Genomic DNA, 68,588 nt, shown 5'->3' with positions numbered 1-68,588 from the left:
GTGTTTACATAAATGAAACTCGTAAAATAATCAATAAAACTATTAAATTTTGTTTTTTCATTTTTTAAATAATATTTTAAATAAAAGAGTCCAACATTTTTATCATTTTTTAATAATATTTTAATGAATATTGAAATTAAGTTATTTTTAAAATAATAATACTATTTATTTTTAATAATATTTGTTGTAAAATTTTAACAAAATTAGAAAGATATTGAATTAATTAAAATTAAAAAAAATGAGTAAGTGGACAGTGGGACCCATAAATAATGAAAGTTGATATTTAATTAATGTGAGTGTGTGTTAATAATGAGAAAGTGTTAATGTAATGAATATGTGGCTCGTGGACCCCATAATTTTTGAGGAGATGGAAAGTTAATAACATAGATTAATGTGTACGGATGCGGATGCCCTAAGATATTAATTTCTTGTAATTTTATAAACAAAAAATATTTATATGAATATTTTGGGTTTTTTTAAAAAAAAGTTGTCAAGAGTAATTTAATTATTTATTTATTTATCATGGTATCAAGATTAAAATTTCATTAAATTAATGATTTTTAGATGTATAATGTCTGATTACAAAAGTATGTGTGTGTCTTAAATAATAAATTTCGAGCGTACATTTCGTTGCTTCAAACGAAGACGAATTAATTAATAGTTTTTCTTTGAAAGGGTATTTTTACAAATTTTGAGGAATAGTAATATAAAACAATACAAATAAAACAACAACTAATGAGGCATAATGAGCAAAATTAATCGTAATTAATTATTTATATGATATGTTAAATATTTGATATTAAACAAATTATTTTTGAACAAGGATAAAAAATTTATTTAGTGAGAAGTGGGAAAAACCGAGAGCCCCACCGCAGCGCATGTGGGGCATAGAAAATTGGGATTGATTGGCCCAAAGATCCACGCAAAATAATGGAGCCAGCAGGGCGCAGACCGTGTCTGGCGGGCGATTTCGCTCCGCCCTTGAAATATAACAGATCATACAAATATATCAGACATTCGAGAATTTTTTGTGGTATATATACAGAGACTGTAAAAAATTTACCTTCAACGTGTTTCAACTAAATAGAATTTATGATTGAAGTTTATTATCTATCAACGATAACACGAACTTGTCACACATGTTTTGTCCAGTACAAGTTCTCAAGCTACTGTGTGTGAGAGAATTTACCTGATACAAGCTAAAAAGTAGCGGCTACAAGTTTTAATCGTCATAAAAAAAAATTATTAAACATATTTCAATCATTGTTTACCATTTTTACATTATATATTAAACAAATAGACGTCGACGTTGAAATTAGATTGAAACCCATTATTTTGCAGCGTTTTATGAACTGAAACGCTGTCATGTCCGTACTCGAGTAAAAAAAGACTAAAATTGGAGAGAAAAATTAGAAATTAATGGACTAAAACCGTGAATCGGTCGATAATATAATTTACCTCTTGTTTTAAATCACGTGTATAGTTGCTTACAGGGAATTAAAAAAAAGGGAAATAACCTTTAAATAAAATTTAATGGCATTAAAAATAATGGCTAATATTGAATAAGGCTAACTATTTCCATGACCGCAAAGTTTTTTGATTTGAAACATGAAATTTTTCTAAACAGAATTAATTGATGTACATCTTTGTTTAGCACATTAATTCATGTATTATATTTCAGACACGTACGAAAGATATATATACTATATTAAATATTGCTTTCCATGTACTTTACCTAAAAGATCGTAACATAATATATACTTAGAGATGTTATAAATTATGTTGGATTCAATTTCCTATATGAATTAATTTAATTAATTAACTAACTATAATTATTATACATTTGATAATGTTCATCCCAATCATTATGTTTTCTTTAAACTAATTAAATTAATGACTTTCAATCATTTAATTGTTTTATGAGTCCTTTCATTTGTCGTGAACTCCAGACATTAGAATAAAGATAATTTTATTAATTGGGAAACTTTTAGAATGTTGAGAAAGTATAACATATTTTAAAAAAGTCATATATGTTTTGAATTTAAATAACAAAATTAAATATAAAAATTCATTATTTGTACAATCATTATTCAGAGTACTTTTGATATTCTTTAATAAAATTTTATTAATCAAGTTCAATCATTAAAAAATTATTATGAATATAAAAATAATCATGTATAATAATTAAATGATACCTACAAGCCATTTATGTGCCTGATCATAGTGTATAAAAATACATTGGAGTAGGTTGGATCAAACAAAAATTATCCTTTTAAATTAGTGATTAATAAAAGGGTCACATCATAATTGAAGTATTTTATTAAATATATAAAAATAAATTAAGTTGTCTATATAGTCTTTGGGAATTTAAAACTAACTAAAAAATTTGTCAAATGCAATAATTATAAGGTTGAGCAATCGAAATATAGTATTTGAGCTGTATTACAGTTTAAAATATTTGAAATGCATAGTTATCACAAGCGCTTAATCCTACAAATTATCTATCATTATATTCTACATAATTTCGGTTTTTATTTTTTCAGAACTTGAACCGAACTCAAGTCCTTTGTTCTTGTTTTGACTTTTGGAAGATACATGAATCTGATTATTGGGTCTACATATAAATATTTTTGCATAGTTTGACGTGGACTTATAATTAGTATATATTAAATTTCAAAATCTTTACCCATAATTAGGTCATGAGGCGTGCCTAATTACTCTGGTTGAGATTAATAGTAATAATAATTACACATTTTCTAATATTTTGAACTTTATTATTATATTTTACTCATCATATTCCCTCGAGGAAAAAAAGCTATATTCTTTGATAATTATATTTAGGTAATATTTGCAATAGGTTATTTTAAGTGTTTTCAGCTTCGAGCTGGTGAAATTTTTGGAAATATACGTAGAAGTTGATAAACACTTGAAATAAGTCATTGCATACAAGAATTACTTTAAAGGCGGGACGACAAATTAAAGATTATGAGAATTGTATATAAACCCTAATAAGTATCTCTCCCAACCCATGAATTAGAAAAGAAAATGGTGACATTCATTACTCATGACCTTTAACACTTAGCAACGGATATATAATATAAATTTCAAGTTATTGTGGTCTGATTGCTGACGTGACATTATGCACGTCAACATTTTTTGATGTCCTTTCAGAACTCCGTCGAAATAAGACTTAAAGCAATAAAAAAAATCAAAGTTATCACACCGAAACCAATATTTGAATACTTAACTCATAAAAAAAAAATATTTTTATATATATTATAAATAAAAATTCAAAGTCGTTTAAAATAAGAGATAGTAACGTCATATAGAACTGGGGTGCGCAGAAAGTTCATGACAAAGGGATTCGAAATCAATCCTCTCCATCACGTGTTGACCTCTACTTTGGTCGGCTATTGTTCGATTTATCCCCTTAAATTATTCCCCATTACAGATGCAATTTGTATTAATTAATTGATTAATCCCTTCAAAAGAAAGAGATAAAGAAAATGGAGCGCAACAAATTTCAACCCACTTCCATTCACATGCATCTTCCAAGAAAGCTAGGCTGAACGTGGGATGGTGTATTTATCTTTATAAACAAAACTATTAATTAATTATATATCAACCCTTTCACTGTTGCATCATAGATCTTAAAGATCGGTTCATCGTGTAACATAAGCCTCCCGATCGAGCTCGATATATATATATATATATATATAATGAAATGACAGAAATATTGGACGCAGTTGAAATCCATTATATTAATTATATATATTGATCGATATAGTATATTTGGATTTGGAATCTCTCGATTAAATTTATCTAAACAACTAAAATATATTTGGAGTCGTAGCTTCAATCCAAGCAAGCACACCGTCGAGCTATAATTCCACACTGTGAGACCCTAATTAGTGCACATCACATTATAGTATTTAATAGTGTGTGTGGTCCAATATCTCCCACTATATATTGATTAGCTTAGCTAATGAACATGATTATTTTAATGGGGGAATCTGGTAAAATAATCCTTTAAATTAAGATAAAAACTTGTGTGAGACGGTTTTACGGGTCATATTTTGTAAGCCGGATCTTTTATTTGGGTCGTCTATAAAAAAATATTATTTTTTATGCTAAGAGTATTACTTTTTATTATGAATATCGGTAGGGTTGACTCGTCTCACAGATAAAGATTCGTGAGACCGTTTCACAAGAGACCTGCTCTTAAATTAATTGGTAAATATGGTATAATTTGTAAAGATAAGATTTTTTTTTTCCAATTATGCTTTCCGTGCGAGGTCCTTAGATGAATTTAATTTCCAAGCATCGTTACTTTTGCGAGGGAGGAGGATTTATTTGATGACTCTACACAAATTTTATTTTTAAAAAAAAATGATTTCGCGAGTCTTCTTAAAAATTATACTGTGTATTTGATCACGAGTTTATAGTTTTTAACCTGTCGTCCCGTGTATAAACCAAGTAGCAAAACTATTCTATTTGTTGGCTCTGGTGAAAGTGGACCTGATAGCTCATAGCCACAAGTAGTCTGTCTAAACTCTAAAGCAACTGGACAACGACGAAAATATTAGGCCCGTTTCTTCAAAAAAAGGGAACAGAGAAAACTCATATTGGAGGTTATTAATTTTCCCGAACATTTTTGTCTAGACCAGACTAGAAAGCTGGCTGGAGTCTGGCGGATCATCTTTCCTACACTCCCTAATCCATCGCAGTCCATTTCTCTTACCATCCTTTCTGCTAATTCTGTTGCAGCCATGGAGTTCTAGTCCCCCAAGCTCAATACAACCTGTTTGAGCTCTGAAGGCATCATATCTCTCACTACAAAAAAAAAAAAAAACGGTTGGATTAGCGACGGGTATTATATACACCGTCGCTCTTTAGCGACGCATACTCACTAGCGACGGTTTATCAGTACCGTCGCTGAAATAGCGACAGTTTATAGAATAAATGTCGCTAATATTGCGACTGTTCTACCAAACCCGTCGCCATTTTTTGCGTCAGGTTTTTATACCGTCGCCTTTGGCGACGTTTATATTTATGTCCGTCGCTATGTGCGACGGTATATTATAAGTCCGTCGCCATACTAGACGACGGTTTTAGTAGACCGGCGCTATTGCATCAAAACGGAAGGTTAGTCAAAAACCGTTGCTATTGACGACGGTTTAACTCAACACAAAAAATTAAACAAGTTATTGGACCGAGAATATTATTTTATTCTTAAACAATTTCATTTATTATAGGATAAAAAAATGGAGACTATATTTTTTTGTTTCTTGTTGTACATTTTATAATCCAATTATGAATATAAAAATATATTATTAGTAAACTACCAAAAGACACCAAGCTAGTGTAACAGAGAATATTTATTTCACATTTTTTTTCATTAAAAAGCAATTAAAGAGTGTAAATCATATGACATTAATATAAGCGAATATTTAATGTTTTGAGATTTTTCATATTCATTACAATTATCCTTTTAATTTATTTGTGTGGGGGTGTTAGGGAAAAAAATTTGTTACTGTTGGGTTATTAAACCTGAGATTTCGTTCTAAATCAGTTAAAGATTAAGCAGCAGCTATGATCATTTTCATAGTTGTTTTTCTAATTGAATATGTCAAAAACGCATTAAATATGATTTTGGAAAAAGGGTAAAACCCGGTCCTAAAAAAAAAATTATTGTTCACATCACTTCATAAAAACTGTTGGATTAGCGACGGTTATATAAACCGTCGCTCGTATGCCGACGGTTTTTATTAAACCGTCGCTATAGTAGCGACAGTTTTTATCTGTCGCCTAACAAATTAAGCAAAGGTTTCTCACTAGCGACGGCTTATCCTAAACCCGTCTCTAAGACCAACGATTCTGCGAAAACCGTCGCCGACTAAAGAAAAATGGTCGTTATAGGCGACGGTTTATCTCAAAACCGTCGCTACGAGCGACGTTTTTAGCAAAAACCTTCGTTATGATTCTATATATTCCGAGGTTCGCGAACGTTCTCTTTACGCGATTTTCGGCTATGTTTTTTAAAGCGTTTTTTTTACAGAAAATTTAATATTTGATTTTGTTGTGAAAAAGTAAAAATTTATGGTAAAAAGTAAAAATCTCAAACTCTCAAAATTTACCAAACTACACACTTTATAATATTTTTCTCTCTACTCAATTGTGATTTTCTTCACAAATGAGAGATCTATTTATAGGAAATCTTTACAAATAATCCAAAAATAAAATATATCATTACCTACATCATCACACACTAATTTTCAATATTTACAACTCTTATTTTCAACATTCAAATATTCAACATTCAAATATTCAATACTCACATTTTAAATATATTTTTCAACACTCCCCCTTGTGATGATGATCATGATACGATGATGTCTTCATTACGTGTTTTTGTACTGCCTCGTTAAAAACCTTACTAGGAAAAACCCATTTGGGATAAAAACCATAGTAAGGGAAAAAGAGTGCAGTCACGTAAACTCCCCCTCATGTTGACACGAACAATTCTTCACAAATTTCGTAGATTGCGCATCCCAATATTATATATGTGCTTTCTGAATATTGACGTAGGAAGTGCCTTTGTGAAGAGATCTGATGAGTTTTCACTTGATTGAATGTGACGAACATCAATACATCTATTCTTCTCAAGCTCCTTGGTGAATGCGAAGAACTTAGGAGGAATATGTTTAGTTCTGTCGCTTTTTATGTATCCTTCTTTCATTTGAGCAACACATGCAGCATTATCTTCATATAGTATCACAGGCTTCTCATCAGATGATAATCCGCATGAAATTTGGATATGTTGGGTCATTGATTTTAACCACACACATTCACGACTTGCTTCATGTAGTGCAATAATCTCGGCATGATTTGATGAAGTTGTTACGAGCGTTTGTTTCTGAGAACGCCAAGATATTGCAGTGCCTCCACGAGTAAATACATATCCAGTTTGGGAACGTGCCTTGTGTGGATCAGATAAGTATCCAGCATCAGCATAACCAATTATACTTGGATTAGCATCTTTTGAATACAAAAGTCCCAAGTCTGTCGTTCCTCGTAGATAACGGAATATATGTTTAATTCCGTTCCAGTGTCTCTTTGTTGGATATGTGCTAAATCTTGCCAACAGATTCACGGCAAAAGATATATCAGGCCTTGTACAATTTGTAAGGTACATAAGGGCACCGATGACACTTAGATATGGTACTTCTGGACCAAGAATATCTTCATCATCTTCACATGGACGGAATGGATCATTTTCTATGTTTAATGATCTAACAACCATTGGAGTACTTAAAGGATTTGCTTTATCCATATTAAAACGTTTAAGGATCTTCTCTGTATAATTTGTCTGGTGAACAAACATTCCACATTCTTTTTGTTCAATTTGTAAACCCAGACAATACTTGGTTTTTCCAAGATCCTTCATTTCAAATTCTTCCTTCAAGTATGACACAACTTTTTGAATTTCTTTATTCGTTCCAATGATGTTTAAATCATCAACATATACAGCAATAATTACGCATCCGGATGTTGTTTTCTTAATGAAAACACAAGGGCATATTGAATTATTTACATATCCCTTTTTCATCAAATGATCACTTAGTCGATTATACCACATTCGACCTGATTGCTTTAACCCATATAATGATCTTTGTAATTTCACAGAATAACATTCTCTGGGTTTTGAACTTTGTGCTTCAGGCATCTTAAATCCTTCAGGGATTTTCATATATATATTACTATCAAGTGATCCATATAAGTAAGCTGTAACAACATCCATAAGACGCATTTCTAAATTTTCAGATACCGCCAAGCTAATCAAATACCGAAACGTAATTGCATCCATCACAGGAGAATACGTTTCTTCATAATCAATTCCAGGCCTTTGAGAAAAACCTTGTGCAACAAGTCGAGCTTTATATCTTACTATTTCATTTTTCTCATTTCGCTTTCGAATAAAAACCCATTTGTATCCAACAGGTTTTACACCTTCAGGTGTAAGGACTATAGGTCCAAAAACATTACGTTTATTTAGCGAATTTAATTCAACCTGGATGACATCTTTCCATTTTATCCAATCCTGCCGATTTTTACATTCACCAAAAGATTTTGGTTCATGATCTTCGTTATCATTTATGATGTCGATTGCCACATTATAAGAAAATATATCATCAATTTCATCTATATCTTTTCGGTTCCATATTTTTCCAGTATTAATATAATTGATAGAGATTTCATGATTCTCGTCAGTTTGTGGTTCTGACAGAACATTTTCATCATCATGTGTTTCTTCAGGAACACCATTCTCTATTTTGTGATCATCATGTGTTTCTTCAGAAACGTCATTCTTTATTTTGTGATCATCGTGTTTCTCTATGAATTTTCTTTTTCGAGGATTTTTATCCTTGGAACCGACTGGCCTTCCACGCTTCAGGCGTTTAATGACATCATGAGTATCTTCCATTTGTTTCTTTGGAATTTCAATTCGAGCAGGGGCATTTGCAGCATGTATATATGATTTAGTTACCCCTTTTGTGTCTGCAAATGCATCTGGTATTTGATTTGCTATTCTTTGCAAGTGTACAATTTGTTGTACATCTTTTTCACATTGTTTTGTTCTTGTATCCAGATGTAACAATGATGATACATACCATGTAATTTTTTTTTCGGTATGTTTCTGTTCTCCCCCTAACATTGGGAAGATTTCCTCATTAAAATGACAATCAGCAAAACGTGCTGTGAACACGTCGCCTGTCTGAGGTTCAAGATATCGAATGATTGATGGACTATCATAACCGATATAAATTCCAACCTTTCTTTGAGGTCCCATTTTCTTTCGTTGCGGTGGTGCAATAGGCACATACACCATACATCCAAAAATTCTCAGATGAGAAATGTCTGGTTCTTTACCAAATGCAAGCTGCAATGGGGAGTATTTATGATATGCACTTGGTCTGATGCGAATTAATGAAGCAGCGTGTAAAATTGCATGTCCCCATATAGAAATAGGGAGCTTTGTTTTCATTATCATTGGTCTAGCAATCATTTGCAGACGTTTAATCAATGATTCAGCCAATCCATTCTGTGTATGTACATGAGCAACAGGATGCTCAACAATGATTCCCATAGACATACAATAATCATTGAAAGTTTGGGAAGTAAATTCACCAGCATTATCAAGTCTAATTTTCTTGATTGTATAATCGGGAAATTGATTCCTCAATTTTATTATTTGAGCAAGTAATCTTGCAAATGCAACATTTCGAGTTGATAATAAGCATACATGTGACCATCTGCTGGAGGCATCAATCAATACCATAAAGTATCTGAATGGTCCACATGGTGGATGGATTGGTCCACAAATATCACCCTGAATACGTTCAAGAAACATTGGTGATTCAGTTTGGATTTTGACTGGTGATGGTCTTATAATAAGTTTTCCAAGAGAACATGCTTTACATTGAAACTTATTATTCTGAAAGATCTTCTGGTCTTTCAGTGGATGACCATGTGTATTTTCTATAATTCTTCGCATCATTGTTGAATCAGGATGTCCCAATCGATCATGCCAATTGGTTAATATCGAAGAATTATCAACTACCATGTTTGATTCAATGGGACTTATATGTGTATAATGCAATCCAGTAGGGAGCATTGGTAGTTTTTCAATCACATATTTCTTTCCTGATTTATATGTGATAAGACACATATATTTCTCATTCCCTTCATTCATTGTTTGAGTATCATACCCATGGGAATATATATCATTAAAACTCAACAAATTTCTTTTCGATTGTGGTGAATATAAAGCATCATTGATCAAAAATTTTGTACCATTAGGTAACAAAAATTGTGCTTTACCACATCCTTTAATCAAGTCTACAGGACCTGATATTGTATTCACCGTTGTTTTTGTTGGTTTTAGTTCCAAGAAATATCTTTTATCTCGGAGGATAGTGTGCGTTGTACCACTATCGGGTATGCAAACTTCAGCTTTGCTCATAGCATTTTCCATATTTGAACTTCAAAAAAATATGCAATGAAAGAAATTACTTGCAATATATATTTAAATATAACACAAATCATAATTATACAATAAAATATTATTCTATGAATACATGAAAAATAGATTATTGTACATTTATATTCTACCATTATATTGTTCATTTTCAGAGAAATCGTTGAGAAAATCTGCAGCATCAATATTGTTCATTTCTATCCCACCAACATATTGATCATTTCCAGAGAAATCATTCATAAAATCACCAGCATCAAAATGAGTTGAATCACTCAAACGGTCACTGCGTTCAGTGAAGTTGGTCTCCTTTTCTTTCCCCTTTAATGATTCTTTATAAAGTTTACAAAGGTGCTCAGGGGCTCGACCAATGTCCTGGAGTACCACATCTGTAACAAGAACTTTCATATCTTTTTGAGTGCTTCTCATTAACACTTGTATTCTCATGATGTCTTTTCTGTGGATGGTTTGGGACGTTCTTTTGAGATGAGTTATAAAAATAACTATCTCGATTATTTTCAAAACCACGGCCTTGACCACGACCACGGCCAATTCCACGTCCACGTCCACGACCTCGACCTCGACCTCGACCAAAACCTTGTCTTTGAATTTGATTTTGGTTTCCAGGTTTAAATTCATTTTTACTTACAGCATTTACTTCTGGAAATGCTGTTGATCCAGTGGGTCGGGACTGATGATTTCTCATTAATAGCTCGTTGTTTTTTTCCGCCACAAGAAGATAGGCGATGAGTTCAGAATATCTCGCGAATCCACGTACTCTATATTGTTGCTGTAGAGTAATATTTGATGCATGAAACGTGGAAAATATTTTTTCAAGCATCTCAGATTCTGTGACCTCATGTCCACAAAATTTTAATTGCGAGATTATTCTATACATCGTCGAATTGTAATCACTGACTTTTTTAAAGTCTTGGAATCTCAATGTATTCCATTCATCCCGGGCGGTCGGAAGTATAACTTCTCTTATATGTTCGAATCTTTCTTTTAATCCCTTCCACAAAGCCATGGGATTTTTTTCAGTCAGATATTCACATTTCAATCCATCGTCGAGATGTCGACGCAAAAATATCATGGCTCTTGCCTTTTCTTGTGACGTGCATATGCCATTTTCTTTAATGGTCTCGCTTAGACCCAATGACTCAAGATGCATTTCTACATCTAGAGTCCATGGCATATAATTCTTTCCCGTGATGTCGAGCGCAACAAATTCGAGCTTTGTTAAATTTGACATGGTGGTACTAAAAAATTACGATGCATTTTATTAGTTAATAATTATTGCAATACAAAGTAACGGATAAACAACAAGTACAAGTATTTATAAAAATAAAAAAAACACACGAGGAGGATATTCTCCGATAAATAAAAGACTCGTGAGTATGATAACCAAAATAATTAAAAATAACCTTGAGAAAGCCATCTTCTTTTTTCTTCGAAAAATTTGATGATGAATAATTTTTAGAGAAGAAGAGAAAGTTGGAGTGATGGAATGTGTTTGTGAGATCATATTTATAGGGCAAAAAATAGCCGTTGTTTACCATTTATGACCGTTGGGGTACAAAAAAAATAAAGGTATGTATTTGTATAATTTTATGGTAATAATATGATATATATAATATTAGACATGTTTAAATAATTATGTATATCATATCATAATATTATAATGAGTGTCATAATTTATTTTGTTTAAAAACCTTATAGGCTTTTATACTTGTCGTATCCCTTACCGGGAGTGTGGGATGTCGTCTTAACATCCTCCCAGGATTTATAACAAGTTTATGAAAAATTTATTTTATTATTTCTAATAATAACATTATATTGTATATTAAATAAATACACAATAAATAAATAACAGTAAAATAAATATAATTATTTTTGTTACCTTTTTCTTCTGTTTGGAGCTTGGAAAAGTATGTAGGACTTTTAGAGCTTCGTGCTGATAACGTGTTGTGAAAAAGTAAAAATTTATGGTAAAAAGTAAAAATCTCAAACTCTCAAAATTTACCAAACTACACACTTTATAATATTTTTCTCTCTACTCAATTGTGATTTTCTTCACAAATGAGAGATCTATTTATAGGAAATCTTTACAAATAATCCAAAAATAAAATACATCATTACCTACATCATCACACACTAATTTTCAATATTTACAACTCTTATTTTCAACATTCAAATATTCAACATTCAAATATTCAATACTCACATTTTAAATATATTTTTCAACAGATTTTTGTATAGTAGTTTATTTATGAATTTGCATAGTAGATTATTAATTTTGTAAATCATTGTTTTTCAATAGGTTTATCTAAACCGTCGCTTCATTAAGTAACGGTCTTTTACCGTCGATGAATAAAGCGACGGTTTTGTAAATAAACGTCGCTAAATATAGCGACGGTGTTTGTATAACCGTCGCTAAAGTGTGCGACGGTTATTTTATAACCGTCGCTCAACTGAACGACGGTCTTTGTTTAACCGTCGCTAATTGTAGCGACGGCGTATCCAAGCTGTCTTAACCGTCGCTAAAAAACCATCACTTTTTGTAACGGTTATTGAAAAAACGTCGCTATATGAAGGCGACGCACCACCAAACCGACGGCCTCACGGTTTTAGCGACGGTCCTAACCGTCGCTAATCCCCCTTTTTTTTTTTGTAGAGTCTTTCCGTCTCCATTCGTGTTCATGAATTTGAAAACTTGTTGCAGTTGGGACGACATCTCCGTGGCTGCAAAAGATGAGGTTAAAGAAGTTAAATCAGAAGACACAAGTTTCTTGGTTTTTCTTCTCTTCCAGGTTCCGAAATCACCGCAGAAATTGAGGTTCAGGAAAAGTTTCCTTGATCGGTTGGAGTAACTGATGGGAGAAGGAATAGTTGCAAGAATTTGTTAAAAGTCGGGAAACTTGAGATAATTTTAGGATAGAATTACGAACAACAGTTTGGATGTTACTCTAATTTTTGTTGAATACACTTCATCTCTAATTTAATTTTTGTTGTAAATATTGACAATAATATGCAAAAATTACAAATATAACTCACTATATTAATCCTTACTTTTTGTTTTTGTTTTTGTTTTTTTTACCAATTCGTTACTTTATTTTAATTTTTTTTCTTATTTTAAATTTTTCGAACCAACCGATATTTCAATCTTATATTTTAATATTTTATTCCATATATTCTTCTATTTTTATAATAACTTGAAAAAATGTGTTTATATTTTAAACAAAATTTTATTTATCAAAATAGTTAAATACTTCTGTGCAAATAATTTTCACAACAAAAAAAGTGTTAAAAACTTAATTTTCAAATTTAGTTTATGATCAAATGAATATTGTTCGTAATATATCTTTGAGTTATCAAAATTATACAGTTTATCATTAGAAATTTTGTAAAAAATTATAATATAATATAATATAAAATAAAAAAATATTTTTAATTTCAAAATTTAATTAAAGTTGTACTTTATTCCAAACTTTATTAAAAATTGATAAATCAAAATTTTGTACACCCCCCAATCTTATTAAGTATTTTGTGAAAATAATTAACTGATAATTTGCAAACCCATACTAAAGCTTGGGATTAAAATATGAAAATATTACTCTTTAACATGAGAACTAAAAATATTATATTCATAATTTATGTATACATGATAGAAATTATGATAAATAATTGAAAATTTTAAATTCTTATCGTGCAACATATATGAATCATGTTAGATGTATACATGCTCAAGGTTACATTCATGATGATATTTTTCATTTTCAAGGGTAATAGAGAATTGAAAATAAAATAGAGGTAATTGGATTCAATGATACTTTTGAATTTATCATGTAAAATATAAATCTGAATGTAACATAGAGTATACACCCAGAATTTTCCAACATATATTATTGCATTTGAGATTTTGGAGTGTAGGACCGAACGCTTGTCGCTTTACCAAAATTTATAGCTGGTGGTAATGAGGCAACTCAAATCTTTTAAACCGCACAGCAGCTCAAGCACCACGGTTCGATCGCTCTACCAAGCAAGGACAATTATTGCACCCAACAATCTCCCACCCAATAATTGCACTCCTTGCAATCAATTGAAATCGAACCCATGACCTTGGCTCTGATACCAATTGTTGGACCGAGCGCTTGCCGCTTTACCAAAAACTATAGCTGATGGTAATAGTACAAGTCAAATCTTTTAAATCGCACAACAGCTCAAGCACTACGGTTCGATCGATCTACTAAACAAAGACAATTATTGCACCCAACATGGAGATAAATCAATTTCATCATCAGTAAATACTTGAAATAGAATAATCAAGAAAAGTGTATCATTTGAAATTTATGTTATAAAAATTAAAGATAAAATGCAATTAACAAAAAGTATTATGTCTATAAAAATTAACAAATAAAATTCAATTAATTATATATCTATTATCAATGATGCATCAGTTTCGTGAATAATCAACGTATGAAATGGCTCAATTAACGTAATCCTCAATCAAAATAAGAACCTAAAGCTTAACTATTAAAAGGTCATCTACAGTAAAAAGCACTGGGATATAGAAAATCAATACCCAACTTTTCATACAATGTAAATCCTATATTTTCCAAAACAATCATAATAAAGTAAAAGAAAAAATTACAAGAAAAAAATATCTGATAAAAGTATCGTACATCTCCAAGAAAACTTGTACCTGTCTTCTGAGGCTCAAAACGACCGAAGTAGAACTGGCCCAACCGATGAATTAAGCATTTCGCTTAGGGCTGACTGCACCTCATTTGAACCATGCTCGCAACTAATCAAGCTCGAAAGCAAGGGGAAGAAGCGAGACAAGTTCTTCTCGAAAGAAGAATCTCCTAAGCTACATATAGCCTGTAGAGTAGCGACAATTAGAGGTGCTCGCGCAGCCAATTCTCTCCGTCTTCCAGAACCTAGAGGTATCATCCAGTGGGTGTGTTGGTTGAGAGCCGAATCGGGAATCTGTACCGAGCATGCAACATCAATGTAGAACTTCAAGACCTCCTGACAGAGGTTGACAAGATATGATTCCACCTCCAACTCTTCATAACTAGGAGGATGGTCGAGTACAAGATTCTGCAAAAATGTGAGACATATTTGATAAGATTCATTCTCCAGGCGAAGCAGGGGCGGATCCTGCATTTGTGTCAGGGATCCAAGTTCTAGTAGCTTTGAACGCAGAACTTCATCACTATTTATCTTGTGAGCATGAACTGCCACAGCGTGGACTGCATCGAAGAGTACAACGGTGTTTTTAACTGATAGTTGAGATCTATACAGGTTGTAAATCTCCAAGAACGCCTGCCATGATAAACGGAAAAGCTATAATCAGAAATTATAAAATATATTAATCATTATGTACGACTTCAAATGAAAAATGCTAAACTTTAGCAGGACCTTCGGTTATCAAGAGGCTAGTTTAACAGATGGCCATATTTTTGGTGGGAAAAAAGTATAATTAATTGTAATGTTACCCACCTGTATTAATAAAAGTTGAATGGCAGCCCTACATCTGACATTTGATATAGCAGCTTGCAAGCGATATCTCAAGTTATCTGAATCATTGTTGGAGGTAATTGTCCCAGAATATTCATCATGGCTGTTTCTATGCAACTCTTCTTTATTGCCCCATATTTTACCTTCTTCTAGTGCAAAAGAAAAATCGGGAAGTGTTTCCTCAGCAGCTTCTTTGAGAGATGAAACTACCTCGAACCACTTGTCTTCAGAAAACAGTTCACCAGCATTGCTCATCAAGCGAACAAAAGCAGCAATACCAATACCAGCAAGGCTTTGATGAGGCCGTTTGATAAAGCTAACCAATAACATTAGCACTTTTTTCAGAAGGGGGTTGACTGTGTCATAGAAATTAACAAAAAGATCCACAACCAGTTGTAGAGCCAATGTGCACGTCTCATAAAGCCATGCATCTTGATCAAGTTCCTCCATGTCACCATTGGGCAGGTGCCCTAAAGCGTTTTCACCAGATGGATCAATTGCACGTCGAGCATCATCGAAGATTCTAAATAGGACAGATTCAAAAACCTTTTCCCACAATTGTAGAGAAAAATGTTGACCATAATTGCGTAAAGTGTCAAAAAGTACTTGCAAGGCACTCTTCCTGATTTCAGGCCTTGGATCAAAGCTCAGTTCAGATAAACCTGGTGAGACAGTGAGAAGAAGAATGAGCCAGATTATTTTAACTAAACTTTCATTTCATTTTGAATAACCAGAAGAAGAGAAACTGTTGGAACAGATGATGGTTGAGTTCTTGATCATTTATTACATAATCAACAACAAAACCAATAGTTTGTTTACCTGCCAACAAAGGAAACCAAAAATAGAGATGATCCACTTTCTCTATGGATTCTCCATGTTCAAATTTTTTATCTTTTACTTTCTGAGGTGAAGATGGAGAGAACTTTCCAGAAGTTCCCTTGCCGATGTCTCCTTCAGCAAGTTTTGCAGCGCAGAAACGGAGGAAACCAATAGCATTAAGACTAATGTCTTTGTTGAATCTATTATTGGTGAATGCAATGAGGCAATTTACACAATCCGTAAAAGTGGTGGTCTCAGTTTCAGTTATATAAGGAAAATAGTCTCGCACTATTTTCTCAATTATTTCAAAGGCTAGAAGGACAATGTTCTTATGGTCATCATAAGCGGCAGTTGTGAAGACCTGCAAAAGTGAAGATTATTAGAAGAAGCTAAATTGAGCCAGGAAAAAACATTCAAATCCGAGTGCATTAACAAAAAAAATTAGCAATTAAAAATTTAATTACCATGAACATACTCTTCCATCCTGACTTGACATTATTCACACGAGACAACACCATTTGAGAAACACATCTGATAATCAATTCTCTGATTTCAACAGCACTACTTTTGCGCATCACAATTACAAAAGGCTTCATAAACTCATTTTGGTAGTTATAATTAGCCAACTCTTCTCTCTCCAAGAATTTCATTGATAATTGGCGTAACGAGTCCATTGCAAATATTGCAATTGAAAGGTTTTCCGAACAGCCAATGGTCACAAAAAACTCAGAGAGTACTAGCCAAATTTTTGACCAAACAAGCCTAATTCGGTTCATGTTATAATGCCTGTTCAAAGACAAACAAATTTCCAATGACTTGCATTGCCAACAAGACAAAAACGGGAGAAAAAATTGAAATTTATCATATAATTATGTCAGAAACAAATTCAGAACAATAAAAGGAAAAAAAGGTAACAGCAACATACGCAATTTCAACGATCTTTGTAAGGCTGAAAACCCGCGGATCAGATGTAGATCGCAGTTCATCCATAGACACTTTGCACAGAGCCTTGACAAAGTCAACTATTGCCTCACTGTTTAGTTTCTGGCTCCGTGTAAATATGCGGTTTACTTCACCCACTTGTTTCAACATGTTTAAGTTAGAGACCAAGTTATTCATCTGTTCCGAAGTAATTCCAGCAGCAGCATTACCACCAACACCAGCACTATCATATGAACCCCTTCTCACAGATGAAGCTGCATTCTGAATCTTCCCAGGACCCTTCTTTCTCAGAGCAGGAAGAATATTAGATTTGGTTTGTTTAGATTTGTCAAAGTCGTTCTGAGGAAGGGCGAAGAAAGTGGCATCTGGTGGAGCACCTTCACCCATGAGATGCAAATGTTCAAACCGTGAAACACATGTTAAAATATGTTCCCAGGCATCCTGTAAGTAATTACCATCTTCCTCTGCTATTGTAACTATAGCCTGTCAAACAAAGTTAATTGAAAGATAAGAGTTGTTTCAAATGTCTCCACGGCATTGGTGATGTGTTTTTAAAACTCAGATTAACTGCATATACAAAAGTGATACCGTGAAGACTCAAAACAGAAAAATAACCTTTGTACTTAGAGCTGGCAAAATAGAGAAGTGGGAGGTGAAAATGGTCGCAGAAACAATCACAAAATACTCCCAAATGAAAATCAGAGTAGAGCACCATGAAGATAGGTAGTCAATGCAATAGAGGCAGTCATAGGAGGCAGGGCCCATTTGGAAATCGTGTAATTTTTCTTTGTGTACGAACGTATGTGCCTGATTAGGAAGGAGGGGATGGGAACATAGGTCTATCAAATGGGACAGACACCAATAGGGAATAATCAGCCAAAAGCAGACAAGGTAGTAATTTCATTGTTTATCAGACCCATTAAAGCTGGAAAAAACCTACAGGGATCCATAAATGAACATAGAAGAGAAGAAACCAAACAGGAAACAAGAATGGTTGGTGAAAAGATATTGTTGGGTGCCTTGGGAAGATGAGGGAGACTTATAAAACCAGGACAATAGAGTTAGTTGTTATCTTGAGCAGGCAGTAAGCTGAACAGCATATATTACTTTAACTACTCTTTGAAAAGAACAGAGATTGGAAAAGGATTCGATAACTATAGCCTCTTGACTTCGGACATAATTAATTCCAGAAACCAATATATGATAAGCACATAAGAATAACATATTCTTACCTTGATAGCATCAATGTTTTTTTGTTTTATGTCTGCAGGTGAATGGAGGGACGTAAACTTGGCTAATGATGTCACAAAAGCATCTCTGTGAGTTTTCATGGACATCGCTGCAGTAACATAGATTGCACTGCGAAAACCTTCCAAGCATAGTTCTATCACAACCTCATCATCTGTTTGGTCTAGAGGAACACTGAAGGCAGCCAAAGCGGGAGCCCAACATGCCTCAATCATGAATCTGAGGATCAACACATCTGTTGCAGGATAATATACTGACCTACAAGTTGCCAATGCAAGTTCAACATTAAAATAAATCTAGACAATATACTAAAGCATGATAACAATCATTGTCCCTACAAACAAGAAAGAAAAAAACTGTACGTTAGCCCAATCATGAACGAGAAAGCAAGTGCAGCCATTCATCAAATTGTAAGGTCCCTTAACAATATCTTCTTCATATTGTTTTCAAGTATGCTTTTGTGGTAAATATATACATGAGACCATTTCACATACTACACTTCCCAACATAATGAAAGAACATAACAGATTAGGAGAAAAAAAGGAAAAAAAGTCTCAAACTAAAGCACAAATATGCTTTGCCAAGAAGCAGGTCAAGTCTTTAGACTGTTAAAAATATTTCATAGTTGATCTTACTCGGATTTGCGAGCTTTTTCTTTAAATTGTTCCTGCATGTGTCGCATGAGGTTGTCGCCAGTTTCCATATTGTCCTCACCCCGCTTACGGATCACTATATTCAGTATACTGTCTAAGCCTAGCACTCTGTTCAGGTTCAAAGATTGCTTCTGTTGGATGGACAAATTATCATCTTTCATTTTAATCTCACTCTTTGATATTCGTTCAAATAATGATCTCAAGTACTCATCTGGTAGATCTTTTCCATCATCAATCCCACGATTATTTCGAATAAAATCCTCAGCAGACATCTGGATAAATGATAAAAAATGAAGAAGATGAAGAATATATTAAATCTCCGTAACCGTAAAAAATTTACCCGTGTTTAGGCATACAAAAATACCTTGTTCTTGACCATAGGATTATGAGCATCAGTATTCAGCAGTATAACAGAGTATGCAAGCACATAAGCCGTGTCAGCACTGGTAAAGGCCTTAGGATTGCATTTACAGTACCTTTCAGCAAACTTTTCCATAATACGATCTATCTTCTGTGCCTCACCAGGCAATCTGAAGCCTTGTAAGAAGACCCTGATGGCTTCATCAAACTCCATGCCTTGGAAATCAAAGGAATCCACATATGCATGCATCACTTTGAGAGATAAATCTTCTCTTTCACCCAAATAATCACCAATCAGAGTTTTATCTAAACCAGATGCATTCTTGAGAAAAGCTGCTATCTCCTCTGGCGAATTTCCCACCTTATTGGCATTTATAAGAAATTCAATACCTTTTTTGGGTTTACGGTTAAAAAGAGAGATGCCTTCCTGTCATACATGTCAGATTAGAATCCATCAGCGATCTCCGTAGTGTCAAAAGATAGAACTATCCACCAAATTAATCAAACAAGAATAATGTAAAGTGCACCTGAAGTTCAAGTTTATACGCACGACGCTGCTCTATTGTTGAAACATCAGAAACTTCATTGGAGGCTTCAGAATGACTATCTGGCGCTTCATTTGGCTCATCTATACTACCATTCGCCAACGAGATGCCAGGATCAGAACTGTTGTCGGCAGTTTCGAATTTCCTCGCAGAACGAGAATCTGGAATGCGCAGTTGTTTGTTCATCCAGTCACCCATGCATTTCAAAATAGCGATCAAGCATTTCATAGCTTCTAGTTTCATAGTAACATCTTGAGGAGGCTGAAGGGTAGTTGCAACACCAGGTGGAACGCCCTGAGCAGTTTTAAGAAGTCCATTGACCATTCTGGCATATGACAGCAAAACGGAGAAAGATATAGAGAGTTTAGGTTCTATAGATAACTGCCCAGACACTTCAACCTAACAGTAAATAAGTACAATAACAAACTCAAAAGCATTAATGCAAAGACATTCATAAGAAATAACGTACAGTTAACAAAAAACAAACCTCTCGAATATATTTGAAGCATTAACATCACAATCATAGTTAAGGAATATGTCTATCAAGATCTGTGAATCAGCACACAACTTCTCTAGAAACCGAAGCACAGTCATTTTTTGCTGAAAATTCGGTTGCGCGACATTTTCCAATACTCTAAGGACGATCATGGGGAAAAAGACTCCAATTTCTGCCTTCAGACCAGCTCTAAATCGAGAGACAAGACTTACAAATATTGAGCAAGAGAGCTGGAAAACGATCATAAGGGTTGAAGCACTGTTCTTCAACAGCGACAGACACAAGTACTGCTTTATAGCATCTAAAAATCTGTTCGATAAGAAAAAACAGAGTGGCATGATTAATAATGCAAGTATGTTACTAAAGAAAAGCAGCTAATTAAATCAGGAAACAGATCTAAGCGATGCAAAAGAAGAGTGATCTAATATCATTATATTAACAATCAAAGAGTACTACCAAATTGATGATAGTATCGATTGAATTGCACAAAATATAGAAAAAAACAAACCATTGGAAACGAAATGATTTGCACAGAAATCCAACAGAAGAGAACAATATTAATCAAATTAAATTACTCTAAATGTTGTAGCTCTCGAACAAGCCTTTTAGATTAATTTCAATGGTTCAGCAAAGCTCAGTTAGAAATATTGCAGCAACTGGAAATTTTTTGGTAGAAACTAATTTAATGTACACTAATTTAATGTACAAACATGCGTATTTATAATGAGAACAATGATACTATATTGTATCCTCTCCTCATGCATGAATGATTCAAGCAATCAAGCCAGTGACTAGCTAATTGCAAAGAACAATGGATGAAGTGCAATTCTACTGTATCCAGTTCACATGGGTAATTTAGATGATAAAAGGACAGATTGAGATTAAAAAATAACAAACTTCACTAAATTTTCCACATAGACAAGAAAAAATTGCAAGCGAAATCAACTGGCATTCTACTGTTCTTCTGTTTACAACATTTATGCAGTTGTTAACAAAAAAACAAAAATATAATTGATGCTGAGAACTTCAGTTGAATTAAAGGTATCTATGTCTCCACGTCAAGAGAACTGTTAATCATAAGTTCTGAGCAGGTATAAAACATTCATCCCATAGTTGTCAAGAGCTCAAGACGCACCGAGGCCATGGAGCCTGAGACGCAAGGCTAGGCGCACGTCTTACCGAAGCAAAGCGCACATTTTTAAATTTTTGAAAAAAATATGTTTATCTCAGAATAAATATATTAAAATATGAAATAATTAAGTCACAATGTCATACAAAACAAAAAATAATTAATAATTTAATAGCAATTAATAACATGATTAAAATTCTTCAATCATCCAAATCAAGTTCATGTTCTTCCATCAAATCATCAGAGACCTCACTTGTGTTCTTCTTGGACTTCATCATTTTCTTGACCAACATTAATTTCTTCTTCCTCTCCATCCAAAAGATGTGAAATCGGTCTTTTTCTGGTTGTTTTGGATGTAGATGCGCTTACCTCGTTCTTCTGTTCAGAGCTCCCTTCTTCTGATTCCGGTGTTGAGGCGTTGGGTTGCTAAGGTTTGGGTTTTGGCTATTTGATTAAACAATTAATTAAAAAAAATTCATGCAAGGGCGCTGAGTAAACTTCCAAGACTAGTCCAGGCACTCGCCTGGACTCGCTTTAGTGAATCACTGAGCCTAAAGCAGGGTCCTCGCCTGGCGCTCACCTTTGAAAACTATGATCCATCCGCATCAAGATATCTCAACAAGTCCAATTAATTAACCATGTTTTGGCCGCATAATTATTAAATGGTTATATGGATATTATGTTCATGTAGTACATAAACATTTACGAATAAATTCAAAATATACATTCCAGCATTAATTTGATATGCATTTTACAGGAGTTTGGAGTGTAAGCACGTGTTTCTAATCCAATAGACTAGTGCACAATTATATTTGTTGCATAGAATATAATTCTGAACAATAAGCTATATGATGAACAGTTTTATCATAGGTGCTAAACAACCATAGCAATATTAACAACTGGGTAGTGCAATCACAAATTTATATGGTATACCTATTTCATGCAAGCAAGAAAAATTTGCAAAATACATTATTGCATTTTTAAAGGTTTTCCATACTATTTTTATATCTAGTTCCATGATGTAGAGAGTCCTACCTCAAATTGCTTCCTAAAGTCAAAGCACCATATAATCAATATCACGTCAAATTACACAAGGGATCCACTCTTAAGACATTGTATCAAGTGAAAATCAAGGGGTAAGATTCACTTAGGATTTACCCACATTCTGAGACAATAAATGCATGTGGCGTGTTTATTCTAATGAGCTATAAATCATTGTAATATAATTATCAATCTTGCAAACATGACACTCTTTCTCAGTTAAGGCATCTCCAGGAACTATCAGCACCCCAAATAACAATGGGGCCAAAATTACCACCAGTCTACACATCTATTGCATTATTTCCATGCCACAAATCTATAAATTCATCATTCAGGCATATATATAACCAATTGAACGTAGCATACAAGATACAGGTTTCAGAATTCATCGATTGACTAGCAAAAGTTACTCAATTGCTCCCATAAAAACAAATTAAATAATGCCACAAGCCCACACTTCCAATACCTTTCACTGGTCCTAAAAATTGCACCAGCATTTTCCAATAAAATCTTGAGCAACTCCAAAGCCACAATCTTCCCCTTCATTGCTTGAGGATCAGCCACGGCATCTTTAGGAGGAGTCTTCATCGAGAGCTTACATAAAGCCCGGAAAACCAAAAATGCATCCCGCCTCAACTTGTTACCAATCTGAACCTCCAAATCATCATCCCTTTCCCCTTCACCATCCGTCAACTCTCCTTTCCTTCCCTCTAAGGCTGTCTTATACATGCTGATCTCCCAATACTTTGCGTCCAGCATATCCTTATCTGTTGAGTCCAACAAATCAGCCGGATTTGTGCCCTCAACAGTCGATGTCTTGGTTTCAAATGCCCCATCATGTGCCCCAACCGCTGATCCCATGCCTGCACTAGGTGTACTAGGACTAAATACCCCGTCAATATCCTGCATTATCTTAGTAATAAAACCCTGAACAAACACTGTCATAGAACCATCCACGTCTGCCTTCTCAATTGGTTCCATGAGCTCTGCTACTACAATTGGCTGCAATGGCACGGTAGATGAATCTGCCTCCATTCTCCGAAATACAATAACCAGCATTTGAACCAGTGATGCCTTGGCAGTAGTTTGATTCACCACATTCTTGCTACTCAAGTAAATATCATAACACGTCCTCACCACCTGCAGCAAGCAATCTCCGTGAATCCTTAGGGAGACCGAAGTCACAGCAGACAGAAGCGCCTTGATCACCAGTAATTCCGCATTTTCATCCCCCAAATCGTGGCATTTGCACACAGAGTCGATCAATTTGGACAGTAATTTGGAGTCGGGGCCACCACTTGGGTCCGCCTCGCCACGTAAATACCCATGTGCGATCAACTTCTGAACTGCATCGAGAGCTGGTTCGGAAACTTTAAGGTAACTAGATGAGAGCGCATTGATTATGGGGCTGAGAATGAGATCGGAATCAGGTAGGGATAGTTCTAGGAGGACGCCAGGATGAGATGGCGAGTCGGCATCCGATGAGGCGGAGGGAGAGGTAGGTGGTGTGGGAGGGTTGGGATTTGGTGAGGTGAGGCGTTCGATAACCGATTTACACTCGGCTGCGAGCTTGGAATGCTTCCGCCAAGAAGCATTCTTGATGATATTTTCGAGTGCGGGGAAGAGGACTTGGTTTAAGCGGGAATCGGCTTCCGAAGAAGCCATTCCCGAAGTCTGGAGATGGTGGTGGCGGGGTTGGATCTGGGACTGGGAATGTAAGGTGGAAGTAAGGTCGCTCGAGTCCTTCGATTAAGGTGGCGGCTTTTGGTGGCTATGGAGGAGCGATGGTTACTGCGCGGCGGCGGCGGCGAATCTAGGCAACATAAACGGGAGGAGCTGCGGGAGGAATGGTAATTCGGATCAAGGTAAGAAAGGAGGAGGATTGATTTGATGCACCGGTCTAAATTTGACGAGGTTGAAATGACGGGGATGCCCTTTGGTTTGACCGTGAGAAAAACTATTATTAAATCCTCTGGTCTGGCACTCAACGCAGGTGGAGTCTCGCAATCACTTATTAATGACCTATTTAATTTATATTTAAAACAAAATGGTTTTATTTCAGATGAAGACGGAAGACCCGATATTTTTATCGAAGGGTTTTTAAGGTAATTTACCGATTCCTCCTCCGTTGCCGCCGTTAATATCCGGCCAGTCGACTTACTGGTTTTTGTGCCTAGTTCACCGCCATCATATTACTTACGAAAGCTTCCAAGTTTAATTACCCATGCCTACTTATGAGGATGCGATATTTATATACGTTGCGCGTGTGATTTAGCGTTGCTATATAATATGATAAAATTCATAATTGATATACAATAGTTTGGATGAAATGAATCAGATGTTGCATTTATACGAAGAGATTTCACATATATTTTTACAGAGTTAGATAAATAAGGTCATATAATCTCTTGTATGTTTATATAGCGTTTTATATTGATGAAAATGAAATTCAAATACACTCAACAATAAAGACGTTTAAAATTCATTATATTTTGTGTGACAATACGTCAATAAGTAAAATATTTATTTAATATTTCATATATTGTTTAATCGTTAATAATAAAACTATAATAGAAATCAATTGCTTTCGGATGAACCTAAACATTTTTCTTAGAGGTTTGATTTATACTACTTTTGATATTCGTGATGTTAATTTCTCGATAAATTGTGAGAGTATGTTATCTTAATCATGATTTATTAACATGTAATCATGATTAATCAGTAGACGGACGAAAAAGATAATTAAAAATTTAAAATTTTCGGAACATCCTTCCCGTAAATATGATACCAGAAAATCAAATATTCAAAATAAACAATATATGTTCTAAATAAACACAACAACATAAACAAGTATCGGAAAAGCACAATCATGGCATATACAAAACAAAAATATCATAGAGCCGACAAGACTCGATAATAACATGATATAATCCTCCAAATATATACATGCAGTATCTGGGATATGAAAACATTACACGATACCTAAATACAATCGATCTCACTCTCAAGTAGCTATGGCGTTTCTTGATGTTTCATGTCGAGCATGAGGTCGAACTACATCAACGACATGTCATGTCTACACACAAAAGACATGACAACAACCTCTCGTGGGTCAGAAACTATACTACGAGACATCAAGAAACCACGCATATGACATAGAAATGCAATAATGTCATGTACAAATGCTTCAAAACCAGCAATTACCTAATTCGAACCGAATCAAGGTAATCAAACACATCTACGACACAATATCATACATATATATATATATATATATATATATATATATATATCAACCGAAATATAACTGGATCTCATTAACAAACATGCTCAATGTGCTCTGTTCAGTGATATTGATGTGTCTAGTCAAGATGAGAATAATTGATCTCTGTATACCTCAATCAAATTTTTTTTATATGAATGATACTTATTAATCATAATAATATGATTTTAGTTTATCATCAATAAAACAATATTGAAAAATAAAATTTGAATATAGTAATATTATTAAACTTACCAACAATTTAGAGGAGATGTAAAAGTGCCTTCGTAGTTAAATAACATAATAAATAAACTATTTACAATAGTTTATATATCAAATTATCATTTTATCAATAATTCACGCGTCAAAATACTTTTTACTCTTTGTTTAACCTGCATTTATAATTTAATTATGAAGCGCTTAATAATGATTAAGGATGTTGGTAATTATCAAACAACTAGCCAAAGTTAGGTCAAACCAATTTGTTGTTTTCTACGTTTACAGTGTATATTTGAGGATCAAGGATGTTGATAATTACGATCTCCAAAATTTTTATATGCCTCGAATTGCTACAATTATCATGTTCGGAGTTGGCCTTCTCATACAGTCATACTTTACAATCACGTGTTTCATTGTGAATTATTATTGAATTAATTATCTCATAATTAAAATATTTTTTTCGAGAAAAATATGTTTGTAGTATTGGGGTGTTGTAAGAGTTATTGAATAGTGATTATAATATCTCTCAGTTCAACGATATTATAAAATTTGATTAAAAAACAATAGTATAAAAAAATATGGTCGGAAATAAAAAGTTTTGTTAGATCGAAAATAAAAAAAATTATGTCAGAAATTTTTTAAAAATTGCCAGTTCTATCATTCTACCAATCTTAAAGAAAATGTATGATTCATGCGTATTGATAGATATCTTCTATAAAAAAATTGTAAATCCGTGTATTTTAAAAAATAATACATCTATAATCATGTTATTTTACGAGTAGGTCTCTTGTGAGACGGTCTCACGAATCTTTATCTGTGAGACAGGTTAATCCTACCGATTTTCAAAATAAAAAGTAATACTCTTAGCATAAAAAGTAATATTTTTTCATGGATGACCTAAATAAGATATCCTGTCTCACAAAATTCGACCCGCGAGACAGTTTCACACAAATTTTTGTCCCATTTTACATCAACTAAAGAATTACGTCACGTGTTTATGGACAATCCATTAGTGACAATTGTCTTGTTCCCTATGATCTACTATTCAAGAATTTATAGGGAAAAAATTATTTTATTTTCATTAAGAAAAATATATTATGGATTAATTAATTATATAAATCACAAAGTTATAATAGATACGGTGTTTGACATGCAGGTCAGGAGAGAGCATTGTGAGTTTCGCTGGTGTTCTGTTCTTGTCAGCGCACCCAAAACGACTTCGTTTTCGGCATATATATTCGAAGAGAGAGAAAGCGCACTTAGAGAGAGAAAATTCAAAACCTTCTCTGATGCTAAATTCTACAGCTAATTTCGCCGTCGGCCCGCCGTGAATTTCGTCGATGCAAATGAATCCAAGCAAAATTGAGAAGGATCTATTCCATCACCTGGGACCGCCGTTGCCCAACCATGAACAGTTCATGCATCCTCACCGAACTCAATCTCAGCCCTCCATCGATGAAGACCCCTTCTCTCTCGCCGAGATGGAACTCTTCCGAGACGAAGACGACGATGACGTCAGCCACACCTCGTCCGACGTCGAAATTCCACTCCCCCTCTCTGATGGAGCCGTTCCGTCTCAGAGCCCTAGTATACCGAATTCATCCCTAATCGACAATCACGAGAGGCGAATACATCGTCCACTGCTGCTTATCAGCCCGGAGCCGCATATTTCGACTCAATTTTATACCTTTAATAAGGAATCGCATGCCCTAATGGTTCAATGCTTGATGGAAGGCCGATTAGCAACGCCGGAGGAGATCCGGGCCGCCACGCCGTCGCCGGTGCTCTCGAGCTGGCGTTCTGTGTGGAAGGACCGCAACGAGGATACTGCGTATTTGACTGCGTGGAAGCGTATCCAGGATAAGCTCACCGTCCATGTATCGGAATCCGCTGCTGCAAGTACTAGTAATGACATTTATTTCCTTTGTTTCAAGAACAATTCCAGTCAATTTGTTTCACATGTGGACCAGTGGCAGGACATAGTCATGTCATTTCATGGTGACGGGGATCTTAAACACCTAGGGTTGAGAGAAACAATTGAGAAAATTAAGCAGGTATGGACCGTTGGTGCCAAATTTTATGGTATTCCTGAGAGTTATATTAGGACCTGTATTGCTGCGTGTCCTGTGTGCTCGGACGAGTCTTCAGGGTGCGCTCCGAGGTCTAAAAGGCGTAGGTTTGAATATACCGAGTCTTTTGATGTGCCTGCTAAAGAAGTGCCTGTTAAGTTGCAGCAATTGGCTGCAAAGCATAAGGTGGTGCTGTGTATACGGCAGAAGTATATCAGGTATAAGCCATTTATGGCTGAGGTTAAGGATTATGCATGCCACAGGGCAGGTGAGCCAGCGTCCTCGAAAAAATCTAGGATGTTGAAGAGGGAGCCATATACTTCGAAGAGGTGCGGTTGCGGGTTTCGTATAAGGGCGATAGTTCCCATTTCGAATTATAATGAGAAGGACAAAACTTTTGTCTATGAGGAAGAAGGGACAGCTGTGTTTAAGCTGTTTGCGGTGCACTCAGGACATGAGCCAGGGCCATTGGATGGGAATGCAAGGATTATGCACCGAATGGTTGTTTATAAAGGAGGTTTTCTGATGGACCACGAGACTGTATATGGGATGGTGGATGAAGGGGAAAATGATGTTTTTGGGTTCTTAGGAAAGGATTCTGGAGATATGCAGCATACTGTTTTTCAGCAAGTTCAAGAATTAAGGAATGAGTTGGGATTGCTTGAGAGTAAGATTGGGAAAATCCCACCACAAATGTTGGGTTCTGTGTCGTGTGAGCTCTTTGACATCGCTAATAAGTTAAGAAATATTCCCGATGAAGGATCAAAATCCGTTGGATTATTGTCTGAGAAGCAGCATATGGATGATGTGTTGGTGGTGGAGCATGATTTACCCGATTGGGGTGATGACCATCATACGAGGATCTATGGGGATCGTAAGGACGCAGATGTTATTGAAGATGATGAGGACAGCTTCGGGAGAACTCTCGGGGAGGTTGCTTCTTGGGATCAGATGAGGGCCGACTGCCGGAGTGAGAAGGATCTGCTCGGTGAGACTTGTAAAGAAGAAAAATGGTTGAAATTTGACGAAAAGGGAATTCTTGGCTGCGGCAATCCGAAGCTTGTAAAGCCACCGGGTCATCACGATGAGATGGATCCAGATGTTGGTCTTACCAGCTTACAGGTGGATGGCTTCTACCATGAAACTCCAAAGTGGTTCGACTCTCCTTGTGGATTGGATCCGAGAGCTGATTGTAGCGATTCTGGATTCCGACACGAGGAGATTGTGTAGAGATAATTCTTCTTGGTGAATCCATTCTAACTTAACTCTCAGTTTTTTTTTTCTGGCCATTTGTATTAGTTCGCTGTTGATGGTGTGTTGTACATTTGTGTACACAGAGCTTTAAATGGCTCTCACAATCGCAGTAACAGTCTTTTATACCGTGTGTTATTTGTAAAGTCTGAGCCATTTTGTATCTCTGCGTATATTACACGACTATGTGGAGCTTCTTGTAACTTCTGAATTTAGAACTTGGAGATTCTGATTTGATATTATTTATATTGTTTCATGGTTTGTCATCTGCTGATGCCGCTACGTTTGCATCTGTTTGTTGGTTGCCATTGTATCGTGAAATATACGTCAACGCCCCCAGTGTAAGCTTCGTGTTACGACTGGAATTAACATTCAAGACGATGTTTATTCAATGCAGCTTACCATGTCGCGATTTGGCATTCTGCCTTTTAGATTTCACTACACAATGTTATTCCTGTGGTTCTGTGGATATGCCTAAAGATTTGGGAGTAGTTTTTTGTGAGACGGTCTAGTATATCTTACATTTACATTGTATCTTACATTTACATTCGAATCTCATAGCTGTTTATGAGCTTTTTTTAAATAAAAAATTGTTTAGGGAAAAATGTCATGGTCACCAACCACATCCCATCAAATTCTAACGGAAACAATCAAATAGAGCATCTGTTAGAACTTCGTTGAAGGTCTATACTATTGTGACATTTACCATGGCAAGTGGCATTGGGGAGAACTTCTTAGATTTTTAGGTAATGATTTCAAATTAGATTTGTTCTAATCAAATAGGTTATTCCCTTTCAAATTTTGAATATGTGAATTTCTCTCAGCGATAAAATCAATTAATTAATTTACACATGTCACGTGCATACCAACTGCTGATATTTTAGCGTAGAGAGGGTAATCCCATCTTGCAAATTAAGGCTATATTTTATTAAAATTTTATATGTAAAAACAATAATATTTCTAGATGGCAAGCTCATTTCATAACTTGTATGCAACTTTACCCAAAAGCTTACCAAATGCCAATTCGGGTTAAATGTTCAAGTAAACCTACTCGTATAACCCAGTTATGTGTAAAATTTGGAGGATTTAATAAGTTGCGTAATGTATTACGTGCATTTCGAAAGTGATTTAGCTGTTACAAAAAATCGACGTTATAAGAAATGGTGGCGTCTTTCTTGCACGTTATTGGTCATGACATAAAACATAGTATTATTATAGACATATTAGGATGTTCCGGATAAATTGTTAGCAGACAATTTCATATAATTTCGTTGGCAATCTTGAAAATAGAAAAGTTTTACATCAGTTAACAATCAAATAAAATATCTTGAGAAATGGAATTGGTTCAATGTAAAAATTCAAAATTGTTGTATATGTTATGTCTTATATTGTATTATTTATACTAATCAATGGTAAATTATAGAATGTAGTGGATGCTTTAGACTAAAATTTTCCCGAACTCAGAGTTCCATCTCGAGATCAAAATCGTTACGAGAATAGAAAAAATAATAATGTACTAATGTTTTGGGAGCATGTGATGCTAATTTGAAGTCTCACTATGTGCTACAAGGATGGGAGATATATATTTCACATGCTCAAATACTACGTGATGCATTTAGTAAACATAATAGATTTAAATTAACAATGATATGTTAATACTTTTTTATGAAAGATCCAAATAAGAGATCCGTCTCACAAAATACGAATCGTGAAGACCGTTTCACATAGGTTTTTGCCCTCATGTAAATATAAAATATAATGATAATTATGGAGAATTTGAAATACACTAATATCAATCATGTATGCTTGTTTATTTTTTCAGATAGATGAAGAAATTCATTGAAAAAATAAATTTATATAAATCTTAATTTATTTATATTTAATTCATTAAAAAATAATTTTACATTTTCTGATAGATTTATATTAATAAATACAAATAAACGTAAAAAATTGAATTAAATAATATATTTTGGTAATACACGTGGATTATTCTGAAATCGGAGAGGATAGAATAGAAATCTTTTTTGAAATTCAAAAAACCTCCGCGGGTCCTTTGTCTTTCACAAAGTATAAAGGAGCGTTCTTGCTACTTCGAAATCATTTCCCTCCTGCTGTATGTACCATTGGAAAATCATTGCATGCGCGTTACGCAACTTACACTTTTTTATGGTTCTTTAAATTCCTGATTTCTAAGGGGCAAACACCCTGCGATTTCATTCTCCGGTGAGTTTCATGAACCGAAGGTCCGGTTTGTAGACGCTCTGGTCTGTTTTTTCTTTTTGTGTATATCGGGTTGAAAATTGAGTATTATTAGTGATACTTTTTAATTTTTTGGGGGATGGTTGAATGTTTTGCCGACAAGTAAGCAAATCGACAATTTTTTTTTCTCTGTTCATTAAAAATATCAGACCCCCAATTGTCCATGTAGATCTTCCAACTTGAATGTTATGTTTGACGAGGCGATGTCTGATTCAATGTAATTCCTTGTTGCCATGCTTTACATTTCCAATAATATAAGTTTCATTTAAAATATTCATCATCTCCTACCTTTTGATATGCAAGTTGTATGCGAGAGCATGTAAAACATCCATGTTGGTTCAAAAGTTGGTAGACCTTCAAGCCACGGTTAATCCTTATTTTGAAGAAGTAAGGAAGCTATTTTTCTGTCTACATTTAGAAGTATCGAGTAACCTTTGTAACTGAGATGGCATATTATGTGGATTAAGGTTTTCATGTCCATGTAACTTGGTTTTCTTTGTGCTGTGGTATGTCTTGCGCAGTTGGCTTCGCACGAATAGGCACCATCAATCAGCCTTCACAGATGGAAACAAGTTGTGGTTCTCTTCTATCCGAGCTTCAGGTCATTTCCATTCATCAGCCTTCTTCTGTCAGTTTGAACTAATTTGCATTCACAAAACTTTGTTGCCCCCTTCATAAGATCCTCACACTGATAAATAGTTGTTCTGGAATCAGACAATATGGGATGAGATTGGAGAACCTGACGATGAAAGAGATAAAATGCTTTTTGAACTTGAGCAAGAGTGTCTGGATGCATATCGAAGAAAAGTGGATCAGGCAAGGCGCTGCCAAGTTCAGCTGAGGCAATCACTTGCTGACTGTGAAGCACAACTCGCAGACATCTGTGGTGCACTGGGCGACCTGCCAATCCACATAAAGAAGGTGAAAACAGTAAAAATGAAGAGGAAAAAACCTAGAGAAATGCCTGCTCCTCAGTGTCTCTAGCTCTTAATATAGCGTGCTTAATTATGTTATGCTATACTATTGGTGTTAAACAGATTTCTGGGACTTTGAAGAAAGAACTTCTGGCCATAATGCCTCAACTAGAAGATATGAAGAAGAAAAAAACCGAGAGGAAGGGTCAATTTGCCGAGGTGAAGAAGCAAATAAATTGCATCCTCAAGGAGTTTTCGGGATCTACGGAGGAGATATTGGATACATTGGTCATTGATGACAGTGATTTGTCACTTAAAAGATTAGAAGATTTACAAAATAAGTTGCTTCTGCTGCAGAAAGAGAAGGTCTTCTTTCTCCTACTTGACTTGTCCATTTTGTTGATCTCACTCATATTGACATCAATAGCTGTAATCTATCTAAATAAAAGGTGGGGACTATGAATATATCAGAACTAAGTTCTTTCCAACACAGTATTGAATACTTTGGAATTAGTCTGGAGAAACATGAAGATCTACCAAGTGATAACCTTTGCGTTAATAAAGCAACAAAAGGAAACCTGAGGGTTTAGCAAATTTTTTGCCATTGAAAGTTTTCTCTCAACAATATACGCACATATATTCATACATATATAATCTAATTGATTGAATTTACGTACAGAGTGAGCGCCACAAGCAGGTAGCAGAAAAGTTAAACGTCCTAAACCACCTCTGTTTGGTTCTTGGAATGGACTTCAAATTAACAATTTGTAATATTCATCCAACTTTGGATGGCTCATGGGTCACGAGAAGTATTAGTGGAGACACAATTGAGAGCTTGCATACCACAATATGCAGGCTTAAGGATGTCAAACTGCAGCGCATGCAAAAGGTATGTAGTATTTTCCAATTACCTTTCTTCGTATCATCTTATCCTCATTTTCTTATTCGTTCATTTTCAGTTGCAAGATCTTGCAGTGACCATGATAGAGCTTTGGAATCTGATGGATACACCAGTTGAGGAGCAACATAAATTCCATAATGTCACACGTACTATTGCAGCTTCAGAGAACGAAATAACAGAACCGGACATTTTGTCATTGGAATTCCTCAATAATGTATTTCATCACATTTTAATATTCACGACCTAACTTGTTTCTCTATATGCCTTTCACATGATAAGGGTGCTCGATCCATGGCAATTCACCCTTTACACACAGTCACACATAATGCTTTTCTATGCTCAGGCCGAGGCAGAAGTTGCAAGATTGGAAGAACTGAAATTCAGTAAAATGAAGGAGGTCCTTTTGAAAAAGAAGTTAGTTTTAGAGGAAATATGCCGTGGATCGCACATGATTGTTGAAGAAAGATACACGGCAGACCTTTCAGTGGAAGCTATTGAGTCCGGTATGGCTCCTGCCCCTTCATACATTGAAAATGAAAATGGTTGAATATTGTTCCAAGAAACAGGCCAACTTTGACTACCATCTTGCAGGGGAAATCAATCCATCTTATCTACTTGAACAGATGGAGGTTCAGATTTCCAAGGTTAAAGAGGAAGCATTTAGCAGAAAAGAGATTCTCGAAAAGGTTAATAAATGGCTGGCTGCTTGTGAAGAGGAATGCTGGTTGGAGGAGTATAACAGGGTGGGTTGGCTATAATATTTATTTCTATGAATGAACCTTAGCTCATTATCTACATCCTTCTAGTTTTCTAATTGCAAGCCTATTTCTAATGTAGGACGGCAGTCGTTATAATGCTGGAAGAGGCACACATCTTATGCTAAAGAGGGCTGAAAAGGCGCGTTCACTAGTCGGTAAAATCCCAGGTACACGCAGAACTTTCCATTAGTTAATATCAACGCATTTTACATTTCATATTTCTATTATAAGATTAGATCTAGTTTTTCATTATGAGGCTTAAACCATTAGATCCATGTTGCTTGTTTTGAAACATAGAGGTGTACCTGGAGAATTCAGAACAGAAGGGCAACTCAACGTAGACAAGTTAGATAAATTATTTGTAGTATCAAGTGCTTTTAGTATTTAAAGTGTTGAACATTATGTTCAAAGGATTCCTTATGTATTCTTTATTTTCTTGTATTTAGTGATGGTGGAGACATTGAAAACAAAAGTGAATGCCTGGGAGAAGGATAAAGAAACTGAGTTCCTATATGATGGAGTAAGCACAGTTCTTAGATTCTTCCAAAAGAATTTACCACCTGTCAAACTTGATCTATATTCGCTTTTAACATGGTTGCATCGATATTTTAATCAGTTGCACACAATATATTGTGTCCTCTTATTTCTAGGTCGGTCTTTTGTCCATGATTGAGCAGTATCGTGAATTAAACCAGTTGAAAGAACTAGATCGTCAAAGGCAGAGGGTATGCTTCCTATTGAGTTAAACATTTAGGCTAAGATTTTTGTGATGGGGGACACTTCATGTGAATGCAAAAGTAATAACTTCCATGCTTATTTTTAAATTAGGATCAGAAGAAACTTCAGGGACAGTTGATGGTTGAGCAAGAAGCACTATTTGGGTCAAAACAAAGTCCATCAAGAAGTGGTAACAAGAATTTTAGACCTTCAACTGGAGGTGTGGCTAATAAGAAGTTTTCTGTAGGAGGGGCAATGCTACAGAGTATTTTCACAGAGAAATCCGCTCTCTCTTCTCTTTCCCTTTTGAAGAACAACCCTGTGAAGCAGCAGCAGGGTTCTCGCAGCCATCACCATAGTGGTTTCGTGGTTCACTCTTCTGGTAGATGTTTAAAAGCTCAATTATATTTACTTGAACTTACAATTTCTACGCTTGGAATTGGAGGCAAAAGGACTTCTCCAAATCTATCAGGTTTCAATTTGTTTATAATCTGCTGTGACTTGTTGATACAGGCAATAAACACATGACCAGTGGCCATGGCAAACACCATTCTAGCAATGCTGCAACAAACTCACGGCACTGTCAAATGTCGCCTATGAGGAAGCCCCTCTCTCCAATAGCTTCCTTATCTTCCAATATCATTCCTTTCAACTTTCAGGATCAGAACGCAGAAAGTGGGGTCACAAGCAGCTTCTCTACAACTCCCTTGGCTACCCCAACGAAGAATGTATTTTCTTTTAATGAGAATAGAACTCCAACAAAAATGCAAATTCCAATGCCAGCTACTCCTCCAACCGTGTCTATCACAATGCAAACTGCCACGACCCCTTTCACACCGTGCATTCGTGATACAGAAGAAGTTGAGTATTCTTACGAAGAGAGACGATCTGGCTTTATCGTTCCTAAATCTATCATGCTGACCCATGTTTGAAGCATTTTATTATCAGCGATGTTTATTCATAGTTTGATAGGGTTTGAATTTTCACCTTCTCCATTGAATTCCACAAGGCTTTTTTATTTTTGGCTTTTCCCCTATTCATGTGTATAGGACAACCTTCTGGACACGTTTTCTATCCTATTCTTGTACTGTCTTGTGATGAGAAATTAAGAATCACATTACCTGATTTGTCAGTTTGGCTTCTTTTTTTTTGGTTCTCTCTCTCTCTCCCATTTCTAATAGCATGAGTCTGAGAGGGCTCATTCTTTGAAAACTCAAGGTAAAAACAATTTTGAATTCCACAGATTTCAACCCAAACATCAGAAGTCGGCCAAAAAGCAGAGAGTTGTTGCATACTTATCTCTAGCAGATTCTGAGGACAAGGTAGCAGCATAGAATCACCCTCTAGTTATATAAAAAATGAAATCTGTTGGTGATAACTTAGCCATGAATAGAAGCTTCATGTTAAATAACTGCAGCTTCTTCAGAAAGCCAAAATGCAACAAACTGCTTAAATTGAGAAATGGTTGCAGCGTATGGACCATAATTTTCAAGTTAATGAGCCAAGGGTATGCATGGTTGACGAACAAAAGTTTTGTAAATTTGTAAAGAAAAATTTACCTTTACTTTTTTTAAGCATCTGCAAATACAATCTTAGAAACAACAATGATGAGACATGAGCGCTTTCATCAAATGATGCATATGGGGTAAGCCATTCTCATCCTCTTCAGGAAAATTCAAATATTCAAATAAGTACCACAAACATGATTATGTAATTAATTTTCTACAATATCTGTTCTATTCGTTCCATTTGGATGTTTTTCCCCTCAAAACAAAAGGAACATAAAACAATATTCAAATAAATCTTTTGGTTTTTGTTATCTATATATATAAAACGGAGTTTTTGTCTAAAATAAGTTTTCGTCAAAATGACAATTCTAAAAAAAAATTTATCAGGAATTTCGAAACATGTGAAATGTAATAAATGATTGAAAACATTTAATTTTACGATTTTTATTGATATATTTTTATAAGTACTTCTTGATTTTCTTTAAAAAAACATACAAATGTGAATTTAAAGATATTTGAAAATATAAACTTCATTTATTATCTGCATTGATTATATTAAATTTTTTTTCCACTTCAAATTTGAACTGAAGTCTATTGAAAAATAAATTATTTGTAAATTTTGCATATTATTATATCAATTAATTTAATATGAGTTATCGTTTTGTGTTACTTTGATACATTTAGTTGTTAATATAAACTGTACAAATAACTCAGTCCAATTTATGCATCACATTCAGGCAATTAGTTTTCAATCAGAAGAAAAAAATGGCTCCAATGTTTAGTGCCACCCGTGAGGTAGATCATTCAAAAATGCATTGAGAACTAAAATTCTGATTGATTTGTTGTTACTTTTAAATTGTAATCTTTCATGATCAAGTGGTTATTATTATTTTTATTCATTTGATTTTTCTGATTATTGATATATTATTCAGTTTTTCTTTATTTCATAAGATTCAACATGAAACAATCAAACGTAAGGTCATGGAAGAATTCTCAAATAATGTTATATATTTGCAATAAAATGTCAACATGGGATAAAATCGCAAGCGCATACAAAAATTATTTTTTATCATTAAGTCTGATATATTCGAGATTTTCGATGAAACTAGATACTTAAATATTTAAATTGAAAGACATAAAAATTCCTGCAAAAAATGTAATTAATGAAAAAATAATATATGAAAATTCGATCAATTTAATTTATTTATATTTGAAGTAACTATTCAAACAATAATACTAACAAATTTAAACCATTAATTACATAAAATAATATCACTTGCTTCACTCATATGAAATACTATATATATAAATGTAAAATAACCTGAGTTGTTGCTAATTTTGAAAAGTTTTTGCCAAAATGCGATTGCTAAAAATAATAATTATATCACGTAAGTATTTGCGTAATGTATTAAGTGTTTAATAATAAATATAAAATGAATAGATTATTAAATTTGAAATCTTTTCAATTTTTTTTTAAAATTCAAATTTGAATATAATATCATTTGAAAATATAAACTACATTTAAATATTTGCATTATCATTTTTTCCAATTTCGATTACGGTTTCGAGTTTTTGTTATTTTATAATTTAAGTACTCATTACTCTCTAAAATATTAAATAAAAAATATGTTTTTTTCCATATAATATTACATTTTTCAATTTTTTTATAAACAATATTATCATAAATTTTTGGTATATTGATTGTTTGTAAATTTACAGTGTTATTATTATTTATCTTAATTAAAATTTTATGTAAATATTTTTAACATGTTCTTAAAAATAATTAAAAAAATTTAATCATAATTTATTCATCTAATAAGTGAAAATAATTTTTATTTTTTGAAAATATATTTATTTTTCAAAAATTTGATAGACAAAATAACATGTAATTTTTTAAATATAATTTTTAATTTTTTTTATTAATAAAAATTTCACTCAACCAATATATAAAATACAATGATAAAAGCCAATCTGAAAACATAAAATTATTATTTTAATATGAGTGTTATGTCAAATGGTTTAAACATTTTTTTATAATAATTATTTATAATAATATTATTTTAAAATGTAAATATATTTATTACATAATATCAATAATTTTAAGTGAGTATTCAAACTCTCATCCTTTAATAATTTTGATAATTAATTACATAAAACAACATTCTGTGAGTGAGATACCAGTTTCTTACATTTCAGTTCAAAAAGCATAACATCGAAGGTTAGTTTATTATCCAACCTTCATCTGATATGCTCATGAATAACTGGTTACTCACAGGTAGGCTTACATTTGGTACGACTGCATGATACAAAGTGTACAAATGTTTTCTATATGAACCGAAACGATCTTAAAGATATCATTCGCCCATGCCAAAAATGTACATCTTCATACCCATACTGATGAGGAGCTCGAAATCAAAAGCTATTTTCTGAGGCCCATCCCTTCTTCTCTAATGCTAGCCTCAAGGCCTGTGAAAGTAAAATAAAAACTCTTATTTTCTGCTGTCACTAGTATTTTTGAACTAATAATATATGTATGCCAAATAAATAAAAGTCCCACCTTGATTCTCTTTCTGTTTACATCAAAGTCAAAATTCCCCAACCGGGAGGCAGACCGATACTGCACGATTGATTTCTTCCCAGGAGGAAACCAGAACTCAACATCATCAACAAACTGAGATAAAGAAACAACGAACTTGTCAATAAATGTTTTAGACGAGTTGACTTAATTGCAGTATGCACATGTAAGTCTTAGTTTCAATATAGTTGAATTCAAATGCATGAATCGCTCTCGTATTTACTAACATATATCAGTATGAAAATATAAAAAGGAGAGGAACTGTTTCACACTTACCCCCATGATTGGGCTTTCATATTCCACACGTACATAATCATCTGTTTTCTCTGTTATTTTTGGAGAAAAATTTTCCGGTTTTGTAGATTTTATCTGTGGAATGAAAGTAAGAACAGGCTTCACTCTCATCTATTTTGGTGACTTAAAAATCTATCATGGTTCATATACATAGATTCATAAATGCGCATATGACAGGTAAATGTTAAGTTTTTACCACGTCAAGTAACTCTTTCATCGCTTGTTCTTTGCTTGCTGGATTTTTGCTGCCTCGTCCCTCCTCCGGGTTATAATCCCTAATAAATGTTGCACCAAAACACATAATTCCACTATCATAAGTTCCTCTATACACATACATATATACACAAAAATGTTCAAATTTATTACAATTTTCAAGTTGTCACTAAAGAAGCATGCAAGAACTTGAAATATCCAAAATCCTAATTTAGCAAGTTTCTAAAATATTGCAACTTACCAAGGGGGAGCATAGTGCGATCGATCACTAACATTCTCAGAAGTTGAAACACAATTATTCGTGGCAGGGCATAAAGCCAGTGATGGAGGATTTTTCTGTACACCCAAGTAATTTGGCTTAGTCCCACTGCATCGTTTTTCACAATTTAATAATTTTCTCTTCAATAATATAACCAAATTTAATCAATTAGTTTCATCCAAAAAATAATAATAATAAATATCAATTTGAAACCAAAGTTCAAAGCTTACTGAGGTTTGAAGTTCAAACCCAATAAACATAGTTGTCTCCAGTGAAAGACTGAAATCAAAATTACCAGCATAAACACTCGTGATGACTAATGGCTCATAACTTCGATCGAAATTCTTCCTTCGTTTTGAAAACTTAAATATAAAAAATACAAAGAAGTGGACACGGAAACTGCTAAAATAGGAACATTAGCATATCTATATCACCTTGATGCGACTAAAGTGTTTTTTTTTCCTTCTAAATAATATCTAGGCATAACACAATAAAAATTTCAAAATTTCACGAAATGTGGATTACGCTTAATATTTTTTTTCCCTAAGGAACAACCTGAAATGGAAGATGGCTCCGAGAACAGCAATTTCACTGCTCCGCAATATTAATTCCCTGAAAACACAAAAAATAACCAAATCAATAATCAGAATGGTAAAAATTTACGGCGTCTATTAATTAATAATAAAATAGTTCAACTATCTGTATACCTACGACTACCCCTTTTGCTACTACTTCGATTGTGCGGCGTCGCCTCCGGAGGGTTCTGCTGAGATAGAATGCGAAGGTTGATTCGACGCGAAACTGAAGGTTCACGCGAGTTTCTGTCTGGGTAAAAATGGGCGTTAAGGGAAGCCACGGAAGCCATTTGAAAGAACTCGTTGGAGTGACTCTTGCCTCGTGTTTTCCATGTTTTATTATCCTTTTTACCACGTGTAAAATATTCATTTTTTTCAAAACACAAATTATGCACAAAATTACAATTTAACCCCAATTCAATTTATTGAATGTGATACAATGTCAAGAATCTTTGAAACTTGAGGAACCAAAACAGTTCAGAGACTTCTTGCAGCATCTCCACAAATTCTGCCAAGAGAGGGACCTCAAAAGCTTCACAAATTCTAATAAGCAACATTGAAGCAATTCTAATTATAACTCTTGCTCTCATCTTTTTTGAGTGAAAGGTGGTGAAAGTCCAACCAAAATGTCTGCTGCTAATCTGGTTATTTTTTATTCGTTGTTCATTGATATTTCAGAGAGCGAAGCTAGAAGCTTGATGGTGAAAAAGAGGAGCCAAAATCAGAGCAAAGAATCTGAGGCAATAATTTTAATGGATGAACTAGGAAATGTTTCTTTGATGTAGCCATATTTTGAACGATAAAATTAAGCTGTGATTAAAAAATAATTGAGTTAGTAAGAGGCGATTTTGCAATTTGTGCTCTTTGATATAGAATAAATATCTACTAATTACTTCACACTCTAAAATTTAAGAAATTTTCATTCGAAATTCGTTAAAACTTTTCAAGAACAATGTCATGAAAAAGTATTCTACAAGAAGCTCTGTCACCATAAATTTTTTTTGTACACAATAACTGTTTCAGTAAAAGAAACTGTTAGGTGACAATGCCTGCTGAGATTTTTCGGTTGGACCTTTTGCTTCAGACCCCATTTCTTGCTTTTCCTCGTTTCTTCCACCACTTTCCAAGGTCAAAAGTAAGGAATCAAGGAGTAAAGCAGTTAACGAATCAACGAACATTGACCAATTCGATATCATACACAAGCCATGAGTTTGGTGGCACGTTTTCTCCCACTCCTTGACCTCCAAAACTGCATCACACGTATAAGAACCTTCAACAGTATGAAATGCAGGCCATACGTTTGAAATGCCAAAGATAAACCAAAACGGAATATCTGAGAAAAGGCAGAATATCATATGTGGCACAGAAGATTAAAACATACCCCATAGATGGTGGGATGACAAGTCTCCTCTTATCACCAATGCGCATACCTGCACATTACATGTTAAGATAAACAGATGAACATTGGAGGTTGAAGGCAAAGAAGAGATACATAGATCAAGAGTAATGTACGAAGACTATTTTAGTTCTCAAATCAACTACCATCTATACCAATGTTCCATCCATCAATAAATTCTTCATCACCTACATAAAGATCATACAACGATGATAAGCACGTCAACAAACATCATTTCATTTTTTTCCAGATATCAGAAGAAAACAATCCGGGTATAGGCGGTACAAGGCTACCTAGACGACAGCTACATGCAGTGCCGTTCATATTCGAGTCGAATACTTTCCCACTCTCTTTTAACATGGCGGTGTAGAAAACTTTTATCTGATCCAAGATTCATTGAAGCCATAGTAAGTGATACGATAAAAAAATCCTCCAAACTAAAAGCCATACATGAAAAGATAGTAGTTAAAAGTCTCCTTTTCAATAAGTTAATAGTTAATACCAACGATACCTTTTTCCCAACCGCAGCATGTTTTCCATCTGGTGGCCCCTGAGCCAATTCTTCAATAATCAACCCATTTAATAAGGCCGTTTTTTTAACTTGCTTGGCATTTTCTGTCTGATCCTCATATTTCATGACCATATTTTCCTGATTACTTTTCATTTTCTTCGCATTTATATCCACGCCCCCATCATCTTGAGCTTTCTTCTTCTCCTTTTTCTTAATTTTCTTCTTAGGTTGACTATAAGCAACAAGTAACACATTATATGCCGATACTTGTACATGTAGAAAAAAAATTCATGTAATGACAGCACTGGAAGTCTTATGTTGAAAATGCCAGGATTGTCCGATGCAGTCAATCACCAATCAACAATCCACTTAATCACTAATATTTTTGGTTGTATTTCAATGCCAAAAAAAAAAGGACTACCTGAATGACAAGATGTCTTTTTTGTTCGTGGTTCTAAGCAGTCTCGATTTTATCCTCGCATTTTACAAAAACAAATTTTGAACATATCTGTTCTTCAAACTAAATATCTTTATCAACAATTCACCATCCATCTATGGAAAAAACACAGAAACCAGTACGCCCCTGTTTGAAATTTCAAAGATAGATAAACTTTCTACCTCACCCTCACTTGCATGTGATGTGTCAGCTGGAGGAATGAATACTTGGTAAAATCAAATCCTAAACAAATAAAAGCACACAAGATGGGATAATAACTTATCCATCACTTGTTCCTGATGTTCTCCATTTGCAGTCAGCAGAATCTTTGATGTACTTCCATCACACAGCAAACCATGGTTGGATTCATTATCCTTAGGAGTATTATCACATATCCCACCAATTTCTTCAGCACTCGTCTCTTTCAACTGAAGTTTTTCTGTTCTCTCCTTTGATTCTCGACCATTTTCAGTGCCCAATTCAAGCGATGGCACCCGAAAATTAGAAGCAATATCGCTGCTTTAGTTCGAAATATAAGATGAAACTGATTAGTGCCAACGATAGAATTACCAGTGAAAAAGAAACTTGCGCATTTCACCAGCACAAGAGAATAAAGATGCACCAATGATAAACAGATTAAAGAAACAATGTTCTCACAGATTAATGGAGGACTCAACTTCTTGAACTTTTTTTACTCTTAGAACACTCTGACCAATGTCAATTTCAAATTCACGATTTTTCTCCTCCTGCAAGGAATGTTTTCTTCTTTTCCTTTTCGGTTTTGTACTGATCTCGAGTCCCAGAGAGGCAGCAATCAGACAGACAAACAGTCAGATGAATGTACGAGTAGTTGAGAAAACAAGAAAGTGCATAAAGTAGGTAAATAGCACACTTGTTAAAATCAAGCAATTGACTACAGTCTTTCTCATTGCTCATAGGAAGACGTTGGTTGACGATTGCGACTTCTCCTTTACTTTCATCAACCTTATCATCAGCTAAGTACTTCTCATAGTTATCAACAATTTTCTCAAGAGTCTGTATTTTGTTGGGTCCTTCATTCTTTTCAATCTTAACCCATCCTTTATCATCCAATCCCATCATTGCTTCTCTGCATAAGTATCTGAATTAAGCTCTCAATTTCAGGCATAGAACACTGAATAATGCAATACGTTTGGTTTCTCAAATATAAATCTCTGTGTGTGTGAGTGTACACCCACAGTCTTCTATCAGGCACAAAAGAACTGTTGATAATGACTATATCCCATCCCCAAAAAATCATTCAACAGAAAAGAATGCAAATACTAACATCATTTATGGCCTTATTACCTTTCTGATTTTCCACTTATATCAGGATCAACTTTTTCATTTGCTTTGCTGCCACAGTTACCACTGTCTTCAGCTTTTTTGCCTAGTTCTACAAGTACCTGAGCAATATTTTCAGCACCATCTGACATAGCTGTCGGCAAACATCTTCTACTCTTTAACACAGATAGAAGATAGTCATGTTCATCTTCAGTTTTATGCGTTTCATCGCCATCTGACAGAATTTCTCGGTTTCTCTTTCTAAGTTGTTTACAGTGACGCTTTCTGTCATTTGGCGTATCTTTTTTTAGCGCATTAGCATCCACTGCTTGAACAAAAACACAGTTCTTAATGTAAGTTGAAACATCATGATAAATATGTTTAAAGCCTTTCTCGATGATGAATCACCACAATAGCTATCAACCACACAAAGCAAGGGTTTGTATATTATGTTCTCAGATAGATAGAAAAAATATTATATAAAATAAACCTATTACTTTGGACTCGTTCGTGAAAGTATTATTATGAGGTTCTCTAGAAAGGATATTTATGGCTCGTGCCTTGATAAATAAAACCCATTCATATCAGAATATAAACTATTGCATTTAATATATCCACCATGAGCATTAAATATATAAAAAGAAGAAAAAAAACCTTTGAGGCTTAAAACAGGGTCAGAAGGGGAAACTGGTAATTCAACGTCGTCAATAAAACTATCATCATACTTATCATCATCACTGCAGAAACTAGACCCCTCTGTCTGAGTGTTTTCAATATCCACTCCATATGATTCTCTGTTGCATCAAAGTAAAGGAAATCTGAGAAGTGAGAGTACAGAAGTTAAAGCTCGACAATAACAGAGCAATGAATTCCTATCCAAGAAAAATCTTCATAACTGTGATCAAAAGTTCGAAAAATTTTATTGGGCCTCAAGGGAACTTTGACATCATCACACATTGACCTCTAAAATGGCAATAAATGATAGATGAATTGTAAATATAAAGGCCATCTGTTGAAGGTGCTCCTCAGAATTAACAAAAAATAGAGAAGTAAAAAAGATACGTATCACTTTCATGATTTGGCTGGTGATTTTTCTGGAGATAATAGCCAGTGAGGTAAACACTTCGTGATCCAATAACAGAAAAAATCACATCGTCTGCTTCCTCAAACTCCAAATCCAAGTGGCATGACTCTGTTTTGTTGGGTAGCAACGCACAGAGTAGGACCGGCCTCCGGTTACCCACATTACATTGTACAACACCTTTCTGTGTAGCATCGCCAATACCCAGTGTTGCCTGAACAATAAATCACAGCATAGCCAAAATGAGTTCCATTAAATTTTACCAAATAAATCAAACGAAAAGAATGAAGGATAAACACATACACAATGCACCATGAGAATTTAAACATATCTTCTATGATAAATTTATGAGTAGAAAACTGATGGAACAAAAAACATGAAATTATCCTCGCGCAGACATAAACTAAAGCAAAAAAAAATTGTTGTTTTCTCATTTTGGTTTGATAAGAATTAGTACCTGGGAAATCCGGAGCCTTCCCTTAGACTTTTCGCAACAATGAGTAAATGACTTTCCGGGCTTTACCTCGATGCCTGAAACACAGCAACAAATTAAATTTGTTTTTTTCCCCAGAAAAATGACAATCAACCAACCCATAAAAGCACGTACATACAAAAAACTTTTCATCGCTCATCTCCTACTAAACTCAAAAACAAATAACATCAAACTTGAAACAATTAACTGCCTCAAGTAATTAAAAAAACAGAACTTTAATAAAAACATAGGCTAAAGCCAGGCTAGCATTCAAACAGATAAACACATAATCAAACAGATAAACACAAAATCAGTAAAAAATGAGCAGAAGAAAAAGAGCTAACCCCAGAAAGCCATTCAGGTAAACAAAAGATATCAGGCTTCCGATTGTTTTGAGCAGTAATCTTGATTGTTCGATCCTTGTTCAATCTTCAGCATCCACCCATTGAACCCTAGCGAGAGCGAGTATTACAGTTTAATTTAAAATCTTTAAACCTCGCTACCATCTATTACTATCACATTTTCTTTATTCTATCAGGAAAATAAAAATAAAAATAAAAATTACCAGACCCAATTCTTCTTTATGATTTCTTAAAAAAAATGAAAATTAGTTTCTACGTATTTGCCTTTTTTTTTTTACAATTTTATTTGTTTTCTCGACTCGGTATTAATCAAGTATTGATATTTTGATGTGTACAACATCATATCAATATAAAAAATAATTATCAAAATTGACAGATATATATATGATTAAAAATAAATTCGATAATATAGATAATTTAAATAAAATCTTTATATATAAATCGAAAGATATATATGATTAAAAATAAAATTAACAATGCATATAATCTAAATAAAAAAAAACATAGAACAAAAATTGTAAATTTTTCTGCTAAACCGTTTTCCTATTCTTTTTTTTTAAATGAAAAATTCCATTAATCAACTGTGAGTCCCACGATCGTGGTTGATGTCATTAAAAATGATATCTGGAGGGTGATACGTAATAAAAGGTCTGCTAAGGATAGTGCCGCTCGTGCCAATGTCTGAGCCGTCATATTTGCTTGTCTTCGCACATGTTGAATTTTGAAGGAATGATGAGCGTCTAACAACTAACAACCGTTTCCTATTCTTGTTCATTCCTTCTTCTTCCCTCCTATTATCAGCTTTATTTTATTTGCATATTGTATTTACTTATTAACAAATAATCACTCACTTGTTCAATAATCTTATTCAAAAAAATGGAAACTGGTCAATTAATTTTTTCCTTAATCTTCTTACCATTTTTTTTTCTTCCTATCATTTTTATTTACAAAAAAAAATCAAAATTGTGTCGATTATTTATTATTACTGTGTTAAAGTTCTAATTGTGAAATTTGTAAATTACCGTAATTCTCCCATTTTATTTAAATAATTCTTAACCCACAAAGTAAATATAAAATTTAACTAAATAAAATAAAATAAAATAAAAACTGTTCGAACACGAAACATGTATTCCGGAGAAAACATAAAAAAAAAAAAAAAAAAAAAACACCAATCAGACCACACTTTTGAATCGTAGGTTTCCTAATTTTTGATTTCATCAATTATGGACTCCAAAGACCAGGTGTCTCTCCCCTCTCTCGCTCACCCATAATTTCAGCTGATAATTTTCCATGATAATTGCTAAATGAAAACTTTTGCAGAAGCATGGCCCACTTGATTCTTCATCGTCTCCGAAACTTGTACTGTACTCTTACTGGCAGAGCTCGTGTTCTTGGCGGGTTCGCTTTGCTTTGAATCTCAAAGGTTTGTTATCTTCGTTATTCATGCTGCAATTTTCTTGAAATTACTGTTTTTTTTTAACTATATATATTTGGGGAAGGGATTTATTTTGCCTTTTGCGTGCTTAGGACTTTCTTACCAGTACAGAGCAGTGGATCTTGCCAGAGGGGAACAGTTCAGTCGAGGTATGTCTTTTCTGAATTGATTTTGCATTCTAGCTAGAATCATGTAATATAATTCTTATATATGAATTATATAACTTTAATAAGAAGAATATGATAGATTAAAATATGCACAAATATAAATACTTTTGCGACGTCTCATGAAAAAATATTTACTACACAATTGTAAATAGTTTATAAAAACAAATACCAGCGACACTTATGAAAACTATATTCTTTGACAAGTTAAAGAAAATAAATTGCATTCAAAACCACATATACAACGACAATATTGCCTAAACCCAAGACACAAATAATTCTTCCACCACTGCACACAAGTTTTGTCTTTCGGGTGTCGTCAACACTACACATCAACACAGTACACAGTGTGAGTCAATCACATAAACTCTTTGCTGAGTAAATCGTCGTTCTCCGTACTTAGTTTTTTCATTCTCTGTTTTCTCTCTCAAAAACCACATATCGCAGCAATGCTGATCTCTTATGTATATATTCTCTTTGAGCTAGAGTCCATTCCATAAAAGAGTCTTACATTAGGAAACAAGAGTTTTATTAGAACATATACTCTTTTCACTAGAGATATAATATGTAGAGATAAATTAAATCAAATCTTATAATATCTAGAGATAAATCTCCTTAGTCTAGAAAAGTAAAAGTCTAAATTACTATATTTCAATATTATAAATAAAAGAAAATAAATAAAAAATAAAATATTCCTTTCATATTATATTATATTGAAAACTTTACAATATCAGAACTATTTAGTAAGTTCAAATAATGACTCGCACTAAAATTCATTAAAAATCCATATATGTAACTGAAAAAAGTAAAGCTATTTTGATTGCAGAAAAAATCTAAGAGTCCAAGGAAAATCTCTAACTTGTTCTTGCATAATTTATAGATATGCATATATCTGTTATTTTGTATCACCAATGCGAGCAGCGTTTGTCTGGCCCATATGATATACTGGTAATAATGCAAGTTTGATATGGAAACTTAGGCTCAAACTGGTACATCGTCGATCAATGGCAGATATGAGCTTGTACTGCTGATATATATATATATATATATATATAAAGGTGTTTGGGGCAAGCATATCGAGCAACCAAATGAATAAGATCCAAGGGATGAAAAGTATCAAAAAGACTAGACTAATAATTTCCAGCTTTGGGTTTTGACTTTACAGAGTTTGAGAAATTGAATCCGCTTCACTACGTCCCAGTTTTGATTGATGGTGATGTTGTTGTTTCTGACTCATATGCAATCATACTGGTTAGTTATTCTATTCGAAATTTACATGGTGATTCAGCTCTTTTTGTTTCTGAAATTAAAGTTCATAATCGATTGTCTGAGGCATACGTTCTTTTCTTCTTCCATCTTCCCTTTTTCTGCCAGTATTTGGAAGAGAAGTATCCTAATATTCCACTTTTGCCAGTTGATCCTCAACTAAGAGCGATTAATCTCCAGGTTAGGTTCAAACTGGTCTCTTTCATACATCGTACTATGGTGAAAGATCATGCTTACAAATCAAACAGACTTTTAAGCTTCATATTACTCTTTAAGTTTGGACCCTATAATATTCGAAGATAAGACATCAAAGAAAATCTCTTTTTCGTTTTCTGACAAAGAGCTATCGTTTCTGTTGCAACCATTCTTAATTAACGTCGACTCATCATCACTAGGAAGTCATCTTTACGATCTTATGCAGGCTGCAAGTATTGTGTCTTCAAGTATACAGCCTTTTCACATGTTATCTTCGCTGGTGAGTTTTAATGCATCTCGTTCATTTTTTATTCATTTCAAAAATTAAAAACCTAATGTTTCTGAGGATTCAATATGATGGTTTCCATCAATGTGACAGAAATATGTTGAGGAAAAAATGGGTCCAGAAGAGTCGCTAGGGTGGGCTCAATTGCACATAGAAAACGGCTTCCTTGGTAAAAGTCGTCTTACCTTCTTTCTTTGTACACTTCAAACTTAGTTAAAAGAAAGTGACATATAAGCGGGTTCATATATATCCAGCTCTTGAGAAGCTACTGAAGGATTATGCCGGCAAATACGCGACAGGAAATCACATCCATATGGTATTTTGTTTAATATTATATATCTACCTAAATGACGCGATATATAACGTGTTTGATCGTGCCAAGGATGCGTTGTTTAGTAAATTCTAAGCCAATTTGTGACTGTGCTATCTGCAGGCTGATGTCTTTTTGGCTCCACAAATTGCAACAGCTACCACGCGGTTTAAAATCGATATGGTATGTGCGTGTGTGCTTAACCTTTCGAGGATGGACCTTCCTCGTTATTTTAGTTAATTGGCCAAATATTCTTAATTGAGATGCTTGTTTTGTTGATCTTTTATTAATATTTTATGCATGCAGTCCAAGTTCCCGGTTTTGAATATGATACACGAAGCATGCAGCACGTTACCAGAATTCCAAGCTTCTATGCCAGATAGACAACCTGATGCCTGTGCCATACTTGTTAAATAGTTAGCTGGGAAGAAACTGATTTCGATTTTCTGTTTTAAATATATAATCCGATATTCGAATTGTTTCAATAATGGTTTTGTTATTTTGGTTTGATTTATTTGTTTTGATAATTATCTAAATTATCAATTAAAATATAATTTAAAAGACGTTATATTATTTTTCAGTAGAACTTTAAAATATAAAATCTAAAAAAATTAAATAAATAACAACCAACTAAAAATTAACAAAAATATTCTTAATTCATTGTGTATCATTTCATAAAATATATCCAAACTTACTAATATATTTAATTTTTGTTTTTTCGGTTGGTTCACTTTTGATAAATATAATTCAAAACCGAATGATATGAACTTCGTTTTAAAATCTATAATCAAATTTGAAAATTAGGTTTTTGATTGGGTTTCAATTTTCGGTTTGTTTGGTTTAAATCAAAGTTTGAACACCGTTAGTTAGAATAGAAGCTAAAAATGATTATTCCTCGAGACTTTTGCTAATTGATAACAAATCACTATTTAAAACTCTCTTAAAAATAATCAAACCAAATAAAATCACTATTTAAAACTAAGTCTTTTTGTATATTCACTAGGCGATAGATATACTTGTCGGGAGTTTGAGATAATTAATTTTTTTGTGAGATGTAATACTAGTGATAGTTGTTTTTTAAACATATATTGTATTTGTCAGTACGAAATAAAAGAAAATCTCCATACATGTATACAACAACTGGGTAGCATTGGAATCGAGGAAAAAAGTGACAATAACATTTATATTTTTGTTATAACATGATGAAGAAACGTCTAATTAATCATAAACTATACCATCTTAAATCATATATTTATCAGATTAAACCATTATTCCGTTGGCGAATTGATGGAGAAAGGCTTGGATGAAGTTCAGGAAAATTTTGACGTTTCCAGGCCGGAGCAGATTAAACTACTACCACGCTGACCCTATTAGAGTTGTAATCAAGACCCGACACTTGATTGGGTCCGAATATTGATGCAAGAATGTAGCGTTTCCGAACCGCGCCAGATGGTCTTTGGGGTCTCCCTTCATGTCATATTTTGTGATATTAGGGAATTTGAAGTTTTTAGGGAATTCTTCAACTAGTATCTCAGCGGAGAATGGTATAACTCGAGTTGGAGGAGGGAGATTCCCATTCCGCTTGTCCTTCAATTGCTCAACTTCTTCATCTCGGCCAGTTGTGTCTCCTGATCGGAGGATGGTGGGGGCGGAACCCTCCTTCACGCTTGGACAACACTTGCTCCACGGTGGCTGTAATTAACTGCGTCAGTACGGCCACCGCGAGGCCCTGGTTGCCATTATGATTTATGTTTTCCTTGCTTTCAATGACGATGTCTTACGTATTCGCCATCTTATCTCTTTTCCTTTAATTTCCCACAGACGGTGCCAATTGATGATGATAACAAAATTTTCATCGGGTTTGGTCTGGAGAGCGGATATTCATATTCATAGCTGAGTGGGTCGGATCAGATCTCTGGGTTCTGCACAGACAGAAATATGGTTAGGAGGCGTTGGAGAGTTTTTCAGCGTGATCCCTCCAATACCTAAGTTAGTCCGGAGAGCGAACTTAAGAGTGAAATATACTAGATTACTAGTACTTAAGTGAGCAGGAAAATGTGAATGTGTAAAATTATAGCACATACACGATATTTATAGAGGGAGAATTAGTTTTCTTGTTGGGGTAAGACTCCTGTTGAGATAGAGTTCTACCTGAAATAAGATATTAGAAATGTTAGAACTCTAGGCCATGGCGGCTAGGACTGTTGCCTTATCCTGATTCGATTTGCCTGAATCCCGCATTTACCGGAACCCTTATCTATTAATGAGAATATCTTCATATCCTTTAGTTACGTTAGGGCTCAGAACTCCCGACCTCTTTGTGGATTCGAATTCCTAACTGTGCCAAGGGTTGTGAGTCTGGACTCTTGGTAAGGCTAGGATCCATCTTGATGTGAGCTCGGATCCTTCTAGATGTTCCAATTTTAGGGGAATATCAATATAATATAGAGAGAGATCATATATATATAATTAAAACAGACTGGCATTATTTAATAATCTTATATTAAATTGTGTAACAAAATTAAAGCAGGGGTCGAGATGCAATATATAAAACTATTATTCGAGTTTTACGGAAAAAATTTAATTGAATGGTATTAGTTAAAACATGAAGAGTGTTGGGAGATGGGACTCGAAGCAAATTTCGCATTTGAAATTCACAAATTTATCCGAATTGAAATTTTTCGTAAGCCAACTAGTACCAACACTTTAAGAATCTAGATACTTAAGCTTGGAGGTCCTGTGTTCAAGTGTTGAGGGAGGCGAAAGAAATCACTTTCCAGGGTGGGATATTTTATGAGTGACGGTGCATGGGCATGGGTTAGGGTTCATATTGGACCATCCTAACGACCCATGATCAGTATTAGTGCATGGGTATGGGCCGAGGACCATGTTGGTTCAGCATATTGGCCCATGATCGTTACAAAAAAAATGTCTTTTTTTGTAACAATCATGGTCCATTAGGCTGAACAAACATGAGCCTCGACCCATACGCCTTTTTTTGTAACGTTTATGGACCATTAGGCTAAACCAACATGGGTCGTTAGGATGGTCCAGCATGAGCGCTAGCCCATGCCCATTCTCCGTCACTCATGGAATATCTCACCCCTGGAAAGTGGTTTCTTTCGCCTCCCCCAACACTTGAGCCCAACTGGTACCAATACTTTAAGAATCTAGTTAATTAAGCATGGAAGTCCTGTGTTCAAGTATTGGGGGAGGCGAAAAAATCACTTTCCAGGGGTGGGATATTTTATGAGTGACAGTGCATGGGCATGGGTTAGGGCTCATATTGGACCATTCTAACGACCCATGACCAGTAGTGGTGCATGGGTATGGGCCGAGGCCCATGTTAGTTCAGCCTAATGACTCATGATTGTTACGCATTATATCTCATCTAAAACTAGATCTCAAATTTGAGACGATATCTCAAATATGATACTCAATTTTAACGACAAATGACTTTTTTCCTAACCAAAAAAGATAATGGTATTATAGTCGATGAGACATTTGCTACGGGTTCATCAATGTCGATCATGATAATATTATCTTTTGAAATAAAAGATAAAATATAATAATATAGGAATAAATAATCCAATATAATAAGAAAGAAAAAAAGTATAATTAATATTGTATTAGGTTTGATTGATAAATAATAGTTTATTAGGTTTGATAGATTAAATTTGAGATACGATGATAAATTATCATTTTGTGATTTTAATAAGTAATAAAATATTAATAATATTATTTATTAAGGGTATGTTTGTAATTTATATTCAATTATTTGAGTGAAGTGAGAAAAATATTTACCAATTTGATTGAAATATATAAATAATTAGTAGATAGATAAATAATATTGCCAAATACATATGAGATTAGATACGATAAATTATCAATAAATTAATAATGTACAATTTCAAATAGCGAAAAATAAATATTATCATTGCACGATACTTCGCGAGCTTGATTTTTTTAAAAAAAAAATGGGTGTCTAATATAATAATAAGATGTAGTCGCTCATGCATTAAACTCCACATACATGTTTTATTAAGTTATATTTTCGATACATGGTATTTTATTGTCAATGGTCATCATAGTAAGAATAATCGAAACATGATGTTTTAATGATTATAATTAAATTTTTAAATATTTCAATTATGTTTTATCATCGATTATAATTTTTGATAAAATAATTATCACTGAAATTATAATTTGATTTCTTATTCCTTAGGAGATGTAAGTGACAAGTCAACTTATTTGCTGTCCAACTAAAAAATAAAATAAAATTACATCGTAACTATTATCATTAACTAGTACATTGATGCACTTGTATAATATTTTTTATAATTCATTTGATTTATATTTAAATGAGGATCAAAATATAATTATAAGAAATAATGAGGGATTACACTGTAATTTTGATATATAAATTAAAAAATAAATTGAAAAATAAAATAATAAAAAAAATAATCTCAATAAGAATTGAACATATAACCTAAACCCCAACAAACAATGACTCTATCCACTGCACTACATATAACTTGCATTAAAATTTTAACATTTTTTAATATATATAATTATTAAAACAGACCATGATATCAAATTTAGTTACTTTAAGTATCTCAAACTTAATAAAATAATATAGAAGTATAGATATTCTCTTATTTAATGATTTGTTAAAGACTACAACTCGCGATAAAGTTAAGTACTGAATTCAAATATTAGCTATTAATAGTCTAAGTTCTAACTACTGATATTTAATTCACCAAAGGAATCATTTTCCATCTAAAATTTTTTTATAAAAAAATCTTAAATATTTTCCACGAAAAGACACGAATTCAAGATATATATATACGAGAAGCATAGATACCATACCAATCACTATTAAGTATGAATATAAGTTTTGCTTCACATTTTAAAGGAAAAATTCACATAATTACAATGAATTATTGAATATATTTTTTTATATTAAGCCACCAACTCTTGCACATATTATCCTACTTGATTTCTTTTGAAGATCGCGAAGGAAATATACATTTGAATGCGTCATGAACTAAAAGAAACCCTTTTCTTTACAACATCTAATTGCGTCGTCATACATATCTTCAAGTCCATGTTGAAACTTGAATCCAGTTTCCAGTAATTTCTTTGATGAAAACCCGGAAAATTTTGCTGATACTACGTCCTTCAAGGAACTGAATGGAGGCAGGCGAACACAAAATATATATTACAAAGAAGGGTGCGGAATGGATGATAAGGCAGACCGCGAGCTAGGTAATTAATTAGTCTAACCCACTAGTTCTCCATAACAATGATTTTGCACCCCCTCTCGATTTATAAAATGGTTAATCTAAGTTGCTAGAGAAATACATTTTTCCGGACTTAATATGAAATATTTGGAATTTAGCAATCTATTTTGAATGATCTTAAGTTTACAAAAATGAACACGAACTGGTTACTATTGAGCCTAAGCCTCCGTCCTACCCTGCTGGTCTGCCCTTGTGAAAAGGGAGTTAGAAGTACTTACTCTGCATTAATAATTGGTAACTGATACTGGGGATATCTTGCAGAAACAAACTTGCTTAACTCGTGTATTGTAACATGGACAACTGAACAAATGTATCTCCCTTTTGCGTTCGGATACTCGAAAAGGAAAATGTGGGCTCTCAGCGACGTCATCCACATGAACCATACTTGTATCCCATAAGTACTTGTAATGCTCTTGATCACCTGCACACACATGGGATTAGTAATTTATGATCGTGAAGTATATTATTTCAAAGCTACCTAGCAAATTTATATATATATATATATATATATATAATACTACTATTTTTACTCTAGTTCATCGAGCTAGCTAGCTGGGATCAAGATTAAGTTTCTAAATTAAATTAACAATGGATTGTCACATGTTGGTTTTTATTGGTGTGGTGGTTATTTAAATATGTCGAATTCGAAAATTAATTGCAAATTGACACACGTAGCAATCAATATTGGTTAATGAGACATGAAAAATAATGGGAATTGTTGCAAGAAACTTTTCCCAAGTTGGGGGAGGCGCTAGCAAATTAACACATAAAGATCAGATCATGAATTTAATAAAGCAGATACCAAAAAACAAGGCCAGACATATCTTCACTGAATCAGGGAAATGAGAACTGATAAAGGGACCATGTATCCATGGCGGGATCACCGTGACAAGATCCAATCCATGGTTCTCTGCAAATTCAATAGCTGCTTTCTCTGTCAATGTCTTGCTTATGACATATGATCCCGCTGAAGCTCCCAAGCTTCTCATTAATCCCACGTCAGTCCAAGAATCCTCATCCACAATGTCCAAATTCTTGCCATTGTAAACAACAGTTGATGCACTCGAAGTGTATATAAATCGCTTCACAGTTTTCGAATCAGTGCAAGCTTGTAAAATGTTTAGGACACCATTGATGGCCCTTTTGGTCTTCGTTTCTTCTTCTTCTTTGCCTTCTAAATCTAAGGCATGAGCGACGTGGAAAACACCGTTGCATCCTTGGATGGCGGGTACGAAGCTCTGGGGCTTATCAAGATCCGCGTTGAAGATTTGGAGCCTTTCTGATGCGCCTGGAAGATTTGTGAGGTAGCTAACATCCCTTCCGCCGTCTGTTGCATAAAAATTATATACATATGCCAATAATAAGTTTCCATGCGTTATTAATTTGGAACCATACAAATGGGATTTAGTCATGGATATAATCTTTGCTTGGTTCTCTGAAAAACAAATTTCATCGACAAGAAAAATAATAAAAAGAGTTATGTTGCAAACGGTCGACTGAGCCACCACGAGCAGATCGCCTCGCAAGTTTTGGGGTGGAATCAGACTGAGTTATTAATTTGCTTACATAAAGAATAAACAAGCATATATAGCTGGATTTGGCCTTACAGTTGTATTGACAGCGTAACCAGACTGAAGAAGCTGCAGTATAAGCCTTGATCCAAGGAAACCAGTCCCTACCAGTCACGCATACTCTTCCTTTCTTGCTACTATGATTATCCTCTTCCATTAATTTCTCCATTTTAATTTCTCTGGGATGTCTATAGATATAGTTAGCGAAATTGCAAATAACAAAATTATAAAAGCAAACTCTTAAAGACAAATCAGTAAACAGAACAAATATATTATTAAATGATTGAATATCGTGTATATAAGAACAAAACCAAATTGATGCATATAACTCTTAATAATCAATACCGCCGATATTTCAACAGCTTCTCTGTAGCTAGACTCTAGCTGTTTGTTTTCCATTTTCTTTCTTTGAAGATTTATGTGTTTGTTTTCGACTTCTCTCTTTCTGATTTTCCAACACCCTCCTCCACACATTTAATATAATTTTGTTTCACTTGGATAAGGCCGGCATATATATATATATATATATATATATATATACACGTTTAATCAATTTATAGAATGAATATTGGACATTTGTAATTTGATATGAATGTTATAATTAGTGTGTTCGTACATATTGTTGTGTTTGACAAAAAATCTATTTTTCTATTAAACTTAATTTCAATAAAATAATAATAATATTATGGTAGAAAAAATAAAGGTTTTTTGCGTTAAAAATACTAACCGTAAGTTTTTTTTAAATTGAGAAGTTTTCAAATGTGTTGGTACGGTTAGGACTTCTATTTTTGGGGAAGATTTCAGACGTGAGATTGACGTGGTTGGAATTATTATAGCTGGTATTGAAGAGGAGGGTAAAAAGGGAAGAAATTTTGGTGTCCTCTTCAAGCTGTTTTTCTAACTCACTCACACTTAATAATAATATATATTAATGAGCAAAATTTTAATTTTTTTGAAAAAAAACATTCACACTCACGGAATTTTGCAAAATATATAAACAGCTTTTGCACGTCACATGTCCATCTTGATACATCATTCAACCTTAAAAGACCCTCGTAATTAATGTCCTATTTTGACATATGCTTAAGACAAAATCCAGGTTGTGAGAACAAGAGGTAAATAATTTGAAATATATTTTTTTGTCTTGTAATTTGATTTTTTTTTTCATTTTTTAATCTTTTAAACAATAAATCTGTATTTTGATCATTTAACTTGCATTTTTGTTTTCATTATTGGTAATTGTACTGAATTGTGGCTCAATTCAAACTATTGGTTATATATGCGAAATAATTTAGAATATTTAAGTGTAGCAAATGTCTCATTCTTGGTACCAAAGTGTGACTTGCTTCAAATTGTTGGCTAGGTATAACATACACATGAACTTTTTCAGACGTTTTACTGTATTTTGTGCTATGATAGCACTTATGTGGGGACCCGGACGCTAATTCATTTCTTAATCGTTCTTGGGAATAATTTAATCAATTAAGATAAACAGGGTCTAAATTTTTTTAAAAAAAATACAGATGTGGAAACGTAATGTAATCAATCTGATATACATATCAAAAGTAAAGTACATGTCTCGTACTCAATACATTAAAATCAAATTAGGGTTCAACTACTATATATCAAGTACTGAAGCCTATCTACTTCTGATCCGGATCTCCACGCTAACTTGTCCTCTTTCATCCTCTTCTTGACCCTGATCATGTCTCACCTGTTGTCATGCACACATACAAACACGACAACAGCCGGATAACTCCGGTGAGAATATAATCCCAGTATAAACCATGTAAATATGCAATCATATAAAAACATATATAAAAGGCATATAACAGTTATCAATAACATGTATCAAATCCGAAAACATGAATGATGTAAAACTGTAAATAAACTCGTGACTCGTCATCTCAGACTCGACTCATCTCTAATCTAGGGATCTCGGTTCCTGGACATTGTCTCATATATCGAATCTCAGCGATGGGAATAAATCAACTCCTAAGCAAACATCGATATAAACCAAACATCCAGAGTCTTGGCATATCCGCCAAAGACTTGGCATATCCTGTCAATGACTAGGCATCTCCGCCCATGACTCAATACACGCTTTGCTATAAATCAATATAATAAGCATCTCAATCTCAGACATTGCAACATATCGAGGCAATGACAATTAAGTATGTGATTTTGAGAAACTCAAGTTAAATCAAACTCGAGTTGTGCAATTCCGGATCAACATTGATTTATACCTTTATTTCTGTTGATCTGACGAAGTCGATGTCTCGAATTCGAAGCCTGTCAATATTCAATCTGGCAATGACAATATCGAGGAGTAGAATATCAATACCCCGCTCAAATCAATACTGGATATAATCAGAACTCAATCTAATTCTGTTTCAACGGCATAACTGCACAATCTCAATATACCCAGCAATACAAATCAACATATATCAATTCCCACAACTCATAATCGATAACAACACAAATCTGATATCAACTCTCAATCAAATCCATTCTGAAAATCATAACAATTTCATACGGTATCTATTCTTCAATCCGATTTCGATTATACGATGTCTACTATGTCAAAAACACCATATATGAATCATATCTGATTCCTTCAATATCATATTTTCAAAACATAAGAAAACGTAGTAAAACTTAGGTCCAGTTGAAGCTCTCATCGATAGAAACACGGTACCGAAGACGGATTGAAATCCTGATGGACAGATCTTGCACAATCACAAATCTAACATATGAAAAGGCGTAAGGATTTTTCGCTGAGCTTCTCGTTCTTCTTCTGAAAGTTAGAGGAATTGAATACAATTTGTATATATATCTTGCATGCCATTACCAAGTGGCTTCACCTATGTACTGCACGTCTCGCGCATATGCGCGACCCTCCTCGGCGCATATGCGCGAGACACTATGTCTCAGCGCGTGTCATCATGGTAGCTCGCGCATATGGGCGTCCTTACTCGGCGCATATGCGCGAGGTTCTTTGCAACTCTCTGCCATCTTCGCGCACATGCGCGGTTCCATGTCGCGCATATGCGCGAGGTTCTATGCCTACCTCGCACATATGCGCCCTGTCCGGTCGCGCATATGCGCGAGGGGTTCAGTCCTCACACATAATTCGTGTCCTCGCTCGTCTTTTCCGGTCTGGTTCGTTATGTCTATAATCACATCAATTTATCAACAAATCATTTCAGATTACAATAATCAAAATCTCGGGCATTACAACTTAAATGTACAGAATTTTTACCCAAACATATTGCATAACAATTACAAATGTACCATACCAATGCACAATAATTGAGTAGACATCGTCTAAAAATTCAATAAATTTCAAATGATCATTAAACTGCGAAAACTAAGTCCGTAATATGTTGTAAATTATCATTTTCAAGAACAAAATCCTAAAAAAATAGGCATCATATTATTGTAATCGATTTTAGGAGAATGCCGAAACATTTGTGACCAAACCGAAAAAGAGATAAAACATATTACTTATTAGTATTGAGCTGGGTCTTTCCCCTTCAATCAATATTACTTATTAGAGCATCCACAATACAAGGGTGTTATAACATCCACCAACTCATCATCAGATTAAAGTCACTTCTGAATACAATGTACTGAATAAACAAATAATTTCAATTCACCCCGATCTACCAACATATTGCATAATTGCCCCTCTTCGTACCTTCCATTTTCCCAATTTCACTCCTAGGTGCCTCAATTGTCATACTCTCCAGTCTCCACGCGGAATCGATGAACCCTAACTACTCCCCTACTCACATCACATTAACCGATTCAATAACCAAGACTTCTGTGTGAAATTATTGATTTTTTTTCATTTTTCTATTTATTTAATTGATTATATTATGTATAGATCTGGTGTAATTATGGCGTGGAATGTATTCAAATTCTGTACCGCTCTCCGGGGTCTAGGTTCGATCATGATTCTATTGGTTCTTGGCGTCGTTGGCGTCTCATATTATGCCGTGGTGATCACGAATTACGGGCCAGCGCTAACCGCCGGAGGGGTGGATACGCTGCAAGCTTTGTCCGTGTTGATCTCGTTTCATTGCTTGGTAATTTCTTGCCTGTTCTTTGGAGTTTTATATGTTTTTTTTTTTGCATATTGATATCCAGCTGCTTGATTACTTTACTGTACAATTTTTTGGGAAATAGAATAGAGTTTTGTATGCTTTGTGTTATCCTGGAGTTGCATGTTTCTTTAATTATACTTCACCTCTTTCGTCAAATTAAATTGGAAGGTCCCAGTAGATGTGGATTTTATCTGAGTTCTTAAGCTTGAATTACACTCTAAATAGTTCGAATTTAGGAAATTTTGGACGGCTCTTTCATGGGTTTGGCTTACGTGGTAATATAGTTTTGTTGGTGGCTAGTGTAATTAGTTAGCACAATTAGTTGGCTATTAATAGAAATTCAGCTGTTGTTCAGATAGATGTTATTGTTTTTGTTGTGTTCCCTTACTTTTGGAAACTGATGGAAAGTTGATAAAGTAGCTGAAAACTAAAGCAGTAGTTTTCAATTTTCTCGACATATATCAATTACTATCTTTGTCATCATGTGTTACATCTTGTATTTTTATCATTACCATTTGTCACTCACGCATATAGAAATCAATATTCGTTAGGATTGGTTGACTTGAAAGATTTCAGTCCTGTTACCAGAGACATAGTTTCACAAACTGAGTCGTTACAAGAATGCTAGGTTTTAGCTGATTAGTTACACGTTTGTTGGATGATATGATGCAATAATGGTGAGCAAGAAACCTGATTTTTGAAATGCTCAATGCAGTTAGTAATGCTATTATGGAGTTATTTCTCGGTTGTTTTCACGGACCCCGGTAGTGTGTCTTCAAGTTGGAGGCCGACAATGGATGAAGAAAGGGGAGATGCTGACCCTCTAACCGCATCAGAATTTCAATCCGACACAGAGAGTAGAGGCGTCCGTTATTGTAGAAAGTGCAATCAGTTAAAACCACCAAGATGCCATCACTGCTCTATCTGTGAGTTTTGTTATGTGGTTCCTCGTGGCTATTGCATTCTTTTATATTCTGTTTCCTAGATTAATTGTTGATATTTCTATTTAGGTGGGAGGTGCGTACTAAAAATGGACCATCATTGTGTATGGGTGGTCAATTGTGTTGGGGCATTGAACTACAAGTATTTCCTTCTCTTCCTGGTATGATCAAATAACTCTGAAATGACTAAATTGGTTGGTTTTCAGGTCTTGATGATTATGAGTGATAGCTAACAGATTCTGTGTCTTGGTTTTGAAATATTTTTTCTGGGTAATGGTGTTTTCTTATGTATGTTGATCTGTTTTGGTGTTGATTTTTATCATCTTATGTGTGGCACCGGCAACAGTTATTTCTAACCTATGCTCCTTGTTGATGCTTTTCTCTGTTTCTTTAAAAATGAATATGCTCTCAGCTTTTGAAAGTATTTTTATGGCTTTATATTTGAAAATATATTGACCAGTTTATTACATCAATGACCGATGATTCACTTGTGACGCAGTTGTACACGTTTCTCGAAACTAGTCTCGTCGCATTATCATTATTACCACATTTTATTGCATTCTTCAGCGATGGAGAGATTCCTGGGACTCCAGGAACTCTTGCCACAACTTTTCTTGCCTTTGGTAAGATCACATTTCCTTTTTTTCCCATTCAATTCTTAAGGAGCGATAAATTTGGCTCTGTACGATGGGGGTTGAAGCAGTTTCAGCTCCCCTTCCTGATGCTTTGCTGTATTCTGCTGATGCTTTCTCCTTCTCACGTTTTATAGTGTTAAATTTGGCGTTTGCATTGAGTGTTTTGGGATTTCTGATCATGCACATATCAATGGTGGCTGCCAATACCACGACCATTGAGGTACACTTGTTCATCTGTTTTTAAAATTTGATTATCAGTGATGCCTTCTCTCTTCTGATTCAAAATTTTATTGGGAGGCGTTGAATATGCCTTAAATATCAAAGGTTCGTGTATATTCCTGGGATCCACAGCATGTTTTTAGTTCTTCTAACAGATAGAGATAAAGATTGGCGTAAATGGTCAACTGAAGCATCCTCTCCGAGACTCGCCTTGTTTTTATGTTGAAAGTAGCTGATGTATTTTACTGGCTTGTATTAGGCATATGAGAAGAAGGCCACCCCAAAATGGCGTTATGATCTTGGGCGGAAAAGAAACTTTGAACAGGTTGGGCGTGTTTCGATTTTAATAATCATAACAGTGCTTTCAGTTTCAATTATAATTTAAATCTCTCAATGACCATATTGTATCTGAATGAGCTGTTAATCTGTAACAACTGAACCTGTTTCTCAAGGAAAGTATGTGGCTTTCTCCACATTTTATTTCGTGTTCTTGTTCATACATCTTTTTAAATTATCCCATTATGTAATAGGTATTTGGGATGGACAAGAGATATTGGTTTATCCCAAGTTACTCTGAAGAAGATTTGCGGCGGATGCCTGCTCTCCAGGGTCTTGAATACCCTTCAAAACCAGATCTGCCTCCACAAGAATTCTGAGAATGATCACATAATCATACATCCAACTAAGTTTACAGGTGCTACTAATCCAGGACTGGAACAACCAGTAAGCTTACTCTCTGCCGAAATAACATTGAGGGATGGAACAAACATGCAGAAAATCGGGAGGATTAGAGCTGATTTGATGATGTTGACAGTGAGGATGTTTAGATTTTGCTATCACGGCAAGAAACGGGGCACTGTATGATACAAAATGTGCTAACTCGTTGGTGGCTTTGTATGTTGTTTAAAGTTGTAGATTAATGTTCGCATCCCACAAAAACTTTATATGGTGTTATATTGTAGGGATTCTTGCACACTTGTGTAATTTTTTTGGTTAATTACCTCTGCTGTGAACACATATCGTGTGACTAATCAAATTCAACATCAAGCTCCGGGAAAAAAAAAAGAAGAAAAAACTTGACGTGTTAAAACTTATTATAGAATTACTTCTTTTATTCATGCTATTAAAGTTTGACGAAAGGATCGGAAGAATCCAGGATTGGGGTAACACGAATTGCAAGTTATGTAAAAAGTTTGGAAAACGTTAAAGCATCCCGGCACGTTCATTTCATTTGTCTAATTTTCATGTATGTATATACAGATTGAAAAGAAATAGAAACAGTAGAAAGAACACCTCAACAATAATTCACTTGGCAGGAAGCCAAGGGTACAAAAAATTCAGAGGGAACAAAGACAGAAAAGCCAGAGAGCCTGCCAAATGAATGCTCTTGACCAAATTTGAACGTTATGAAAAATAATAATTATAATATAACTTTTATATAAATTCATGTCAACTTCTGTTTAAATGCAAGCAGGAAAGATCTTTTTATTTATTTTATTTTAAATTCATTATGCAGTATTACTGTTAGATCAAAAAACAATTATAATTTATACGTAAAATCGTGTAGGACTTTGGGCAATGACTACTCCAGTCAGGTTTTGAAACTTAAAAAAAAATGAAATTGCATGAGAATGCCTACTATGCTTATGTTTATTGGATAAATATCAGCATTAAGAAAATAGGTAGATTGAATACCACCATGTTTTACCTACTCCATGTTTTACCCATTCCACCAACTCGATTGGTCTAGAATTTCACAAGCAACTTAAGTCCTGGCTGATACACGGTGCAGGCAATATAACATTTTGCCTACTTTGCCATCAGCAAAAAATTGGTACAATTTAACTCTTCTGGAATGACATGTTTGAGCAAGAGTTTAAATCTATGCCATCCAGTTCTTGCATCACAGTTTCAATGTCTGGCCTCTGGTCGGGAGACTCATTCGTGCAAAGAAGTGCGACTTCTCCAAGCCTAGCTGCCTCAGATTCCTTGAACTTTCCAGCAAGATTTGCATCTATAAAGTCTTCGAATCTTGATAATTCCGCCCCGTGACAGTTTAACTGCGAGATTCTGCTCTTCCCCGAGAGGATTTGAAATATGATCATACCAAAGGCATAGACGTCGCTCTTTTCAGTGAACCTGCCTGTGGTGGTGTATTCGGGAGCTAAGTACCCCATCGCAGCACTACCTTTTAATGTTGAGAAAACTATGTCGTCTGCTAATAGGTTGTGAAGGCCGGAATCCGAGAGTAATGGGTTGTAGTGCTTATCGATCAGGACTTTCTCAGCTGATATGTTACGGTGAACCAATGTTGGTTTGTTATTCTCAGTTCCATGCAAATACCCAATACCTGAAGACAAGAACACGAGTATGAGAAACAATATGACGATCAAGAACTTTTTAACAAAATAGATGACTTGAATAAAAGCTGACCTTTGGCGATCCCCTGGATTATAGATTTCCGAGTGGGCCAATCGAGAACATTCCCTTTATCTACTTTCACGTCAAGATATTGCAAAAGGTTCCCATTCGAACGAACTCATATATGAGGAAGCACTCTCCCCTCCCCTTTGAACAACAAAAGCCTCTCAACCTCAAAATATTTTCATGTTTCAGTGAAGTCAATAGCTTCAATCCTTTGAGAAATTCAGTTTCATCAGACTTGCAACTTATCTTTGAAATGCACTTGATAGCAACTGCAGATCCTTCCCTCAACATCCCTTTGTAAATAGCCGAGAAGCTACTCTTCCCCAATAAGTTAGTCTCGGAGAAGTACTGAGTTGCAGACTCCACTGCATCCAGAGTGAACATGTAACTTTCAAGAACCTCCTGAGAGAAACTATTTCCATCTTCCCGCTTAGCCAGAGGATCCCAGCTGTTGGAATACTCAAGACTAATGAGAGGGGATGCAGTTCTTCTGCAAATATCCTTTACTTGATCAGTACTTGGTCGAGCTTCGCCAGAATCAAAGGCACTCCCGATTTTCTGTTTCCTGCGACGATGCCATGAAAATGTAAAAAGAGCAACCACTGTTGAAGCAACAATTAATCCAATAACTATAATAACAGCGGCAGCGGCAGTATGGGTTCTCTTGGACTGATTCAACCCATTTGGTAGAACATTTGCTGACTCGGGGATATCTTTAGAAGGAAGATGACCAGTACCAGGTCCAAATGGCTCAGGTTTACTGGAATTTTTACTAGAATCAGCACAAGCATTTAACAAAGAAAAACCGATCCCACACAACCCTGGATTATTGGCATACTGGAAACCTTCATTCAGTCTCTTCAGTTCTTTGTTTTGACATACAAGAAAACAAACCATGTCATTAGATAACATTATTATAACAAAAATCATCAATTGGAAACTGCAAATCCCAAGATTAAGAAGATACCTAGAGGGACATTGCCAGAAAGAGTATTATTTCTGACGTCAAGAACTTTGAGCAATGGTAAATCCGCCAATTTAGATGGGATCGAACCGAAGAGATTATTGAAGCTCAAATCCAACCTAGTCAAAACCATTAAACCGCCTAGACTCGCAGGAATAGCACCAGATAACTCGTTGGACTGCAGAGCCAGAACACTGAGTTTCGTTAAAGAGCCAAGCTGAGTGGGAATGCTTCCACTTAATTTATTGCAACAGAGTTGCAACACTGCATAAATATAGAGAGGGAAAAAAAAGTTAGTTGTAGCTTGATCACTATAACTAAATGCAGAATATATGCAACTCGTGACAATGATCAAAGCTAAGTGAAAGCTACAGGACCACGACTTCATTCTCCATTGTTAATTAACCAGATTATAACAGACCCCACACCTCCCAAATACCTCAACATATTTTATTGATAAATGATAAAGCCTTCTTTTTCAAGTAAATGATTCATAGTGAAACAAAACAGATCTAACAGCAAAGTTTTCAACTTTTGCTCTTCACCTTTCTCCTCCCAACAAACCCTAATACCCAAACCACAGAAAATAAAATAAAATATGATTACAAAGGAAAGAAGAAGAATAAAAAAGCCAACTGAAAAAAAAAGGATCCGATGTTATTTACTTTGGACCAACTACACTACTGCTATTTACTTTCAATTCACAAAATCGAAGAGAAACATACTTTGCTTGAAGGGAGGAAAAAAAAAAGAAAAAAAAAAGAACTGGAAGACCAATATAAGTGTATTTCAATGAACTTTCTCTGGTTTTTGTCTGAGAGGAGAAGAGAGAAAAATAACCTAAGAAATTACCTTGTAAGCTGAACATAGACCCAATCTCCGAAGGAATATGACCAGAGAGATTATTAACGTTGAGATACAAATCAGAGAGGTCAGTCAAGTCAGCGAGCTCCTTAGGTACAACCCCATGAAGCTCATTGAAGTGCAAGTACAAACCCGTCAAGTTCTTGAGCTGACCAATCTCAGGTGGTATTTGCCCAGAAAGCCCTTTCCCTTGCAGTGAAATGTTAACCACTTGACCGAATTCATTACATGCAATCCCTTCAAAGGAGCCATCGCAGGGACCAGAAGTAGAGTTTCGGGACCATGAAGAAAGAACGAAATTTTGAGGGTCCAAATAAGCTTTGATTGTCATTAGAAGAGGTAAAGAAGTGGCGTAGGAGTTAGAGTTTGCTGGTTGGGAGATTGTGGGTGGCAAAAATGGGAGAAATGTGGAGGAGATGATGATGAAAAGGGAGAGGAAAGCCATTTTTGCTGGGTTCAGAGAAAAAGCTCTCTCCTTTGCTAGAAAATTGACAAAATAAAGAAAAATTTTAGGATCAAGATGGTGACTGCAGTGAGTGTGTGGGAGTGTGTGTACTTGTCGATAAAAGATTTTTTTTATTTTTTATTGTATTTCCAAAGTTTGAAACTTTCTTGGATTAAAATGGTGACTGCCAAGAGAGGTCAGAGAATCAAGAGATGGGCTGAGTACATATTGAACATATGAAATAATAAACTATATTAAAAATAATGATTTTTAATGAGACAGTAAATCAAATTTATATTTAAAATAAAAATAATATTTTTGACATAAATTAATATTTTTTTACGAGTTGTGTCGAATTTGAGTCCGTCTACGATACAATACGATAAAAAAAAAATTGAGACTTTTATTTAGATCAAAGGGCAACGGTAATTATTATTTCAAATATTCGTCCTTGGACTGGTATTCTCGGTAGGAATAGGTGAGCAGATGGGATGGGTGGTTGGATAATTCATTAGGCCAGATTTGAATTCTTGGTTACTGGGAAGTCCGGTTGTCGGTCGCCTTACGGCAGCCTTTTTAACATGGGAAAATGCGCGTTGTTATTGGGTACCCATTTTTTTATAGTAATTTGCAAAGTGCCCTTACGCATTTGTTATTGACAAAACGCACCTTGAAATTGTCTTTGGCACATTAGGCCTTGTAATTACATCTGATTGTCACAGTACACCCTAAAGTTGGTTTTTTTTTAAGATCAGAAAACTATTAGATTGTGTTTGAATCGATGAATTTGATTAAAATAAAATGTAAGTAAAAGATTTGAAATGACACACATATTTAATATATTTGAGATCAACTATCATTAATATTGAAATTGCATTATTTGATATTGATTTTGTTTGAAATAGACTTCGATTTCTTCATATAAACAAGTTAAGAAATTTGAAATCTATTAATTTAAGTACAATTTTATAATCTTCAAAATTAAAAGATAAATCGGTTGAAGATTCAATTATTCTATCTAACATATTAATATGTTTTATTTAAATATTGAAAAAATACACTTATTGGGTTACAATGAAACCGAACAAACGTGATCGAAATGATGCACTGTTTTACGTTATAACTGATGGAAGTTCGAGTTGTTTTTAAGGTTATGTTTTCCCTATAAAAAAACAATTAAATACGATAATCGAGTTTGCTAGAGGCGGGGGAGTTTTAGGGTCCGGTTAGGGGAGCGATATGAAAATTACCTTATTGTTTTACAACAATTTGGTACCTTAAGTTTGATTGTGTTACAATTTGGTCCTAGGTTTGACAACACTAGGGTG

At 34.4% G+C, this 68,588-nt stretch overlaps 7 protein-coding genes and 2 pseudogenes across 16 annotated transcripts; 4 read left to right on the top strand and 5 right to left on the bottom strand.

Moving 5' to 3' along the window:
* Window positions 1–14,545: 14,545 nt before the first annotated feature.
* Window positions 14,546–24,726, bottom strand: LOC142552597 (brefeldin A-inhibited guanine nucleotide-exchange protein 2). Its single transcript, XM_075662304.1, has 11 exons — window positions 23,259–24,726; window positions 20,614–20,931; window positions 20,109–20,451; window positions 19,586–20,008; window positions 19,204–19,493; window positions 18,553–18,826; window positions 17,304–17,803; window positions 16,843–17,164; window positions 16,379–16,739; window positions 15,542–16,221; window positions 14,546–15,364 (listed from the first exon to the last, which is right to left on the bottom strand). Exons 1-11 carry the CDS (start codon window positions 24,455–24,457, stop codon window positions 14,753–14,755), a joined length of 5,322 nt encoding a protein of 1,773 aa, XP_075518419.1. The 5' UTR covers window positions 24,458–24,726; the 3' UTR covers window positions 14,546–14,752.
* A 2,714-nt stretch (window positions 24,727–27,440) lies between these two features.
* On the top strand, window positions 27,441–29,857 carry LOC142552590 (uncharacterized). The gene has a single exon (XM_075662293.1). It carries the CDS (start codon window positions 27,614–27,616, stop codon window positions 29,570–29,572), a length of 1,959 nt encoding a protein of 652 aa, XP_075518408.1. The 5' UTR covers window positions 27,441–27,613; the 3' UTR covers window positions 29,573–29,857.
* Window positions 29,858–31,656: 1,799 nt separating this feature from the next.
* On the top strand, window positions 31,657–36,087 carry LOC142552571 (65-kDa microtubule-associated protein 9-like). 4 transcript variants are annotated; one of them, XM_075662255.1, is made up of 13 exons: window positions 31,657–31,816; window positions 32,374–32,453; window positions 32,567–32,773; window positions 32,890–33,132; window positions 33,446–33,655; window positions 33,726–33,881; window positions 34,011–34,170; window positions 34,259–34,410; window positions 34,505–34,592; window positions 34,872–34,945; window positions 35,076–35,150; window positions 35,254–35,524; window positions 35,656–36,087. In XM_075662255.1, the coding sequence occupies exons 2-13, from the start codon at window positions 32,415–32,417 to the stop codon at window positions 36,072–36,074; spliced, it is 2,094 nt and encodes a 697-aa protein (XP_075518370.1). In that variant the 5' UTR covers window positions 31,657–31,816; window positions 32,374–32,414; the 3' UTR covers window positions 36,075–36,087. The 4 variants fall into 4 exon arrangements, with proteins under 4 accessions (XP_075518370.1, XP_075518376.1, XP_075518385.1 ...); XM_075662261.1 differs by having other exon boundaries at window positions 31,663–31,836; XM_075662270.1 differs by lacking the exon at window positions 31,657–31,816 and adding an exon at window positions 31,836–31,857.
* A 2,688-nt stretch (window positions 36,088–38,775) lies between these two features.
* Window positions 38,776–40,907, bottom strand: LOC142552553 (uncharacterized). 2 transcript variants are annotated; one of them, XM_075662239.1, is made up of 8 exons: window positions 40,699–40,907; window positions 40,547–40,603; window positions 40,222–40,270; window positions 39,974–40,068; window positions 39,716–39,794; window positions 39,502–39,594; window positions 39,208–39,321; window positions 38,776–39,116 (listed from the first exon to the last, which is right to left on the bottom strand). In XM_075662239.1, the coding sequence occupies exons 1-8, from the start codon at window positions 40,854–40,856 to the stop codon at window positions 39,063–39,065; spliced, it is 699 nt and encodes a 232-aa protein (XP_075518354.1). In that variant the 5' UTR covers window positions 40,857–40,907; the 3' UTR covers window positions 38,776–39,062. The 2 variants fall into 2 exon arrangements, with proteins under 2 accessions (XP_075518354.1, XP_075518362.1); XM_075662247.1 differs by lacking the exon at window positions 40,222–40,270 and having other exon boundaries at window positions 39,974–40,099; window positions 40,699–40,906.
* Window positions 40,908–41,129: 222 nt separating this feature from the next.
* LOC142552509 (peptidyl-prolyl cis-trans isomerase FKBP43-like) lies at window positions 41,130–46,264 on the bottom strand. 6 transcript variants are annotated; one of them, XM_075662205.1, is made up of 13 exons: window positions 46,109–46,264; window positions 45,750–45,823; window positions 45,274–45,506; window positions 44,866–45,005; window positions 44,236–44,536; window positions 43,802–44,029; window positions 43,567–43,695; window positions 43,189–43,428; window positions 42,474–42,705; window positions 42,256–42,343; window positions 42,109–42,150; window positions 41,948–41,996; window positions 41,130–41,815 (listed from the first exon to the last, which is right to left on the bottom strand). In XM_075662205.1, the coding sequence occupies exons 1-13, from the start codon at window positions 46,119–46,121 to the stop codon at window positions 41,734–41,736; spliced, it is 1,851 nt and encodes a 616-aa protein (XP_075518320.1). In that variant the 5' UTR covers window positions 46,122–46,264; the 3' UTR covers window positions 41,130–41,733. The 6 variants fall into 6 exon arrangements, with proteins under 6 accessions (XP_075518320.1, XP_075518329.1, XP_075518325.1 ...); XM_075662214.1 differs by having other exon boundaries at window positions 42,118–42,150; XM_075662210.1 differs by having other exon boundaries at window positions 43,189–43,425.
* A 999-nt stretch (window positions 46,265–47,263) lies between these two features.
* On the top strand, window positions 47,264–50,296 carry LOC142520166 (glutathione S-transferase 2-like). Its single transcript, XM_075623169.1, has 10 exons — window positions 47,264–47,367; window positions 47,447–47,549; window positions 47,654–47,710; window positions 48,891–48,976; window positions 49,100–49,171; window positions 49,413–49,466; window positions 49,566–49,641; window positions 49,727–49,788; window positions 49,906–49,965; window positions 50,089–50,296. Exons 1-10 carry the CDS (start codon window positions 47,350–47,352, stop codon window positions 50,197–50,199), a joined length of 699 nt encoding a protein of 232 aa, XP_075479284.1. The 5' UTR covers window positions 47,264–47,349; the 3' UTR covers window positions 50,200–50,296.
* A 4,502-nt stretch (window positions 50,297–54,798) lies between these two features.
* On the bottom strand, window positions 54,799–57,133 carry LOC142552497 (vestitone reductase-like; annotated as a pseudogene).
* Window positions 57,134–60,344: 3,211 nt separating this feature from the next.
* Window positions 60,345–63,557, top strand: LOC142552484 (putative protein S-acyltransferase 14). The gene is made up of 7 exons (XM_075662193.1): window positions 60,345–60,747; window positions 61,481–61,691; window positions 61,776–61,867; window positions 62,206–62,329; window positions 62,476–62,561; window positions 62,820–62,885; window positions 63,091–63,557. The coding sequence occupies exons 1-7, from the start codon at window positions 60,538–60,540 to the stop codon at window positions 63,214–63,216; spliced, it is 915 nt and encodes a 304-aa protein (XP_075518308.1). The 5' UTR covers window positions 60,345–60,537; the 3' UTR covers window positions 63,217–63,557.
* Window positions 63,558–64,307: 750 nt separating this feature from the next.
* On the bottom strand, window positions 64,308–67,409 carry LOC142552468 (cysteine-rich receptor-like protein kinase 21; annotated as a pseudogene).
* Between the last annotated feature and the right edge of the window lie 1,179 nt (window positions 67,410–68,588).

Source organism: Primulina tabacum, chromosome 1 (assembly GCF_025594145.1).
Source record: "Primulina tabacum isolate GXHZ01 chromosome 1, ASM2559414v2, whole genome shotgun sequence".
Classification (NCBI taxonomy): domain Eukaryota; kingdom Viridiplantae; phylum Streptophyta; class Magnoliopsida; order Lamiales; family Gesneriaceae; genus Primulina; species Primulina tabacum.
The sequence above is the reverse complement of the archived record's forward strand: the minus strand, read 5'-3'. Positions and strand labels throughout refer to the sequence as shown.

Bases quoted from the DNA above. Each gene is read 5' to 3' on its own strand.
- LOC142552590 (XM_075662293.1), top strand. From the start codon at position 27,614: ATGCAAATGAATCCAAGCAAAATTGAGAAGGATCTATTCCATCACCTG.
- LOC142552484 (XM_075662193.1), top strand. From the start codon at position 60,538: ATGTATAGATCTGGTGTAATTATGGCGTGGAATGTATTCAAATTCTGT. The intron at 61,868-62,205 runs GTATGATCAAAT...CTTGTGACGCAG, and splicing joins AGTATTTCCTTCTCTTCCTG to TTGTACACGTTTCTCGAAAC. The intron at 62,562-62,819 runs GTACACTTGTTC...GGCTTGTATTAG, and splicing joins CCAATACCACGACCATTGAG to GCATATGAGAAGAAGGCCAC.
- LOC142520166 (XM_075623169.1), top strand. The intron at 49,172-49,412 runs GTTAGGTTCAAA...GATCTTATGCAG, and splicing joins TAAGAGCGATTAATCTCCAG to GCTGCAAGTATTGTGTCTTC. The intron at 49,966-50,088 runs GTATGTGCGTGT...TTATGCATGCAG, and splicing joins CGCGGTTTAAAATCGATATG to TCCAAGTTCCCGGTTTTGAA.
- LOC142552553 (XM_075662239.1), bottom strand. From the start codon at position 40,856: ATGGCTTCCGTGGCTTCCCTTAACGCCCATTTTTACCCAGACAGAAAC. The intron at 40,604-40,698 runs GTATACAGATAG...TTGTGTTTTCAG, and splicing joins AGCAAAAGGGGTAGTCGTAG to GGAATTAATATTGCGGAGCA. The intron at 40,069-40,221 runs GTAAGCTTTGAA...TTGGGTGTACAG, and splicing joins GGTTTGAACTTCAAACCTCA to AAAAATCCTCCATCACTGGC.
- LOC142552597 (XM_075662304.1), bottom strand. From the start codon at position 24,457: ATGGCTTCTTCGGAAGCCGATTCCCGCTTAAACCAAGTCCTCTTCCCC. The intron at 17,165-17,303 runs GTATGTTGCTGT...GTCTTTGAACAG, and splicing joins ACAAAGATCGTTGAAATTGC to GCATTATAACATGAACCGAA. The intron at 16,740-16,842 runs GTAATTAAATTT...TCACTTTTGCAG, and splicing joins GATGGAAGAGTATGTTCATG to GTCTTCACAACTGCCGCTTA.
- LOC142552509 (XM_075662205.1), bottom strand. The intron at 44,537-44,865 runs GTTTTTTTTCTT...TTGTTCAAGCAG, and splicing joins CCCTGTTTTAAGCCTCAAAG to TGGATGCTAATGCGCTAAAA. The intron at 42,706-43,188 runs GTTATTATCCCA...TGTTGCTTATAG, and splicing joins CAGGAACAAGTGATGGATAA to TCAACCTAAGAAGAAAATTA.
- LOC142552571 (XM_075662255.1), top strand. From the start codon at position 32,415: ATGGAAACAAGTTGTGGTTCTCTTCTATCCGAGCTTCAG. The intron at 34,171-34,258 runs GTATGGCTCCTG...ACCATCTTGCAG, and splicing joins AGTGGAAGCTATTGAGTCCG to GGGAAATCAATCCATCTTAT. The intron at 34,946-35,075 runs GTAAGCACAGTT...TCTTATTTCTAG, and splicing joins CTGAGTTCCTATATGATGGA to GTCGGTCTTTTGTCCATGAT.